The sequence below is a fragment of the Anoplophora glabripennis genome, unplaced genomic scaffold (genome assembly GCF_000390285.2).
Source record: "Anoplophora glabripennis isolate ALB-LARVAE unplaced genomic scaffold, Agla_2.0 scaffold425, whole genome shotgun sequence".
NCBI classification, from domain to species: Eukaryota; Metazoa; Arthropoda; class Insecta; order Coleoptera; family Cerambycidae; genus Anoplophora; species Anoplophora glabripennis.
The window spans coordinates 407353-468713 of record NW_019416604.1 but is presented as its reverse complement, the minus strand read 5'-3'; the positions used below and the strand labels follow the sequence as shown (position 1 = coordinate 468713).

The window sequence follows — 61361 nt, the reverse complement described above, 5'->3', positions numbered from 1 at the left end:
TTTTAAATTTCTGAAATCTTCCCTTAACTTCAAACTTTACACTTTTTTTTCTAGCCCTTACCCTTTTTGAGTTATCTTGAAAAAGCCCTTTGTTTTATCTTTTTCCACCCTTGGCCGGGGGTTGAACAAAAAATTACTCTCACTTATTGTTATAATATACCTTAAACTAACTCATATCAAAAATTCAGCCAAGTTGGCAAAATTTCGATTTAAAGGCTTAGTTAATTGGACTATTAAACATTTTCTCCTAGGGTTGAAAATAAATGTACTTTACTCTTAGACCGATTTGGAGTTTTCGTCTGCCCCTCGTATATAACACACGATTTATGAGATTTGATGGGCGCTATTTTGATTTGATGACATGCAGAGACAACTGACAATCGAAGAAATTTATTAAATGTATACATAAAGTTTTTTCTCATATGGTTCAAACTTTTTGGATAGCACTGTACTTAACTCTAAAAACAAAAAAGTTAATGGGGGCGGGGTCATAATATAGTGAATCACCCTTTACAGTATACATTTTGTACATGACAAATGAGTTAAAGATGATGAAATTTGACAGTTTTTTTGATAAAATTAATCAATTACAACAAACTCAAGGAGAAATATCTTTTTCTTTCACGCAATTGTGAAAATGCCAAAGGTAATTGAAAGTTTTCTTTGTGTACAAAACATTGCTCCTGGAATATTAAAAGTTATACATTTTCCTGAAAGACCATTTCAAATAATACAAGAAATGTGTCTTATCCTGCATATTGCCGATTTGCATTTTTTTCAAAAACATATTAACAATAAACGATGTTTCATGCATAATAAATAGACAATTATGTGTTTCCCTATATCTTGCGTCTTAGCTATGTTTGTGATTTTAGAGATATATAACAGTTTTTATGTAAAAGTTGTACGTTTACACAGATTTTTATTATTTTATATGAGACACTCTATAATGTTTCTAAACATGGAAAAAATATGGGGTGTTACAATTTCGTTTGTACAGGGTGTTTAACTATACTTTACATTACACCTTCAACTCTTATTTTTACAAAAAATACAAAAAATTGTGAAGTATAAAAGTGGTACAAATTTTTATGAAGAGCCAAAATTTTGTGTCAGTTTAACAAAGGTATCAAAATGAACCGACTTTTATATGCAGCACCCTATATATTTTAGTGATACAGACTTGATAGGAAGAGGGATATGCCAATGTTGACGTGGCACAATTACTTGGCCCTATTTTCCATCTAAATGTGTAAAAAGTATACAGGTGTTCCATTAAAAAAAATAATAATAAAAGTACATTTATTTCGACATCTTTGTGACACTTATTTGTATAAATTTATACAAAATTCTGGCGCCTTCGGAAAATTCATATAGGTACTTGTTCTCTGCAAAAATAACGGTACTAAGTGTAGCGAAGAATAAAAAAAAGTGCTGTGGATTATTTTCAAATGTTTGTTATTATTTTACCAATGAAAATCATTGCTAATAAAAAAAATTTTCTCCGAGATAAGGGTTCGCATTTTCTTCATTTTCATTTTCAGCTTAAGAGCCACTACGACACTAAAGTGTTTTAGATGCACTTTTACTTAGGTACTTTTTTATTTTGTTTGGTACAATATATCGGCAAAATTTTGATAATAATCTATACCACTCTTGACTTTTGAAATTTAGATAAGTCAGTGTTTATTAACAATAACAAATTTTGAAAATAATATATACAACTCTTGACTTTTCAGATTTAGACACGTCAGTGTTCTATGTTTTTCGAAGTTTTCTATTTGTAAAACATTACCTTTTCAGAAATGGTATATTTCTTTTTAGGTATAAAACCCTTTGTTGTTCCCTACATCACCGTCCCTAGTGCAGTCGAAAAATATATGCTCCGCCCTTGACATTACTGCAATCTGTTATCTAAAAGTCAATCTTAAGTTTCATTTGGGTAGTAAACTTGTATCGCCCTGTAACTTTGTTACTAAACATTTTGATGCCTATCTCCAAGGGAACCTTCTTACTTTTCTATGTCCTCTTTATAGATATATGTTTTTACAATCACCCTGTACGTTTTACATAAAATTGATTCGCTGGTGCGACTTCTCCAGCAACCATTTTATTTTAGACCGAAACGATAGTGTTCTGGAAATGCCGGCATCTGTAAAATTTTAATTAGGAAACCCCCACAAATATCTGAGGGCAGGGAGAGGGTAAGTAACCCCATTACTCGCCCCGAAATTAATTAGCCGTCTAAAAAATGAAACATGTCAAGACGAAGTTATTAAAATTAACAAACAAGATACAGATACCTAGTGAACGATAAGGTTCAGATATCGATTTGTTCTCTTCGAGTAATTGGTTTTTGTTCGATGGTACAGTCACCTTGATGCGAATTGAGATACTGATAACATAACGAAGTGGACTACAGGTGTATCGAAAAATTCTACGAAATTCTATTCCATAGGTACATTCCTACTCGTACACAAGTGATCGTTAAATCGAAGGAATATCAAATATTTGTTTCTTATATTAGTCACTAATATGAAGCACTTAAACATGACATTTATCAAGTAATAAGCAAATATATGTCGCATTCATTTATCTTCCAAAAATGGTTAAAAATTTTACTCCCTTCACGTTGGCAATTAAATTTTGATAAAATTAAAAACACAGCCCCACAAAAAAAAGTATCGGATCTGGTATTCAGACTCGTGTATTTCCATGTATTTTTTTTCGCTGAATCCGAATCTGCCTTCAGATTTGGCCCAATCGGTCGGAGTTTTCGGGAAAATTAAAAAAAACAGGTCAAATTCACAAAAAACGTAATTTACGATCGACGAAAGTTATAATTAATCAAATTATTCTACCAGCTCACTAGACGTATGATTTTTCACTCGTTTAATTCCAATTTATCATCATAGAGTCAGACAAGCTGGTCCAATTCCATTCAAAAACAGAAAATAGATTAAAAACGCCATTTTTATGGCATAATTCGTGTTGCATAGTTCTGGAGCCATCTTTTTACCCACCCACCCATTTATGAATTCATACATCTTTCTATCATCCATCTGTACCACCTATAAAACTCACCCATCCACCCACCTATCCATCTACTTTTTGTACTACTCTACTTTTGTTGGTTGTTAAAAAGAAAAACGAAAAATAGAAGGCCTAAACAAAAGCGTAAGCCTTTGTCATAGATCTTTGAAGAACACGTTATAGCAACAAAAATAAGATAGATATCGTTTTCTTTTGTTTATAAAGTAGAGTATTTTACAAGTTTTATTGCATTTTCAATCTTCTAGGCTGTTATCTCATCTTTCAGTACAAAAAGTAGATGGATAGATGGGTGGATGGGTGGGTTTTATAAGTGATACAGGTAGATGAATTAATGTGCGTATTCATGCATGAACGACTGGATAGAAAGATGTATGAATTCATAAATGGGTGGGTGGATAAAAAGATGGATTCAGAACTCTGCAACACGAATTATGCTGTGAAAATGGCGTTTTTAATCTATTTACTGTTTTTGAATAAAATTAGACCAGTTTGTCTGACTCTATGATGATAAATTGGAATTAAACGAGTGAAAAATCATATGTCTAGTGAGCTGATAGAATGATTTCTTTCGTCTATCGTAAATTACGTTTTTTGTGAATTTTGACCTGTTTTTTGAATTTTCCCGAAAACTCAGACCCGTTGGGCCAAGTCTGAAGGCAGATTCGGATTCAGCGAAAAAAATACATGGAAATACTTGGGTCTGAATACCAGATCCGATACTTTTTTTTTTTGTGGGGCTGTGAAATCATTAAAACAGTAATATCAACGTTATATTACAACACAACATTCCGTTTCAACGAATCGGCGATCGCAATATCTCGAGCGTATCCGCAACGGTTTGTCACTGTTTATTATAAACCAGTCATTAATATTTATAACGCTAAGAATTCGGGATTTTTAGTTGGCAGTATCAGTAGTGCAACATTGGTTGTCTAAGATCGGCGGTCACGTGGCTTGTAAACATTTATGAAGGCTGCGTATTATTGTTATTGGCGAAGTTCACTTAGGAAAATTTCCATCAATCAATATCATATACCTAAAACCTACCATAAAATATAGAGGGTGTCCGTTCTTCGAACCGCACATTGAGATCTCGGTTATCTTAAAAAAATACATGCTCGTCAAATTAAAGCAATGTTGCAAATTTGATTAACTTGTCAGAGAAATTTGTCCTACCCTTTTTCATTTTGAAGTTATCGGTAAAAATTGAACGTCTCGATTTTCGTTTTTATCTTTCTAAATCGAAAACTCAATTTTAAACTCAAATATTGTTAGAGTAAACTTTTAGTGTTCTAAAATGTATTAGGTAGCCCACGTGAATGGAGAAAAGACATTTCTGTTCTATTTTTCTTATGATTTTCGCATTTCTGGATTCATCGCCTTTTTGAAAATCTGATATATAGTCGTCATCAAATATTTCTACTTTTTTATTTGTACTGTGCAATCAGCTATACCGAAATAGACCTTTTGAAGTCCTGTTAAATACATTTGTAGCTGCCATCTGCACATAAAACTTCTGGGTCGGTTTTCCTTTTTCCACATAATTTTTAAAAGTCTTCATATTCGTGGAACATTTAATTTTAATAATACTGTCTTCTAAGATTCCATCAAGCGATTCTGCTATTGTGGGATAGTTTTTGCAAAGCATTATGCCACATTTTTTAAATATTTTCCCCAAACTGGTACTTACAGTTTTCCTCACTTCATCCTCCAAGATTCTATCGCGTTTCATGGCCGATGCGTCTGAGATTTTTCCTCCCATTATTAACGTGATCAGAGTTGCATCATTGGTTTTGCACCGACTAAATTCAAACGTTCGTGAGGCCATCACTCATGCCAAAAACAGCTTTTATGTTGGTTTCGTCTCTTCTTCAACTTTCATATCATCTTCATCGGACGAAACGAGTTTTTATCAAAAATGTGTCGAAGGACTGTTCTTTGTATTTCTGCACTAATTTATGCATGGATAAACTTTCGATCAGAAACATAGTCTTTTTGATATTTTATTAACACGCAGTTGAACTTTATTTTCTTTCCTTCTTTTAGAAACTTTTCAAGTACCTACCTAACGTTTCCTGATTATGATTTTGGTAACACAAAATTAAGCAACTGATAGTTGGGAAAGACAAAATATTTAAACGAAGATAAATACTGCGGATATTGTCGAAGTACAAATGACACAAAATCACATTATCACGGCGAGTTTAGCGGTTCTGATAGCAGGTTCGTCTCCACAGAGTCTAGTCCGAGAACAACAAGGGCCGGTTAAAAATTCCTAGCTAATGCTGGCATAACACGGCATAACAACTCGAAAAATCATTCAATTTATTTTCGAAAGTTGTTATTTGTATTTCAGGTTAATCAGTTCAGATAATGTTATTTAAATTTTAGAATTCTTAAATCTATTTTCTGGAAACTTGAATTGTATTTAAGAATGAGTAAATTATTCTTGAGAAAATATCACTGTATTTCAGAAAACATTGCTGCAAAACTTTTTGCAACTGTATTGTAATGCAATGCAATTTTGCACATTTTTTTTTCACCGCTAATTTTGCAATGTAAACAAAATTTTGCGACCTTTCGCAAAAGCCTATCCTTGTAGCAAATTTCCCCGGGAACAAAATCGATAAGAGGCTTATTTTCGGATATATAAGCGAAAAACTGAAAAAAGAGCAATTTTTTCTTTTGTTATAAACAATAAAACACTCTCAGCCTCTACAAATACACAAATTTAGGCTTTTAATCTGCGTATTTTTTACTTACTTTTAAGCCCATAAAATTCGACGTAGGCCCGATTTTTGAAGCAGGCATGTGCTTGGTCTAAAACCATGAAATTATTTACTTCGATTCTTCAATAGCAGAAATCGTCTACTTAATTTCATTTCTGTAATTTTTTGGTATTTCAGAAAAAAAATAAAAACTACTTTTTTGGCACTGCAAGCTGTTGTATTCTCACAGATGTTTAAATGAGATTTTTCATAAGAAAGACCCATCTTATTTTTCGACGAGGAATCACCCCTGAATTTTTTGATATTTATTTACATAATATAATAAAATTAACTATCCCGTAATAAATTTGACTTTTTCTAAAATACATAGACATTACGGAAAGGGTACACCAGAATTGTTATGAAGGTTACCTAATACCACAATTAGATAAAGAAAATGGATAAAATTTTGATGAACTGTTTCCATATCGTGGGTATTAATCGAACAAATCCTTAATCATATTATTATCTTTAATTAATCATAAAAAATTGTCAGTATATTAGATAATAATATTTTTTTAAACTGCTATATACATCCACTTTTCCATACCTATAAATATTTTATATGTCACCCATAGCTAAATGATGCTCTAATATTTAAAGAATTTAAGAGTTGAATAAAAAAATACAACTGGCTAATTACCTATTGTCTTCTACTTATTCAGACAATTATAAAATTTTGAAGATAAGTTCCAAGGTGAATATACTAAAACTTTTATCAAAACTCCTTAATATTAGACGTGCCTGATACCGGTATTATTTTTTATCTAAAGTTAATGAACCTGACATTGAATTTGAACAAAAAATAAAAATCTAAGATTGCACGAGTACACATGGGTAATCTTAAATGTATCTTTTATTGACAAAAAACAAAAGGTCAAAAAATGATTAGGAACAAATTTTTCCTAAGCATTGTTTGTGCAAGTATAGACAAAGCTCTCAAGTCTGACATCTTGACGATTACAACTGACAATGTTTGCCGAAATAAAAAAAAACGTTTATCGTAAACCCATCATTAGAAATATTGTGAAATCTTCATAATTACACCTCGAATCCCATCTGATATTATTTATAGCTTTATTTCGGGTTGGAAAGTTTCTACTCATACTTTTCTGAGATGTAGGTGGACTTTCTTTGGAAAACCATCAGAAAAGGTTTACGTGAAAAATACTGCATACGGCATCTGTATTACGAAAGTCAGATGCAACAGGTCAATAAAAGTTGGTGGACACAGAGTTAACAAAGAACTGTCTTTTATAGAAGAGAATCAAAATTAAGGAGTTTTGCATGAATTTACATGTTGAAAGACCTCAAATTAAGTAGAGCCTGTAATATTAACTTTCTGAGTTAGTTGCTTCAAACGCTCTTAAATACAGGGTGATTCAGTCATAATGTCATTAATTTTAACCACGTATTCGGAAAGCTTAATAAAGACAGAAAATCGGAAAAAAAAATTTTTTACTCGACTTTTAAAAATGAAGGAAATCAACCCATAACTCCCGCTACGAGGGCTGCCCTGCCGATGCCCGGATGCTCGGAAAATTTTGTAACGTAATGTCACGAACAGTTGTCGGCTAAAGGAACAGCGTTGCCAAGTTCAGGTTCAAGCTCGCCAGGTTAGTATTTGACATATAACCGACCACTTCGTACACTCGATGCACCTGGGCGACTACAGCTACTACGAAAACAGCCGGTATTTTAGATTTTAAATTAAATTTGTTGATACGATTTTCCTTTGATAAAAGACCGACAACTTTTTGCTACTACACTCGTATTAGTCTAGGGGCTAGGGGCCAGATAGGTTTCCGTAGCCAAACAGAATTCCACGGCTGCAAATAACTTATTTTTAAGTATTTTGACTTCTCGAAACCAAAAAACTTGGTGGCAAAGCCTGAAAGTGGTCAGTTTAATTGTTGTTAACAAATTGAATGTTTAAATGGCTGTAAAAAGTTTATTTTTATAGCTAGTACAATTTTTTATCTGTTAATTATTACGTTTTCTCACAACAAACATATATTTTTTTGAAAATTAAAAAAAGATTAACTTTAACCAAAGTTATTGCAAATTTAGTGCAAATATATTACATTTTCCGTCTCTGCGCGCACCAATTTTACCATATCTCTGGTTCAATTGGACGGATTGAGACGCACATCTCATTTTAAAACTTAAACTTTATTTTACAAGATAGGTAAGTTCCATTGATTAATTAATTTATTTAAAAATTAATGGCAGCTTAGAAAGTTGTGGAATTTCAACGAAAATGTTGGCTTTATTGGTTTATAAAACTTTTTTTGTTATTCAATTTTTATGAAAAGCCAAAAAAGTTACCGGTTATTGTTCCTCGCATCCTAACAATGATTTCATGCCTTGCTTGATTGTTAGAATGCAAAGAACAATATCCGGTAACTTTTTTGGCTTTTCGTCGAAGTTGAATAATAAAAAAAACCTTATAAACAATTAAAACCGGCATTTTCGTTGAAATTTCACAACTTTCTAAGATGCCATTAATTATTAAATAAATTAATAAATAAATGGAACTTAGAACCAGATATGGTAAAATTAGTGCGCACGGAGACGGAAAATGTAAGAAATTTGCACTAAATTTGCAATAACTTTGGTTAAAGTTAATTTTTTTTAATTTCCAAAAAAATACATATTTGTTATGAGAAAACGTAACTATTAGCGAATAAATTGTACTAGCTATAAAAATAAACTTTTTACAGCCATTTAAACATTTAATTTGTTGATAACAATTAAACTGACCACTTTCAGGCTTTGCGACCAAGTTTCTTTGGATTCAAGAGGTCAAATATTTAAGAATAAGTTGTTTGCACATCGGGCTCCTGGACTATATGGTGCACGTGTGCAAATTAAAACTGGGTTAAAAGGTTACTGAACCACAGGTTACCCTAGGTCGGAAACACGACGTACCGAGTTGTTTATTTGTCTCCGTCCCATTGTTTTTTTATGGAATATACAAGTCTCTCTTCTAATTGCAGTCAATATTTAAATACTGCATACAATTTATCCTCTCTTTATAATTTATCTAGTGAGTGTTGGTTTTTTATGACATTATTTCTGTAACGAAATTGAAATGGTTATGAAATGAAATTTAAATTATTTGAACTTTTGGGGTTTTGTAACTTCAATATTAAATCTTATTTAAAGTGAAACAGCTAATTTCTTTGCAGCCATAATAGTCACATTTGGTCAGATGAAACACACTACTACCCGCACACTACTCGTCGGTGGTATAGCTTTCAGAGGAGATTCGGTGTCAATGTCAATGGCGATCGTTTAATTGGGCCGCATTTTCTACCTGAACATCTGAATGGGCCGCGTTACTAATTTTTAGTAGAATTGTTTGAAAACCTTCCCCTTCGGGCTTACAGCAAATGTTGTTAAAATATTAAAATTATGATGCTAATAAAAACTGATTTTTGGCAAGGCATGCTCAGACCTCGAGGTTCTTGCTGGGCAACAATAACAATTTAATATGTTGATTGCATAAATAAAAAATAATTTATAGCATTTTAAATTATTATTGGCTGACGTGAGCAAAACCGTTTATTTATTGTCTTTATATGAGCGAAAATATATAAATATGGCAACGTTGCATCTAGGGCGCGTTGTTCATAGGTTCATATCGTAGCCGTGCATAATATTGTGACGTCAGCCGGTCAGTAACAGCCTGAAAAGGGGGTTAAATAATGATTTGAAAATATTTTTTTTCAGCTTAAATATGCATTTAAATTTTTTTTTAATCACGCCATCGTATTATACTCATTTTTCTCTATCTGCTCTTAAAATTAATGACATTATGACTGAATCACCCTGTATATAATCCTTGTTGACTAAAATTTTCAATATCATTATGATTCTCTGTCCCAGTAAATTTATAGGGAAAAGAAATAGTTTTAACTAGTTAAAAAAATAAATTTATATTACATCGGCAAGTATAAATATCAACCCTTTAAATTAGCAGATGGTACTTTTTGGCGGACCACAGCCAAGTAGTGCCTTTCAATCCAAACAAGACCAAAGTCATAACTTCCTTTTCAAGAGAAGAACAATTTTTGTCTATTGTTTAAAGTCCATTTTTGTGTTCTGGTTAGCACTATAGTGTGTAGTCTCGATCAAACTATGAGATTACCAGAACGAAAAAACAAAATAGCCTCAAGAATAAAGCAATGTTTGCTAAGCCGATAGTGTAATATTTTCTCATTAAAGTTATACAGGGTGATTAAACGGTGACCAAAACTGAAATCTCGTATTCTTTGGCGAATTTTAAGGGGAGTCTTTCCTATAAAACTTGGTGTTAAACTTAAACAATATTTTAATTTTTTTAATAATATAAAAACTAGTACGTGAAATAACTTGAAATTGGGCACATATATTTATGTAAACATTGTCCAAAATGTGAGGCCTTGTTTAAAATTTAAATGCTTCAGTGGCGGAGATACAGGGTATCGGTGGCATATTTTTCTAAATAAAATAGTCCGCCACTGCTTTACGGTAACAATAATATTTTCGGATTGCTACTATCTTATGTATTTCGAAAACCCACTGGATTTTTTTATGTGGGGTGCTGTTAAACGGCTGGTATACTGTGAACAAATTGATACACCTGAGCAGTTAGACGAAAGAATAAATAATGCTTTTCATCAGATTCAGGCAACAATAAATTTCAAACAAATTATATTTTCGTTACTAAAAATGTTGCGCCATTTGTAGAGAATTGAAAGACAAATCCGAAAATATTATATCGTAAAGCAATGGCGCGTACTATTTTATTTAGAAAAATATGCCGCCGAACCCTGTATTTCCGCCACTGGAGCATGTAAATTTTTGGAAAAGCCCTCAAATCTTGGACAATGTTTACATAAAAGCGGTTTCATGCGGATCGGTGCTCAATAATCAAAAATAAATGTGCAGATTGAAATTTTGAATATAACAATAACTTTTGATTTGGAACAGGAAAAATTTCACGCACCATCCTTATACCTTTAATAAAAAAATATTCCGTCGTTTTGAAAATGGACCAACTATTCTGCTTACGTTACATATTTTGTATTTTGTTAGTATTCAGTTGAAATGAAAAACACTCCATAATAAGTATATCTGGAAGTAAACAATAAAAATTTGATCATCCATCAAAATATAATACTTATTGGGCACTAAATGCACAAGTAATACTTAAAAAGCCCCAGATACGTTGGTGTTTCGCCCATACCAGTTTTGAATAGTTTTGTTCGAAAACATTTTACTCGACGGACAAAACTTCTAATTCAATACGAATATTGCATTTTACCTTTTTCTTATGTGTTTACTGAGACAAAATTTAGATGACAAAAAAATCTTTGCAAATCATTTTAACAAATATACCACTATTTGGACAAGGCGAATGACACTAAAACAGCATTACGAATATTTGCCATTACTTGATTTAGATAAAATTTATATTTTCAAGATAACTTTTTTATTTGCACGAAGCATTAGGACATATTTAAATGGTAGTTGTTGATACTTAAGCTCGAACTTAGGTAAAAGAAAAAGGTTTTTAAGACTAAAGTTAACAATGTGCGTTATCGGTCAATGTCGTCTTTCTGTCGTCTATCTCCCGAAAGGAGACATGTCGCGGACAAAATATACCTAACAGTTTTGCACACTAGAACGATAAAATTGAAATGAATCAAGCGCTATTTACACTAATCAACAATTCGGTACTAAATTATACACAACTACCAACATCTATGGTGTACGGAAAAGAATGGATCATACTTCGCGAATAGCTTTCTTGTGTGAAAAGTGTCTTAATACAATTTTACTTCCTTAAAAAGTTACGGGCCTTCCAATAAACTGAATATTTTTTTGCGATGACTAAGCCATATCTTTTCTTTCATTTGTTTTCTTCCAAAGTTCTATTTAGTACTATAATAAAATGAAAGTTATAAATATAAATAATTTATTTAGCTCCTTCTCGTAATTTTATAATTCAACGTAAACTAAAATAATTGGTAATTTGTTTTTTTCACTCGCTAATATCTCATTCCAATTTTATTTGAGCTATAAACAAATTAATATTAATACATAATTACTGATTATAATTGATAGTAATATTAAAAACACAGTTGATCATGATTAAATTTATTGGCCTTAAATCCAAATATACGTAAGACTTGATCGATGGCTTCGGTGCCCTTTTAATAAGTCGTTGTTCTACAACCGTCCATCTAAATTCGAGACAGCAGTCGCAGCTGCAGAACGACTGGTTATTTTAACTTTTTTAATGCCAATTTCTACTTCCGAAATTGCAGATTTAAACCACAAAGATATAGTATTCCTAACTGGCCAGTTCTTGTTTTGTCTTTTCTTGAATTCGTTTCCTTCCTGTTTAAATTTGGAGAACAATCAGTCGGCCTTAATGATGATTTCCTCTTTTTTTGCAATTAACCATTTACTCATCTGCCAATCTTTTGGAACTATCTTGTGCAATTTTAGAGAAGATTGGATTATATTCCATGGCACCTGTTAGGTTTCAGAGATTATGTTTCTTCTTTGAAAAATTGAATGATTGATCTCGATAATTTTTTTATAATCATCATTGATCAATGAGGCGTTGACTTTTGTTTTTCAATTTTCTCGAGCAGCTCTGGCTGTCACAAATTCTACATCAGAAAATAAATTGAATTTAATTTTATATTTTTCATAAAACTTTTCTCGTAACTGTTCTGTTGTGGAGTACCACATTGTTTTAATTACACTTTCTTTATAATTTTTACAATACCTCCTATTCATATTGAAATCATAATCTTCCAAAATGTTCGCTAAAATGTGCCACAGTCAAAGCTCGTCTACTCTAAGTCTTTTCACCGCAGAAAACGATAAACTGTTTCAATACGCTTGCTTCAGATTTTTTGGTATTCTTAGGTATTACATTTGAATTTTTTTTGATATATCGACTGATCTTTAATGAAATGAAACATTTAAAATCACTACACAATAATTTCAACAAAAGTTCACGTCGAAGGCATGGATTCTTTACATTTTAGTTTCAATGATTCGACTTCAAAATGTCTAGGTTGATTTTTATTCACAATTATGGTATAACATTTTCTTACCAAATATCACACGTGCTTAAATTATCCCGAGAAACTATTTCCTGTTCAAAAATATATTTACAAAATTATTCCTTGCCTTCGATTTTTAATTTTCAAGTATTCGTGGCCTCCAAAAAATTTCCGGATATAATTTGAGCACTAGTGATATAAGCGAAAAGACAATAAATATGAATACAGTAAGAGTATCTACCAGTAATAACCAATGTATACTGATAATTTGGGAAATAAAATTATTTATTTAAAACTGCATACGTCTCTACTATAATATACATTTGAAGCTGTAGTGGCAAAAGACACTTTTCCGGTAGAAGCTTCTATAGTTTTGGTTAAGACTACATATTTTGTTGCTATGTTTTTTTTTGTATTATTTTGTGAAACTCTATAGATAGTAAGGTTTTTATGGTATAATACACAACAGGTGAATTAGTTAAGTCTAACTTATAAATATTGTATTAATTCCAACGCTGATCTTTATTTAAAGGGGTGATGACAATCTCTAGAAACTTTACATGGCATAAACTTAATACCTTCTCTTTAAAATGGTAATTACTGGTTAAAATAGTGTCAATTATTGGTGCAGGTGAAAATACATGCAGACAAAAATAAACGTTTTTTCAATACACTCAAAATAATATGGAAACTACCATAATTGCATGCCACAATAGTATGCTACTTTCCACAGCTGCAAAAACTGTATGGAATTTCTTAGTACACTTTAAAAAATGTAAGTATAAATAGCTATTTCAACATGAAGTGGCAACTACTGTTTGTTTTTTTCTGTTTGTACAATGCTAATTACTAGTGCACAGGACCATAGTAAAGAAAATTAAGATATATGTATTTATTATATGTAGATACAGTCTACGATACTTGTTGAGACAGAATTTAAATAAAAAAATTATTTGTTACGTTGTTTTTAACTTGAGCCCCTATCACTTCAATTGGATGAACAGTGAACGCCACGCCGCCAATATCGTTATACCTCTGGTGTTGAATCCGGTTAATTCAAAGAAAGGGACGCAGGGGTCTTCTTGGAATTCTAACTCAACAAATTTCGTATGGACCATCTCGTCTGTATGTAACGAATAACAGTGCCAAATTCATGAGAAAAAACTTTTATATACAATACACACCATGGTTATTTTGTTCTACTAAAATTTTAATTTTTTAAATATTTCCCGAGTCTTTTTAGAACGTTTTTCATACGATGGCAATTGCTGCCTGCTGGTACAGTTACCTTTTGTTAAGTTTATTTTTTGCTTAAGGCTCAGGGTGAAACACGTTACCAGGTCGGAGTAAAACGAGACAATTACCCCGGGGAGAATATTCTGGGGGGAATCAATCCACGTTGACATGTTGCGGCAAAGTGCGGAGAGCTATTTCATTCGGGATGGAGACAATATATAGATACACCGAGATAAAGTTTTCATAACCTTATGTGGCTTTCACCAACTCGTAGATATAGGTAAATAGAAATGAAAATTTAACTTTGAAACCCTGTATCATGGTAACCATTTTGTCAAATGACATATGTACTAACATTTTGCCGCGTGGAATATCCCCTTAAAATTTTCTAATGCACTTTGCGAACACCCTGTATACTCAAGCAGCTCAAGCTATTGATTAATAATAATTATCTAAAATAAAAATAAAAGATAATATAAGATAAAATGCTGATAGAATATTGCTTATTTCTATTTTAGATAATTATTAATCAGTAGCTTGCATATACAGGATGTCCCGCATAAGAACCGACACAGGGTAGGTGGGTAGGTGCATGTAGGGGTGTCCAAAATATTGTAATTTAACCAAACTTACCTATATACAAAGTTGCAACCCCTGAGGAGTTATTAGCCTCCAAAGTGGGTCCCTAAATTTCGAAAAAAACTAATATCTCTGCAACACTTTACCGTAGAAGAACCAAATTTGGTACGTAATTTAGGCTTATTACTGGTCTTCTTTGGCTATGATTTAAAGTTAATTGTACCTAAAATTGTACCGAACTTTTTTTTCATTGTCCAAATTGGAAATAGTAATATTAATTCATAGCAGAATTAATTTTTATTTTTTTACTCGTTAAATTTTAAAAAACTTAATGGTTTTCAAGAAAAACTGTATTAACTGACACGAGATTTTAAGTGTTCATTGGAAAATAATCAAAAAGTCAGTAGTAGGCTTTATCTTTCAAATTTGACAATTGGTCAAATAAATTTTACTTCACTTTTCTCCTAATTCTACAAAAAGAAAACAAGTACCCAGTTAGTTTTTAAATAAGTGAATATTGTATTAAGTAAAAAACACAAATAAATAATAAAAATAATAATTGATATTTTTTTCAACAATCAGAGACAATTGTTGAAATAAAATAATTTTATTACTAACTGACAAGTTTGAAAGATAAATTCATTGCCTACTACTGACTTTTCGATTCTTTTCTAATAAACACTGTTAAAATCTTGTTTCAGTTAATACGATTTTTCTTGAAAACCATAAAGTTTTTGAAATTTAACAAGAGTGAAAAAAGTGCTTCAATTAACTTTAAATCATAGTCAAAGACCAGTAATAAACCTAAATCATGCCCCACATTTGGTTCTTCTGCGGTAAAGTGTTGCAGATATTAATTTTTTTTCGAAATTTAGGGCCCCACTTTGGGGGCTAATAACTCCTGAGGCATGCAACTTTGTATGTAGGTAAGTTTGGTTAAATTACAATATTTTGGACACCCCTACATGCACCTGCCGTGTGTGGATTCTTATGTGGGACACCCTGTATAGGTACTTATTGAGGGTGAAATATAATGCTGCCCAGGGCTTCAAATAGAGAATATAGATATTTTCTAGAATACCGCCATTATTCCATGGCTAGAAATTGGCCTCAATGATTTGGGATCGAGGGGGATTATCCCTCTTTATCCTGCCTCATCTCGTGTAGGCCTGGACAGCCTTCGGTAGGTGGGCCCTATCTGTCGTCTACCCCGACCACAAATGCGGCCGGTGTAGGCGCTTTGTGGGACCTCCTTTTGTCCTGGCTGGGCCCCGCCGGCTAGGGCCCTTTCTTCTGGCGCTCTTGCTTCGCCGGCTCGTCTGAGTAAACCCCGGGGGTGATGTCATGTTTATGGTTGGGTAGGGTAGTGCGACTATGCAGCCTGGGATGCGCTTTGCTAAGGCGGCCCTTTGGCTAGCGCGGGACGGAAGAGGTAAGGAGAGTATGGGGGGTTCTAGAATACCAGTAGTTGTAAATAGCTTGGCTTAAAGTTACTCTTTAGTGAATGTTGCTATCAAAAAGCATAATTAGGTATATACTCGTATGTACAGCGCTTGGTCCATTTTCAATAGGAATTCTGAGTAACTTAGAAACTACTAAAGATATAATAATAATAACACTATGTTCTCGAATTCGATTTTCATAGCAAACTCGACTGACAAATTAGAAATGTGCTATCTTCATTTGTTTCTGAGTTACAGGGCCTTCCTCGTTATTATGGCATTTTTGAACATATCTGTTAAAAAAATTAAAGTAAAAACTGCTCAAGACTAATTCTTTGGCGTGGAATTGAATGCCCATATTAGATTTTCAGTAGATCTTATATAAATTAAATAACTTTTTTTACTTTTTAATATGGTTGGCTATGAAAATATGTAGGTACATATAAAACTGTAATTTTTACTTTTACAAAACTCATATCTGTTGTAAAAATATGTTTATTTTAAATACAGTGCAACCTCTTTAATCCGAACACCACATTGCCAGGCATTGTTCGTATTATCGAACATATTATAAAGATTTGTACATACGTATATTATGTAAGTACATACACATTTTATTATAACAATATAAATATAAATCATATAAGACATACAACTTATATAAGATAAAACATAAACATGTAGTTACATATACATATATGTATTATTTTACGCTTTTCACATTTTTTTATTTTTCTTCCAAAAAAACTACAAAATTGTTACACAAAACACGACACGCAACAGGTTCTTCGCTATCGGCAAACAAACTGAATGCCGACTACGCGCGTACGCGCGATGCGATCTAGTCTTTTCTTGTCATCGTTCAGATTTGGCCGTTCGGATTAGCGTGTGATCGGATTAACGTGTGTTCGGATTAAAGAGGTTGCACTGTATACATATATGGAAGATAAGAAAATACAGAGTTTTCAAATTTTCAGTTCAAATATAATTAATTTTAAAATTTAATCTTGCAATTTTTCAAAATTTCAAAAAGCGACGTCAATGAAAAACAAAGAAATTAAAATTTTTATAATGTTCCGTCGAGAAGTTATTGAGAAATCTATATCCTGCAAAGTGCTTCCACTTCAAGCCTTAAAGCATACAGGTTCCTAAGAAACCTGAAACAATCTTTTGTTTTTTCTTGGTTTTGGTGGTACAGATTCTGGAAATAAAATGCAAATATTTTTTGAAATGCCACTTTATTGTAAAAATGGTATTGGCAAAGTGAAGAGTTCCAGAGAAAAAAATTGATTTAAATTTTTTACTTCAATTATCATTAATTTATACAGTCAATTACTTAAGGGTATTCTAATCCAATTAAACTTCATCTCTTTATTAATTTTGCTTTTATATCATATATTCTTTACGATGACAATATCTCTAGAAAGTCAATGTCTACTGAGATGTAGCTCTCTGAACGTAAAAGTGTGAAGTCAATAGAAAAAATAAATGTAAGTAATTTAAGTATGATTTTGAAACATTTAACGCCTTTTTATATTTTTTATTTACATTTTTTTTGAAAAGGGATCAACTGAACTGTAAGCCTAAAATGAGAACCAGTTTCAAAAAATGAAATAAAAATACAGGAAGGTATTTCAAAGAAATAAGTAATATGGTGCAGTATTTTTTTAAACAAACATGATAATAAGAAATTACAGAAATTTTTGAAAACTTTATATATTTTAAATACTGGCAATTCACTGGTTGGAGAACATATGATAACTTGATGCAAACAAAAAAAAGATAAAGCATTTTTTTAACAACAGCAATTTACCTAGTTATAGCCCGAGGAAGTTTTTTATTTAATACATAATATTCATTGTTTGGAAGCTGATTTATCTTTTTATTTTTATTTATTACTTGGGTTGTTATTCTTGCCAAACCATTAGTTTTTATAGATTCTATTATAAATAATAATCAACATTATTTTGTAAGACGATTCTATATTCTCCAATTTTTAAATCAAATTCCCCGACAAAGAGGATTGATAGTAAATTTTCGGATTTTTTTCCCAACTTTCTGGGACCCCTATTATACAGCTTTAGAAACTATGTCTAGCAACTTAAAAAAATAAGTTGTGTTCCCAAAATTGAGCTTGTAATATTTCATCAGTATAATCTGTTATAACATTATATTACCGTGTTTTCCACACAGAAATTATATTTATTTTGTTATTTTAATAGAGATTATTGATAAAAGATACAGCGCTATATAATTAATTACTTATTTACTTGGAATAATGGACCAAAAATTATCAGCAGTACAAAACAATAAATATAAAGTAGACGTTATTTTTTTAATCCCACTTTTGTATGGAGTTCAACGATCTAAGATAAAAATAACTTTGGCAATATAACGCTTGTCAAGTAAACGAAATGTTTTGATAAGAATTTAAGTGTGTTCGCCACACTTTTCACCTTGGGTATATTCACACAATTACACTGACGTACTTTTTTTGGAACAATTACTGAATAATTGAATGAGGAATTAACTAATTAAGCGGATTAGTGATGTTTTCTTATTAAATCAAATGTTAATTGTGGTAAAAAGATTACATTGTTAATTACAAAAAAATATTAACGCAGGTTTTTGTACATTCAAAATTTCCTTTAAAAAAAAATTTGATCTAATAAAATCAAAAATTGGTATGTAATACATATAATTCTGAATTGTCATCTTGTCCAGTGGCATATACAGGGGCCAGCCAAGTTTTATAATAAAGTGTTCCATAAATAAATATGTAATTTTAATATACTGAATTTTCAGTTCCTTGATTTTTTGAAGTACATTATATGTACATAGGTATATTACTGATTATACCCAAATATTGTATGAAATTACCTTAAAAAGTTTCTTAAAATGTAATAAAATCTATGTACAATTTTAAATGCATTATCAAATTATTATTATTTTACATATTTATTATTTTGATATATTATTATGTAACTTATTCATTAATAAACTACAAAAAGAAAAAATATTTTTTTTTTCTAAAAAGTTGAATAAACAAAAAAAAATGGTGACTATATAATATTGTTGTATTATAATTTATAGTACTTCTTTATTACAGATTCTAGCTCACCAATAATACAGCTAAATTTAATTTTTAACAATTATATTATCGAAATTTCAAAATAAAATATTAAACTAAATATAAAATCTTTGATCCCATTAAAGTGTCCAGTTTCCTTGAAAAGCTGAATTTTAGCTCTGAAACAAAAGAAATCTAAGAATAAATCAAATATCATGAAATATGAATATATGAATATCAATGAAATAAATATAAAAAAAGTTAAATAATAAAATGAAAAATACAGCTTGCCCCTCAGTTTATTAATACAAAAAATTAGAGAAAGGTTTCACTAATTCAAGCTATCTAACGAAAAAATAATAGATAATAGTTTTTTCTAAAATACTTACATAGTTTTAAAAAAATTATACATTAAACATCTTCTAATTTCTAAATGTATTTCTTGAATCTGCATCAATTTGTTCATTAAATAAAAAAATTACTGTTAGTAACACCTATATCATATAATGCAACAAACACTACACAAAACTAAATATAAGATTTAAAAAAAAATGGAAAAGTATATGCTATAAAGTAATGTCCAATAAAGAAAACTGATGTTGTTTTTAAGTAATATCAATTCTTCAAAATATTTCTTGACAATAGATTTCAGAAAATTGTTTTCAAAAGATCAGCAAAGGTCGCACTATGATTCTGAACAAAATAATTTAAAAAGGTTGGTTAATTAGTTATTATAGTTAATTATTAATTTATATATATTTTGACATAACTTTATCATTAAGTCACATGCAATTAGCACAATCTTTATTTTAAATGTTAAAACTTGCAGCAAAAAGGTCTGAGGTTGGACCAAAGACCCTGTCTCCGAGTGAGAAGAAGACAATTGACAAATTACCCATGCGACAATCGAGTCGCTGCTTACATGTTGGCTTTGTTGGGTTGTGCTGTTTTTGGTTTACTTGTACCGTTGGATATTACCTCCAAGTAACGGTAAGTGTCTAACTTCACCATCGTGTTACTGATTATTGATTTTTACCAAATTTTTCATACCTAATCCTAATACAGTTCACAAATGTAACAAACGTGAATCGTACATTTCAATTAATTTACTTAATATCACTTTACATTGCCAATATTAATAAGAAAATTTAAAGTTGTTTTAGTAAAGCCTTGTACTGTACAAAATGGGATTAAAAAAATTACATACTTATAAGAAACTGATGCCCACCTTGTCTTTATCTCAAGTCCTGTCAGGATAACAGCATATGTCCATCGTGGAAAGAAACAGAATTGGAACAGGCCTCAAAACATATGTAACTTTGAAAAATTAGTGGGCTGTCGATAAATTATCAGTACCTATATTTGCTAGTAACCAAAGGTCAAAGGTGATAATTAAATAATTTGGCTTTGGACATACTCCTCACTTTCTGTAAAAGTATAGAAATAATTGTCAACATTTATAAAAATTAAAAAAATATTATGCAACAATTATTTTTTATTAAAACAATACAGAAAGCATTTATGGCTGGTGGCATTGGTGTAAATATTAAAGGTGTTAACAATTTGTGGCACTAAGAAAAGTCCATTAACATGTCAAGTGGTACAGTCTTATTAAATGAACAATTCCTGGGAAGGTTGCCAGTTTGTTGGTTTCAAATTCTTGACGTTTTGAGAAACATATCATGTTCGTCTTCCAAAAAAGAAAAGTGATATGCCCTGGAAACGTCACGAACTAAAGACTGATGACATAGCACCCAGTCTGCAAATTGGTCAACCATTGGTAATTGCCTCGGAAACCTGTAAATCAGGAAATATTTACATTCATGACACAAGATTGGGATACAAATGTTTGGTATGAAATGTTGCTTTTGTGTCTTCCAATAAGCAAATTCTTTCCGTTGACCCATGATAAATAAATTTAAAATCACTCATAATGGTTATGCACAAGAAGGCAGCTTTATGAAATGCAACTTTCATAATAATTCATGCAATGCACATTTAAGTAGGTAGGTGGTTTTAGAGTTGGTACACGAAATGTTTTTAATACAAATAAAATTGACCTTTTTATAATTCCAGACTTACCTGTTATACGTTCCCTCTTACACAAATGGATTTTATTTTTAACCACGCAAAAAAATTAACATGGCGATTAAATGTTGTTGACAAAACAAACAAAACACCTGTAGAAACAAATTCCACAGGTGATGTGATCTACGAGTATGTAGCCAGGCTATGTGTATAAAAATCTTGAAATGTACATTTTAATGACATTTTTTATGTACCTACCTAGTACTGTAACAAGATATAGTGGCATATTAATTAAAGTTATCACAGAATAACAGGTCCTTTAAAAGAAATAACAATACGTACGTGGAAACAATATTAGTTAGTAAACACGAAGAAAAAAGTAAGGTTAAATGTACTGGTTGCCGCAGGAACAAAAACAAAATCATTGCGCAAACGCGACTACGTTCAAATGTCAGGAGTCAAGAGTACGTTCAATGTTAAAACACCGCAGTGTGTGAAGAGTATCCGAAGGCCAAATCAGATGATTTTTTTAGATATACAGTTTTTGAAGTAATAATAGTTGTTGAACTTGTATTTTAATATTAAAGTAATACTGAAAATGTTAGCGATTGGTTCAGTATTTAATTTGTGTTAGGCAGCTCGTTTTAATAGTGTGTTCCACATTTTAATAATTTAGCATCCACTTACACGTTTTCAAACTTTAAGAGGGCTCTATAGCAAATAGGCAACCAGCAATACATTTTTATAGATTTTGTTTACATATGAATCAGACTTCCCTCATTTTCTATAAAAATGGACTTAGTTTGAAACTCAAATTACTTTTTGGTGTAAAGGAATTTGTAAATGATGTCACTTGTTCAAAAGCAGCAAATTACAAATTTCTTTAAACCAAAAAGTAATTTGAGTTTCAAACTAACTACATTTTATAGAAAATATGTGTTAAAATGGGGTAAAGTCTGTTATTTGTGCATTAATTAATATTTAGACAAAGTGCGTAATAAAATCTATACAAATTTATCGCTGGTTGCCTATTTGCTATAAAACCCTTTTAAATAGACCTTCAGGTACTGGATCAGGAGTGGGAACAATGTATTAAGTTACTGTTAATTTAAAAAAAAACCTCTTGTTGTAGAACAAAGTATTTATTTTTTTAGCATCACAGCAAAATAAAGAACAGTTTCTGATAAGAGGTAAAAAAATGTTGTTGGTATTAAACAGAGAGAGAAACATTATGATACAACTAAGTAATATCCAAATGTGTCCCACATACACATTTTGTTACAATCTCTTCTAAGTTTCGAAGAATTAATCGGAAGAATCGCCATCTTCATCATCATTTTCACATATATCTTCAATCTCCTCAATAGTTATCAGTTCCATTATAGCTCTAAAGTAAACGAAAATAACTATTGAAATTACATAATACCTAAATGTTCCTCATATTTATACTTCTAATTTCAATTTTGTTAAAACAATTCGAATAGGGTCACTGCATTAGTTTTCGACTAGTTATTAGATGTGTTGATTCAACAACTTTTATAGATAAACTGTTAAACCAAAAATTTTAATATCGATGTTTCATTAATCTATTTTTTTTTTGTAATTATCCATATTCCAATAAAGAAACATTTTCGATTTTAGAATGTTTAATCAAATATACTGCGTCTTGTAGCTTTGTGTAAACCGATTTAAAGTCCGTACAATGTTTGTTGAGACAGAATTCCAAGAAAAGAATAAGCCAATAATGTTCTATTATCAGAACTACTGTAATAATTTACTGCATCAGAGGCGTGCCTTAAAATTTTCTGCCAATGTCTTTCCATGTCAGGTGTCTAATGCGGTTAATTCAAAGAAAGTGATACAAGGGTCTTCTTGGAGTTCTATATCAACAAATATCGTACGGACTGTACTTGGTTTTGCAATAAAACTCATCAGAAAAAGAATGTTAGGAATTCGATTCTCTGAAGCAAAAAATTAAGATTGTGAATTAATTTTGAGGGATTTACAATAGATGGCATAACGTATACTATATTGCATCGGTTACAGAAGTAACCTTGGAGCCTTATTAGACTAGGCCGCCAGGCGGCGCAGCCGGCTGCGCCACCTGTGACTCAGTCGGCGACACGTGCAGGGCAGGTAGTTCTCGCCAGGCGAGCAGTCTGTTTTGTCTTCCAACAAAAATTTTTGTTCAGTATTTTGATTATAATTTTGTTCAATAACATGGCAATTTGTGACGAAATTCGGGAAACTGGGAGTATTGACGATGAGAAACTTGAATATTTACTTAATTTTTTGTTTATTATTAGAAGGCGTCACATACAGTTTGCACCTGGATTTAAATAACCATAATTTTTTTGTGTCACACTGTATGTCATTTCTGACTAAACATACTTATTCTCCATTCAATTTTACATACAAATGGTACTATTAGTATTCGTCACTAAAAGCAAGATTAAAGTTAAACCTGCGTTGGAATTTTGTAAGTTGAATCATTAAGAGTTTTTTAAAAACAAGTGAAAAAATGTGTCTTTTATTGATTGTATTGCGATAATAATTGCTGAAACAAACATTTTTTTAATTTTTTTTTGGTAGCTCTGTATCCAAGAATCAAGCTGTTGCGGACCCATATTCATATGAACTTTTTATCTTAAAATTAGTCAAAGTTTCACCCAAGTACTTAATAAACACGATGCATATTGCACAATTCAAAAAGTTGTTTATATTTTGAAAATCAATGTTTTCAGCTTCAGAACTGATATGATTTTTCGTTTCTAAATATTTTTGAGAGTAATTTCAAACACATCTTTCACAGTCCAAGTCTCTTTTAATTTTATTTCAACGGCATTAATTTCTTTCTTCAAAATTTTGCTCGAATCCCATTGAATTATATAACCAGTTTCGAAAGCATGATTGCAAATTTTTGATATCTCAAATTTTCGTTTGTTAATGTAAATGTTGACAAAAAACAAACTTTTGAAGTGTGTGATGAGAGTTTTTGTATTTGTCTACTAGTACTTTATTCACTCTAGAAAAATCAACTCTTTCCAGAAATTGTTTATGATGGATTTATTTGTTTTTAATTTTTAATCATATTGGACCAATATCATCTCCAACAGCACAAGTAATCCACGTGATTTTTTCCGTTCTGGTTATGAAAATTTCAGTATGAAAGACTACAGCGAACGCAGTGAAAGAATTGTGTGCACACATAGAAAACACAACGGAAATGATTCCAAGGAAAACTTCACCTCCAGCAAAATATGCAGAGCGGCAGACAGGCCGAGTGATAGGTTGTGTGAATGAAAGCAACTACAAACATATTCTTTAAACAGGCATCAAAACGAAAAGTTAATTTTTTGTTTTAGTTATTTTTGAGTTATGGGAAAAATGTTATTTGAAAAATATTCATAAACATAATTTTCAGTCACTTAAATCCTTTCTATGTTAGAAAATATCTTACCTAAGAATTCTGATTTCATCGTTGTCACCATTCCAATTTACCACACCAGGATGGCTAATTTTGTACCCCAAGAACCAGTTCAATTTTCTTCTAAGCTCTTCGATAACATTAACCGTCGATTCTTGTGCTTTAAATAACAGGTCATCGCCAATGGTTATAACATTCTCGCCATTTTTTATAATATGTCTAAACCGATCCCCAAATAATATAACTGGCAACGGGTGCACCAGAGAGGCGTCGTGTATGAAGTCCGACGTAGTTTTAATTTTTTCCCAGTAGACCAAAAGGGGATAGTCGTAGTACTTCACATCAGACAATACTGATTTCATGTGGAGTTTGGAAGTTCTTCTATTTCCCATTACTTGTATTTTTTTCCCCCTTCTGTAAAAATGGAGGGTTTAGATTAGCTTGTAAATATACAGCTTTGCAAAAATAAATGTTATTGAAATTAAAAAAATTTCTCAAACTCACAAGAAGTTCTAAATCAGGAATATTTAAACATTAAATAAGTATCCGTTAAGTCTAGTGAGAATGAAATTTGGGAATGGTTTGCACAATGTATACCTTGGACATATCGGTGCCGACGAGCAATAAGTCAGATCCCCTTTTTTACATTAGTCAGTTGAAGCGCATGCAAATAATAAATAATAAAGAGAAAAAAGTATTATAAAATTAAGAATTAAGTTATAATGTGACGTATAACAGAAAAAGGAAGCTATTAAAAAGTATTCTCAAAAAAAAAAAAATAATTAAAACTACATAAGTTGTAACAAAAGTAGAAAGCAGAACAAAAAAAAATTAATTTGAAAAATTGCACAGGCTGACAATTTTCAGAACCAGAAACCGGACCTAGTGTACCTGGAGGGTTTTCGTACGCTGATTATGAATCCGAGCTCAGAATTGGCTCATCTCGAGATATTCTAACCTAAAAGTGCAAAAATCGCGGTTTTTCACTATATTCGGGGTCAGATGACAACGTGAATTAATTTTTTTTTTTAAATCGCATTAAACCATCCCAAAGTACCACTCTTACCCTTCTAAGCGCACTTCAATTTTTTTGAAAATCTTTTTTTTTTTTTTCATGGAGATGGTTTAATACTTCAGCGATTTCGTTACAACATGGAAATAAACAAAATTTATTCAAAAACGAGATATAAAGTACATACTTATATTTTTCTTGAGTAGCTGAATTTGAAAACACCGGCGGACCTGCTCCATAACCTCAATATTTCAAGATTCTCTAACCTAAAATTGTGAAAACACTACTATATAAAGCAGATACTTATGTATACACACTGTTACATTCAGATGCTAAGCTCATGACAGGTTCATCATAATGCGCTATAACCTACTACACGTTAACCTAAATGCGCAATAACCAGCGAGGGTTAAATCCACGATAGGTTAACCTTAATGCGCAATAACCAGCGAGGGTTAAATCCGCGACAGGTAAACCTAAGTAAGCTATAACTTGCGAGCGCTGAAACCACTAGAAGTTAACCTTAGTGTGCTGTTTAGCCCTCGCTGGTTATTGCACATTTAGATTAACGTGTCACAGGTTATAGCGCATTATGATCAACCTGTCATGAGCTTAGCATGCGAATGTAATAGTGTGTATACATAAGTATCTGCTTCATATAGTGGTGTTTTCGCAATTTTAGGTTAGAAAATCTTGAAATATTGAGGTTATGGAGCAGGTCCGCCTGCGTTTTCAAATTCAGCGGCTCAAGAAACATATAGGTACTTTATATCTCGTTTTTGAATAAATTTTATTTATTTCTATGTTGTAACGAAATCGCTGAAGTACTAAACTTCAAACTTCTATGGCAAAAAAAAGATTTTCAAAAAAATCGAAGTGCGCTTAGAAGGGTACAAGTATTTTGAGATGGTTTAAAGCGATTTTAGAAAAAATATAATTCACGTTGTAATCTGACCCCGAATATAGTGAAAACCGCGATTTTTGTACTTTTAGGTTAGAATATCTCGAGAACCTAGGGTGATGGGCCCTCTCTGAGCTCGGATTCATAATCAAACCATCAATGAGCAACGAATAAAAAGAATTACATGCATAATTTTGTTCTAAGCAGAGAAATGAAATGGGTCAATTTCTCTGGCACCTCTCAGAGAAACATGAAATTCGATTTCGAATAGCAGGTACAAGCCTTACAACTACTTACAAATAGTTTTAAGTCATATATTTTCTGTGCATATCAACTACTTTTAAAGACTACATATTTCAAGAATTTTTGCTGTATGTGTTCCAGTTTCAAAGCATGACAGAATCTCGTAGCATATTATTAATATGGTATGTGTTCAACTTTGTTTCTTTCTTAAAAAGATATGGAAGGATTAAGATCCACATCGCTTCTGTTACATCAATTCGAGAAAAATGAAAAGGATAGAAAAACAGTGGCCCCAAGTGAGAGCTTTTGGGCACACCCGACACGATTACAATTTTATTGAATACAATATTACCGAATCTAATCATCTGATGCCTTTCTGAAAGATAACTTTTTATCTAATTCAAAGGAAGACCACAAATTCCAAACATATGAAGTTTATGGATTAAATTAATATGATGTACTCTATCAAAGGCTTTGGAAAAATAGAATCTGCTTGAGGTCCAGCCTTAAATATAGAAGGACACAAACCAACAAATTTAACTCGGTACACTAAAGGGTGGGCCACCAGTAACGCCTCGGTCGCTAGGGACCAAACGGCAAATGTTACAGAAACCTGTTTAGGTGGGTATGTGTAGGTTGATTACGGCTACATTTTAAAAATATTTTGAAATATACAGGGTGTGCAGGAAAAGCGTACCATATCAAAGTTATGTATTTTTAAATGGAACACTCTGTATTTTACTACATTTTTGAAAGCACCATAAAAAAATAGGTGAACTTTATTAAAGGTTCTGCATACCTAGTCTTGTATTTGAGTATAGCTTGATATAACAAATAATTATTTTGACTACATTGGAAAGAGATAAAGAATAAGAGATTTCGGCTTTTTAGAATCCTTAACAAACCATATTTAGGTAGGTTTCGTTGAAAGAATTACATATTTAGCCGATAATTGATAATAAATAAATTACTTAATTTAGTACCACAACAAACACTAAAAATCAAAATAAACGCACAGGAATTTCGAAACAGAAGAAGGGACATTATTTTTGTTAAACTGTATGTAGATAATGAAAAAAAAACAGTTTTTTTTAAAAATAGTCATTGGCGTAGAAGTACTGTCTAAGAAAGAAGTTGACCACCCCCTCCACTCCGCCACTGTGCAAGTTTTTGAACACTCTGATCGCTTGTTTTATGCCCCTTAATTAATAGGCATTATCTCCCAAACATGAAAAAAATCTAAGCATAAGTTATAATGAAAATTCAAGAGAAAAAAAAATTATATTCAACACCCTGTGTCTCAGAAATGAAGCCTTCTACGACATATGTTTATAGGAACTTTCCTTTTTAAAAACATGTGCTCTATCTCCTGTTAAAGTTTGTCTACAGAAAACTGACTCACCCTGTATAAGATCTAAAAGAACATTGAAATGAGAAGTTAAAACATTACAAACTACAGTCTCAAATACTTTTGTAATAATATGAAAGATGCCCTTGGGATGATAAAACTGTTAATGAGAGTGTTATTTGCTTTAAAAATGGGAGAAATAAAGCTTAATTTCCAAAAATTAGGAAAAACTTTTTGGCGATAAACTACATGACACTGCTTCCTCGCCCACCCTATTCACCTGATCTGGCACCCTGTAATTTTTTTTTGTTTCCCCGGATAAAAATGGAGCCGATAGAAAATCCAAGGCGGCGCTGCAAGGCATTGAAAAGGATGAGTACGAAAGGTGTTTCACGCAGTGGAAAAAACATTTGATCAAGTGTATTAGTATTAATGGAGAGTACTTGAAGGTGACTAAGATTTGTAACCCGAAAAACTAAATTCTGTATTTTTTAAAAATGGTGTCGTTAATTTTAGATCCACCCCTAGTACCATGTTTGTAATTAAGACATCAAAAATAATTGGATCATTGCATGGTCAATAGGTTCATCTAAGGCATACCGATGAGAACTAATAAGTTTGAAACGGCTATATGTCTAGCGGTTGCTGCTGATAAATGATCCTAGCGGGTATAATTCAATGGTAGTTGGGGTATTAACCCTTAGAGGAGTTGCCTCAACGTCATCGGTTAAAACAAATATTACTTACGAAATAACGGCAACATTGGGATATAATCCAGCACATACCACTGCTTTGATCAAGGCTTTATTATTGGAATTCTTATTGTTAACTGGATTTTTTGAGTTTATATCCCTCACAAAATTGAGTTCCGCCAAGTGGCCCATGAAGTCTTTCTTCATTTTCTGGAGCAGTCTTAAGATGTACGGACTTAAGAAGTACTCCCTACAAAACCGGGTTGGGTTACTCTCAGTTTCAAACATTTCCAAAGCCTAAAAGAAAAAAAGTTAATTGAGGCACTCGGACTTAGAATAAACATATCATCAGTCACTAGAAGTAAACATACCTTATGGAGAAGCAAGTGGTCACTCAGCCAGTCACCGGCCAACTCCACCCTCTTCAAATCGACCTGCGCTTCCTTTCCGAGGGGTATTTGAAATGCATCCTTAAAGTCTAAGGAAACGGCAACTGACAGTATGGGATCTAGACAGCTGAAAATGGCACCTAAAAGTATCATCTTCCCTATCTGCGGTGAAAGTGGTAATTTAGCCAGATGGAAACCGAGAGGTGTTAAATTTTCATTTCCATCCAAGGCGTATATCCTCCGGAGAAGGTTCAGGGATAAGGCGATAGCCTGGGGGTCGGGTGGGTCCATTAGCTTTTGGAAGAACGGCTCTACCTTCCCTAACAAAGAGATGACACAATTACAACAGCTCCACAACATCAAAAGTGTGACGTTATAGTTTAGTTTAGACGTTTAGGAATCTACTTTTGTGTTAATTTGTAATTGTTTTTCAATCATTTCAAAAACAGTCAAGATACCTTTTCTCTTCCAAATTGAACAAGGAATTTAAAAATAATTTTTATTTTAAGAAAAATCAGTGGCGTATCATTTTTTTTCCATAAAAATATCCAAAGACGTGCCTGTGCGCACACCACTGGTGAAACTAAAAACAATATTTTTATCGTAAAACTTGTATTGTTGTTAATTGTCAAAGCTTGTAAAATTTCATTAAAATATTCTGATCGGTTTCCACAATATTTATAAATTAGCATTTTTTAATTAAAACTTTATCACCCAGTAGATCAGAAACTAAGCATTTTCGGAATATGGTATATTAAGGAAATATATTACAAATCACTTGCACTATAACCTTCTGCAAGGAATGCATTGACTTACCAAACACCCTGTATATCTCGTTTCTAGTTGATTTTACAACAAAAATGGTTCTGTATTAAATTAAACTACACAATTTTCTCTACAAAATGGGTCTCTCTCTCTCTCATTTTTTTCATAAAACTAACCGTTTTCACGTACAAGAATTACAAAGTTTAGAGGTGTTTCAAAATCTTATGAGCTTTGACCTTCATAAGCGCGGAAATATAATTCCGACCGTCGCCTAAATTATTCTACGTCCTAAAAACATTACATCTATTATTCAGTCTATCTCGAGCACTCGTAGCGTAAACTAGCCTTTCATCCTATTACAAATATCATAATAAAATGCCCTATTCTTTATTATTTTAATTTAAGCAATAAAAATATATATAACGAACGTTCGCCAGTTGACTTTATTGATGCCCGAGCCCCTTAGTTCATTTCTGGTTGTAATGAGGCACGTGGTCTAATTCTGAATCAATGTTTTCACAACGTGCTTATTAGAAGAATTATGCGGATACGCCATGCCTTTCGCGCATTTCGTGACTCATGAGATTTTGAAACTACTTTACCATGTACGTAACGTGTAAAACAATACGCATTTAATGTGTCTAATCTTCAGGAAGTTATAAAAATATTTAAAGAAAAAGATGCTGACAAAGAAATGTAGCTAAAGCTGAAGAATACTTTCTTCTCGGACTTTACAGCTATAATAAAAAGGAATTTACACCTCTGAACACTTATAGGCACCAATGTTTCATAAAATCAGCATACAGGAATAAATTTAACATCACTTCATTGCCTCCTACAGAAGTAGCAGCAAGACAACATTCATTTCGTACGTATCATCAGCAATGGATTGGTAACGAATAACCTGCAGATCAATGGGGATGGAAGAAAGACAAAACTGGTCTTGTCCCTCTGACTACACCCCAAGCCCCTGCTCCAGAAGTTCTTCTTAAACTAATTTCTTGTAAATACAAGAAAGGATGTCAGCGATCTTGTGGATGTAGGAAAACAGGGCTCAACCGTTCTATAATTCGCTCAAACTGTGACAATAGATGTGATAACATGCCTTAAGCATTGGAAGATAATGGTCACGATGAAGATACTGATACGATCTTAGAACCACTGTGTACTGAAAACAATATAAAAGTAGAGAAGAAGCTACTGCGCTAGAAGAATTGATCCCACACGACTCTGAGTTCGTTGCCTTCAACTATCAAAAACATCGATAAGGTTGGTCCCTTAGGGGTATCAAAGCGAAAGAAGTTATTGTAATTTTCATTTATGAATTAATCTGTGGATTAGGTCCATTGGGGAAGCCACAGAAAAAAAAACGCGCCATATACAAAATGGGTATTACTTTTCATTGCACGTTAAATGGTGACTTTTGTTAGTCTCCTATGCAAAACGAGTCGGTTTTATGAAAAAAATGGCTAGAACCTATTTTGTAGCAAATTTCCTGGTCTTTAATTTGTTACATAACTATTTTTGCTGTAAAAGCAATGAGTAACGAGATATCTTAAAAAATCTCTTTCTTCCCAATTTATTACAATACGGCAGCGTCGGCGGCAAAAATACGAGGTGGCACATGAAAAATTTGAAATGAGAAGCTCAAAATCCGTGAAATTGTAGAATATCAAAACTTCCGCAAAAGGTAACTTACAACATGTAATTACTGGACTAAAGCTGATCCATGCACACATACGACCCAGTTCAGGAGCTGCTCAGTAGCGGCGTAGACAAGAGTTTAAGTGCAGATTAAAATCGACTATTTATTCGATTTAAGAAAAAATGATTTCAATGTTAGTACATATTTACTTCAATTTTAATATGATACTAACAGTCCAATTTTAAACTTGATGCAACTTTAAGAAAATTCAAAATTTTGTTAAAATCAGTTCATTATGAAATATGTGCAACTTGTTTTGAGATCTGACTTAATCATCCGCTTTAAAATTTTTGTTTTGCAGATTTAATTAAGACAGTTCTTTTTGTAAGCACAGAAAAAGAGGTATGGGTCCCAAGTTTCATTATTAAAATACGAGGGTTGCCTTTTATATTTTGGGAATGGATGATCCTGGTGCTGCCACTAGACGTCCTTATTGTAAAGTTCGATTTTTTGTCGGTGTGTTTACTCAGAGCTTTTTGATGTATAGGCGATATTTGTTGTTTACAGTGATTTGAAAAATTTATCTTGGCAAAAAAAATGTAATGAAATCGTGAACATCCATGCGATTATTTTTTACAACTCTCAACATGGATTATCTCAACAACAGTGATCGATGAACTTAATTCGACTTTTGGTAATAAAGCACTATCAAAAACCACTGTGTTAATTGTGGACGTGGTTCGTGCACTGGCGAATTTCGTGTAGGTCGTCAAAAATCGGTTGTTCCAGAAAACATTGATGCTGTGCATGAAATGTGACTTATCATGAGATTGAGGCACCCTTAGACATTAGTGGGACCAGCATACATTCAATATTGTATGAATATTTGACATAAGTTCAAAAAAGGCTGGTGTCGGTTGGTCAAAAGAAATTCTCAAGAAATACGATCGCGGAGTTTCAAAACATGTCTATAACATCATAACAAGATTTATGCCTACAAGCCCAAAAGTAAACAGCAGTCGACTGTATGGATCTTTCATGATGAGCTAAATCCAATAAAAGTTGTTTGCATACAAAGCACTTCTAAGCAAATAGTCGCCTGTTTTTTCGGAAAAATCGGACATTTGGTAACAGTACCATTAGTGTAATGTCAGACGGTCAATTCTGAATGGTACACAACGATTTGTTTACCAGAAATCCTCAGAAACATTCCCATCAGGACAATGCAAGCTCTCACACAAACAAAAGACTGTTTGAGAACTGAAAAATTCGAATTGATAAGTCATCCACAGTGCAGCCCTGATTTGGCACCCAGTGACTTTTTTTTGTTCTCTCATGTCAAAAATAATCAGGTCAATGTTTTTCAATTCCTGAAGAAGCAGTTGATGCGTTGAAAATGCATGCTTTGAACTCAATCAGAATGGAAAAGTACTTCGAAAATTAGTTTAATCGCATGCAAAAGTGTATTGATCTTCATGGAGAATATTTTGAAAAACAATAAAGCCATATAGGATGATTAATTTTTTTTTTGTTCTCTATTCCCAAAATACAAAAGGCAACCCTTGTATAATCACTTATTACGCTAAAAGTGGCAGGAACGCTTTCAATGACGGCAGTAATTCATGTTGTTATTACAGGATTGTCTTACCTAACTGTAGTATTTTAGCTGTCAAGATGGTACCGTCTGGTCGCATACGCAGTATTTCAGGTTTTTGATATTTTTCCAGAATCTGGTATCTCGCCTTACTAAACAAATGGAAGCAGACACCAGGCCTTACTCTACCAGCTCGACCTTTCCTCTGATCGGCATTCGCTAAACTTACCCATTCAGCAAATAAAGTCTGATTATTGGTAGCGACATCAAAATTTGATATTTTTATTCTACCGCAATCGATAACGTACACAACATCATCTAAAAGATAATAAGAGAAAGTATAAAAATAACTAAAAAAATAATATGTAATAAAAGTTCCAAAATAGTAGGTAGTAAGTCAACTCAAAACCACCTTCGTTTTTCTTTGGTTGCATGTCTAGGGGGTTGTAAAATATTATTATTTGAACATTTAGAGCACAATTTTCAACTTTATGCCGGAAAAAAAATTCTACCCCATCTAAATGTTCGTATTCACAAAAAATTCGAAATACGTCGGCGAGAGGGCCCTATAAGCAGTTAAGAACCACTCTCGCTTTTTTTGGTTGCCCGTCTAGGGGGTTGTAAATATTATTATTTGAACATTTAGAGCAGAATTTAAAAAAGTATCTGGAATTTGTGAATAAAATGCAATATATTCCATTACTCACATGACTTTGATTTTTGATCGACTCTTACGAGGTTATTTTTGGTTTGGGCTCATTAGAAAAGTGCCATTCTCAAGTTTGTTGGCTCGCTTGCATGTCAAACTGTAAAACTAATGTCCCGTCACCTGTTATGATGCCTTGCATGAATGTAGAGTCCGAATTAGCTCGTTCTAGCACGTCTTCAACATGTTTGCAATCCTTTTTGAAAAAAATTCAGCTCTTTTGGAACCAGCCGTGCTGCAACTTGTTTCATACGCAAAATATCAACTAAAATGGTCCGAATTGATATTTAGTTCATATGCCACCTCTTATTAGTTGAAGACGTTGAAGGCTGACCAGAACGTGGCAAATCATTAACCACTTCTCGAACATATTTGAATACTTTAGACCATTTGTATGCTTGAGTTTTCAATAAAGTTGAATTACATGTCTTTCCTAATATTTTTAACGATGCAGTACAAGAAATTCAGTTGGTAGTACAAAATTTTAGGCAAACTTTTTGTTTGGTATCACCATTTGTAGTAAAAATTGCAGAACACCCTTTAGGTGAACCAACAAAATTAATAACTGTGACAGATTGCGATCAAACTCCACACGTCAGAATAGAGAACAGTGCTACCAACATTCCATCAAAAAAGGAAATTCTAGCTTACGTGGACCTTTTAAATGACAAATTCCGGACACCTGTTGACAGAATGTACATTTTGAAAGTGAGCCGCTGCCTACAATTTTGGGACTTATAATTTGTTACTAAGATCTACTTGCCAATTGTTATCGAAGTTTCGGCAATGTTTGTAGAAATTATGATTTTCCTCATGCCTCTCGGGGCTGGATTAAAAATTTCCTTCTGTTCAACTGTGGGCATCTGGGAGTGTAAAGGAATTATTAAGTACTTGTGACTGGGAAATTTTCCACAATTCTCGAGTAATTTGTTGAGGGAAGATATGTTCATTAATCCTGGGAGGAATATTAAAATAGCACCCTCTTTGTCTTCCTTCAGAAAAAAAAAAAGAAATTAATATTAAGGTACAATTGTTATAAGATAAAATATAAAGATTTTAGACAGATGTAAGACAACATTTGTTATAAAATTCTAACCTTTTCACAGATGTACAATAACAGTTCCTTAATTAAATTAATATTTAATTGCTCACTATTTGGATTTCTCAACTGCCTACAAACCACTTCATCATACTTCTGTTCTTTGCATAATTGCCTTGCATATGGTTCGACATAACTAACAAAATCATTATCTTTCATTTTCTTTCTATCAAGATGTTGTCTCCAGATAGGCTTAGAAGAATTACGACCTTAAACATTACAATGGTAAGATCAATAATGATCAAATATAATTTACACAATTAACCACAGTAAATACATTGTCTTTCAATTTAATCATCATTACAGAGTTTTATGTTTACTTACCAGGAACATTATTTTCAAAAAATTCAAATTTTGTTCTTTGTAAAACATCTTCAAGGAAATACTGTGTCACGGGGTAAGTAAACCCGGGTATATTGATATGGGGGCAGTTGTCATAATATTTTGAAAAAGCATCAGAATTTAAAGTGGCACTCATCAAAATTACCTAAAAAGTCATACCAAATACAGAGAACAAAAAAAATGTATATCATCCTTTGATCGATTTGACTCATAGAGCATTAGAAATGATTGAACTGTGCATAAGAGGCAGCTTTTTAAAAATAAACTAATTTAAAACATTTTCGCTATGTACAATTTAATTTTTTATTAATGTTTAACACACTTCAATAAAATTTGTAGTGGTATTTTTGGGATGGTTGAAGATGAACGTAGGCTTGTTTTTCAAATAAAACTTGAGTCTTAATTTTCTTTGCAACATATAACTGTTGATACAGATTTTGGGAAAACACAGATGCTTTATCAGTTTATCTGGATATTGTTAAAAAAATACGCTTTTAAATATTCTAATGTTAGTTACAGATATCCAAGTAGCTGAAGGTATTGTAATTTAATTAAGAGGTGACACCACTGCAAAATTTTAAAACTAAGCATTTTTACAATTTTCTTTTTTGAATGGAAGGAAAAGCTGGAGGATAATAATATTCAAGGATGTTAATAACCATGTACGTAAACGTTCAAAAACAATATTTATTCATAAATAGTAGAAAAATGGCAATGTTGAACCCATTCTTGTAAAGCATGTTGAAATTGAGGTGCTCTGTGGCATGTTTTGTCACTGACGCAAATTTGAATATAGAAAAAAAAACATTTTATCTTAATCTACATGAGTATGGTTAGAGAAACACATAGGGGATTTTAAAAACATTAATTTTTGTGTGATTGGAGAGCATTTGAAGTAAAAAGTTTAATTTTTGATAAAAAAAACCCCTTACTGAAAATCTCGTATGTACTTATCTTCAAAATGTTATTTTCTGGATATGGTCAAAATTTGAAATGAGTAGAATGAAAATTGTTGGAATTATCCTGCATGCCATTTTAAAAAGTAGTGTTTGGAAAATAATGCCTTTAAAGTTGTAAGATATACGCTATACTAATCTACTTTCGTTTGAAAATGTTTCTAATTGAACACAAACTTGTTCTAACAACATCTGTCAGTAGTAATAGAGAAGTTATAAATCAAAAGGTAAGTTATTAGGCCGTACCCTTCCAACAGGTATGCCACAAGTAGTCGTTTCAGAGCAGTTCGAAGCAATTGGGAAAGACTCAGAATTTCAAAGAAAAAAATTTTGTACAGATATAAAAATTTACATCACCCTTTTATTAAACTTATACCGTTATAAACATTTTACAATTTATATAGACTTGAAAGTCAGCACCCACTGGGATGTTGAGCATTAAATGTTGTTTCAAGGAACTGCATTGGAATTACTACATAATATTAGATGCTGACTTTGATTAGAGGCAGATTGGTAAAAGGGCAAAAAATATTTAATATACCTAGAAATTTAAAACTAAGATGAAGAAGTGAAATCTATTTTTCTTCCTATTATTGCGACATGCAACAAGTTACCTTTTTACAATAAATAAAGTGACGTTTCGATAAGTATCTGTCATATCTCCATAAAAAAAAGCAAAAAAGAAATAACTATTTAAAAAATATGCTCTTATTGATGTTCATCATTTCCCAAAATCCTCCTTGAACCAAATTCCATTGAAAACTAAAAGTGTAACTTTCTATGGAAGCAATATTAAACTTAGAAAGGGATCTTGTTGACTATAATTAGTTTTCCAATGATCGAATTAGAATTTAGTGATGCTCGTACATCAGGGTTGTGAGTTATAAAAAAAAGATTATTCTTAGGGGCAGATTTCAGGGGGCTATAACTCCAAATGAGGGGGCCAGTTAGCAAACAGAAAAAATACGGGTCCTCTAAATTTGTCTTAAGAATCTATGACCAAATTTTGTTGCATGAATTTCGGGACACCCTATATAACAATTCGAAATTTTTATTACTATTGCAAGAGATTTTTGAGAAAAGCTTGATCATAAAAAATTCTGTAACTACGAAACATTCATAGAACCTAACAATATTCATAGGCATAACTACAATTTTTACTTGGGGAGGGCTCAGGTTTGCAGGCTCTATGGAGGCTTTAAAAAAAAAACTGCAACATACCGATATAAAATTTGAACACGTTTTGATTTGATTGTAAAAAAAGTAAAAAAAAGATCACAGTCACCGATTACTGATATGACAAAAACGATAATATTCGATCTTTTTTTCTGGGGTGGGCACCGGGCTTTCTGGGGATAGATTGTACGCACTCCTGCCCCCTCTCCCCCCCCCCACTACCTACACCCATGACATTATTAAAATACTAGAATTGTGAATTAATTTTAAGGAATTTACAACAGATGGTGTAACTTATACTATATCACAGCGGACACTTCTGCAACCATTCATATTAAAGCTCTGTAATTAGGTTTCTTTTTGTTGTGTGTCATTATGCTGAAGTGTAAACACATATATTTTCTCAGCTCTGACAGACAACAAAACGCCATTTGCGGGAAGTTTCACTTTTCCTNCTAACAACATCTGTCAGTAGTAATAGAGAAGTTATAAATCAAAAGGTAAGTTATTAGGCCATACCCTTCCAACAGGTATGCCACAAGTAGTCGTTTCAGAGCAGTTCGAAGCAATTGGGAAAGACTCAGAATTTCAAAGAAAATAATTTTGTACAGACATAAAAATTAAAATCACCCTTTTATTAAACTTATACCGTTATAAACATTTTACAATTTATATAGACTTGAAAGTCAGCACCCACTGGGATGTTGACCATTAAATGTTATTTCAAGGAACTGCATTGGAAGGACTACATAATATTAGATGCTGACTTTGATTAGAGGCAGTAGTAATAGAGAAGTTATAAATCAAAAGGTAAGTTATTAGGCTGTACCCTTCCAACAGGTATGCCACAAGTAGTCATTTCAGAGCAGTTCGAAGCACTTGGGAAAGACTCAGAATTTCAAAGAAAAAAATTTTGTACAGACATAAAAATTAACATCACCCTTTTATTAAACTTATACCGTTATAAACATTTTACAATTTATATAGACTTGAAAGTCAGCACCCACTGGGATGTTGACCATTAAATGTTGTTTCAAGGAACTGCATTGGAAGGACTGCATAATATTAGATGCTGACTTTGATTAGAGGCAGATTGGTAAAAGGGCAAACAATATTTAATATACCTAGAAATTTAACACTAAGATGAAGTTGATTTACACTACAATAATGGACTCAAATATTTTGTTGTCCATACTGGGCTACAGCACTATAAAAGTGAAATCCATTTTTCTTCCTATTATTGTGACAAACAACAAGTTACCTTTTTACAATAAATAAAGCGACGTTTTGATAAGTATCTGTCATAATATTTCCATAGAAAAAACAAAAAAAGAAATAACTATTTAAAAAATATGCTTTTATTCATGTTCATCATATCCCAAAATCCTCCTTGGACCAAATACCAGTGAAAACTAGAAGTGTAACTTTCTATGGAGGCAATATTAAACTTAGGAAGGGATCTTGTTGACTATAATTAATTTTCCAATGATCGAATTAGCTTCACTTTTGAATAATTATAATATGTATTCAGTTGCAATATATTTTATATGGGTCGATACGATATTGGCTCACTTAATATAGCAATTCGAAATTTTTATTTATTACAAGTGATTTTTGAGAAAAGCTTGATCATCAAAAATTCTGTAAATTTCTGTAACTACGAAACATTCACAGAGCCTAACAGGCTTCATAGGCATAACTACAATTTTTACTTGGGGTGGCTCTATGGAGGCCTCTAAAAAAAAACTTCAACTTACCGATATAAAATTTGAACACGTTTCGATTTGGTTGTTAAAAAAAAGATCACAGTCACCGATTACCAATATGACAAAAATGACAATATTAGATCTTTTTTCTGGGGTGGCCACCGGGCTTTCAGGAGGTGGGTTGTGCACACCCCTGACCCCCCTCCCCCACCCCAGCTACGCCCATGACATTATTAAAATACTAGAACTGTGAATTAATTTTAAGGGATTTACAATAGATGGCATAACTTATGCTATATCGCAGCGAACACTTCTGCAACCATTCATTTAAAGCTCTGTAATTAGGTTTATTTTTTGTTGTGTGTATTATACTGAAGTGTAAACAACAAATTTTTCTGACAGACAACAAAACGTCATTTGCGGGAAGTTTCACTTTCCGTGTTTAATTCAAAGTGTTGCTGAAACTTATCGAGTGCTGTTGGAAGCTTATAGTGAACATCGATAAGAACATGTGAGTATTTGTGCGAAAAAGTTTGAAGATGTGGAATTGGAAGCATTACTCAACCAAGATTCATGTCAAACCCAAGATGAACTTGCTGGATTGTTGAATGTTGATCGCACAACAGTTTCCAAAAGCAAGAAATTTGGATGCTATACGAATTATTGATGAAAGGGTCTTTTGCATCACATTGTTAATAGCGATGAAAAATGACTATGCTATGAAAATCCTAAGCGTAGAAAATCGTGAGGTTTGCCTGGTCATCAACATCGACGTTCAGGCTGGGACCAACTTGGTGTTGCGTACTATGAAACTCCTTCAACCAAATGAAACCATCACTGGTGAACACTATCGGCGAGACTATCGGAAAGAAATGATGCATATGAGCACCGCATTAAAGGAAAAACGGCCGCAATTTGAGCAAAAGCACGATAAAATAATTTTTCAACATGACGAGGCTCGAAAACATGTTGCTCATGAAGGCAAAATATATTTAGAAACAAGAAATGGAATATTTTACCCCACTCGCCGTTTCACCAGATATTGCACCATCAGATTACTACTTGTTCCAATACATGGACCAGGGCCTGACTAAGCAGCACTTTCAATCTTAAGAAAATATGAGAAATTCGATCGATTGGTGGACAGCATCAAAAGAAGAAGATCATCAGAATCCATATGCTACCAGAATTATACTTTGAAAAATAATAATGTACACAACTTTTCATAAAACCTTGAATTTACAAAAAATCACAGTCCTAGTACTTACTATTTTTTTAAAACTAACCTTTAAATCACTCCTCTCTTTGAGAACTTCCTTTAGTAGAGTAATTAAAAAATCCGACGGGACATTCCTTTCATGAATCTCATCTAGAATAATGTGAGAAACATTGCTTAAACAGGGATCTGACTCCATTTGCTTCAACACCACTCCGGTTGTACAGAAACATATACAGCCTCGCTTTCTAGGTAATGCCCTAAAAAATAATAACAAAGATATAGTGATCAAATTATAAAAGCAAGATTCGTACTTCTCAAGTCTAATTTGGTAACCAACGCTCATTCCCAATTTCTCCGCCCTTTCTTCTGCTACCCTTTCAGCTACGGAGATAGCACTTATTCTTCTAGGTTGTGTACACACGATTTTACACATGGAACCCTTTTTGTTCTCTATATAATAATCTAAAATAAACTGAGCGACTTGTGTCGTTTTGCCACATCCCGTTTCTCCACTTATAAGAACCACTTGATTTCCCTCAATTATTTTTATTAAGTCTTCTTTCATTTTAAACGCAGGCAGTCTTTTGCGTTGGTTTATCATTTCTTTATATTTTGGTTTATCTTGTTTCGCCATATATTCTTCCAGAAATTGTTCATCGTTCACTGGCATTTGAACTATATTACTACAAGATGTTTTTAATTTATCAAGTATGTTACCATGTATTAATGATAAAAACTCTCTTTTAAATGAAGAATCCTTCATGAAAGAATATGGTTCTTCACCTATTGTACACAGGTTTTCGATGGAGTTATTTCTCAACATCTTTTTAATCTCTAGCAGTTTAGCATCAGAAATAACAACTGTAGCCACCTTAAAAAATAAGTAATTAGCACAAAAAATTAACTCTGTCTCTAATTCGCATAAACTAATTGATTAATTACAAAAAAAATTAGAAAAATACTTTTCAACTCCCATATTATTTAGACTCGCTTACATTATATATATACACCAACAAACAATTCAAAAGTGACATTTTTTAAAAGTATGTTACTAAGTATTGCTTTACATAATTACTCACAAATCTATCTTGAAGACGTCTATGAGTATTTCGCTGCTTGTAAAACAAACCAATTTCCTTTCCTTTTAAATGAGGTGGACGTGAAGGTTTACGGGATTTATCTTCTGCTCTTCCATTTGGGCTGTATTCTCTTCGCATGCGCTTCTTACATCCTCTGCCTGACATGTTCTACAAAACAGTTAAAGTGATTTGTACTTAATAAACAATATAACAAGTCACTCAGAAGTAATTATCTATACATAAAAAATATTACATATCCATACACAACAAATGCAAATTGAATTAAAATTTTATTAACATTGAAGATCACAAAATCTTTTAGATCTACTATTGCTAAGCTAAGTATTTTTTTTTGATCTACTATTAGGCACTACTGCTTTATAACATTTTGTCACTATTTTGTAATCAAAATAAACTAATTTAAATGTTTCGTTTTAGTTTTATTGATCTATTTTCCTTTATTTATACCTACTTAATTGTACTACACCTATATATTTCCCATACTTAATTTTAAAAAAAATACCAAAATGACGTTTTTAATTAAATGGTTTGTCAATACAATTTCAGTTAAAATAAAAGAACGGCACATACTGGCATTTGCATTTAGATAAGAGTGATTATGTTACATTTTATACTTACAATGATTAAAAATGTACTTTTTCAATACCAAATCCTGGTGAAAACAGTATTGCAATTGTAATTCCAAATGCAAATACCATAACACCATAACCTCCAAGAAACTACTACAAATGAATAATGAAATGACATTCTTGATTCTTCTACTTCTTCTAATATAAGAATTGGCTGCGTTCGCCACCTTAACGTTTTATGGAGAAAATAATACCTACGTTCATCAAATTCTAAACTTTTACATCTTTGGTTTTGGAACTGAAAGTAATTTTATATAAAAATTATAAAACGGTTTTATTGAAATTAACGAAAATTAAATTTGTTTTTGGTAATTATTTATTAGGTATATACTAGGTAGGTATATCTAGTGTAAAACTCATAAATACATAAAACTTTTTCATCGAATTAATAAATTTACTGCTCTTTAAATAAGAACAATCACAAAAATTCAAATTTGGTAATGTTAACATTTGCAGACTGGGATAAATAGGATATGAATGACGTATTCATTTATTTTTATTTGTATATATTTTTTCTTTTTGACTTAAAAGATAGGTTCATACATACAGACCTTTTTTTTCTAATTTTTAATCAATTATCTGTGTCGAGTAGTTGCTGGTAAAAATTAAAATGGTCATATTTTGATAATAAAGCAAGGACCCATACCGTTTTCAGGGGGTTGATTTCTAGGTGCACAAAAAGAACTTTTAATGAAGAAAAAATATCGTACGAAATTTGCAAAATAAAAAATTAAATTAGGGGCTGCCCACCCTCTGGGATCTCGAAGAAGGTTGCATATATATTTGCAAATGTAGCAGATATATGAGAGAGGTCGCTTCAGAGGAACTACACCCAATATTTATCTTATATTGACGTTCTTAAAAGAACGACGATTCTTGTAACAACTGATAGATGCAAACAGTCGTTTTTTACTTATTTCTCATAAAATTACAGCATTATAAAATTTGAAAAATAGAATGTTAGTCACAAATTAAAGTCTAAATAGACATATCTACAAATAAAATTTAATTCTGTCTATGTATCAAATCTAAACACCCTATACATAATATATGTAAAAGTGTACAAGTCAAAACATACACATCGAAATTTAATTCTATATTTCGAAAGCAGTTAACACCACGTCAATTTCAACGCAGGGCGATACATCAATATAATAAACGCTCTTTCCTTTATCCAAATAAAACAATAGGCATAATCCCATTCATGTAAATATCCTGGAACTGGCCGAACAATATCGCACGCCGCTGTACCGTTTTGCCAATTATAGCCTCTGATTTATTACCTGAACAAAATCATTAATAGCGACTAGATTCGAAAATATTTCCCGGGCCAGAATTAATACATGGACCCAACAACTAAACGCCTATAAAGTCATAGGTAAATGAAAACGGCTATTTAAATTTCAGTATATCTTCACAATTGCATATGAAATAATTTATTTTCTGAATAAATATAAAAATGCGCCCGTCCAGATTTTCCTAATGGTCATTTGTTCGCGTAGTTATTAATTGAATAACGACTTAGCTATTTGCTATTTAGAGTAGATTTTATTAACGAATTTCTGACCGGCGACTCCACCAATTATTAAACTAAGACAAGTTTGGAGTCTCCAGGCAATTGACCACTCCGTAACTAATTTATGTGTTCCCAAATGGCTATCTAATTTACATTTTCTAGTATATAAACATTTTGTGAAGAAGTTTTGCCACTTGTAAAAGTTTGCTATCTCCTATAAATTTAGAGTAAAGCAGACATAGTGTTTTCGGCATTAAATGCTAATTTAGGATGTTCGGGAATATCGGTTTTATACATACAGGAGCGATTGTATGTACTATGTATAAAACTAATAAAAAAATAGTTATAGGGACATAGTTTCTAAAATGTCCAATGGTATTGTTAAGACCTCTTTAAATGTTATTCTCAAAAATGTTTTTTTTTATATCCTTGACCGTAATATGTTTAGATAATGTTCATCTAATTTCTCTTTTATGCTAATCCCTCCTCCAAAACATATGGGTAATATTTTCGAACACCCTGTAGGTATTTCAGTACATTTGGGGGTATGATTTTATTGTTTTGTTTGAAATCCACAGCAAATAGCAAAATTTCACGAGGACAAACAAAATTTAAAATGCAATGGGTGTACAAACAAAATTGTTATTGGTGTTATAGCATGTCTAGTTTGTTTTAAAGTGATATGAAAGTTACAAAATGGAGTTTTGTGATACCGCATTTAGCGGGCTAGGTATTTCAGTAGGTATAAATAATGTTTCTTATAAACGTTTTAAATCGTTTTATTTTGATCCCAAGAGTATGTGGTTGAATGACATCTTGTGCACTTTCTGATAATAATTGTATTCAGAAAATGTTGTTTTCGGAATAGTTTCTTAATAAAATGCTAATAGTTTTTTGTCAGTTTTTCATTATAATATGTTTTCAACTTACTTTTTTAGTTTGATACAATTGTCGAGTAGAAAAAGTCGGCTTTGTTTTTAAAAAACTCTGAATTTTACAGGTTACATATTTCAAATCATCAACTTCTTCGAATTTACAAATTAACGTTGATATTATCAATCGCTGGCTGGAATGGTTACTACCTATTAATTACTCCAAATACTGTGTGGTGCATATTATGATCAAAAAGAACCCTAAATTAAATACATAATATACAATTGAAGGTCATAATCCAAATACTGTATACAACTATCTTGGTGTTACCATAACAAAGTGGTTTTACATGAAGTACCCATGTACTCAAAATTATCAGAAAATGTGTCCAGTTAGTTTATATGAATCTCAGATCTTTGCTAGATCATAAAATAGTTAATTTTCTCAAGATTTGTAATACATATGCATCCGTATCTCGAGTTTGCTGTAACTGTACGGTCTCCTGTTCTAAAGTAAGACATTCTACAATTAGAATGTATTCAGAGACGTGAACTTAAGCATCTTCCTTACGAAACAAGTCTTGTACACCTAAAACTGCAGTCCCTGGAAGATAGAAGAGTACGAGGTGACCTTACAACGAGGTAGGTATAGAGTTTTCCATGAAAAGTCTACTGTAAGATTTAAGACTACGAGATTATGGTTTAAAATTAAAAAAGGAATATTTTCACGCCCGTACAAGACAGTATTTCTTGCCGATTTGTGTGTTTGAATATCAATCAATTCTTTCAAATTTCAACTTGATCATTACCTAAATTTGACCCAAACGTAACTTTATTTTCAATAATTATTATTTTTGTTTTACATGTTTCATTTTGTTAAATTTTATTTATTAGGATTAATTGTTTTATAGTGAGATGCTAACCCCTTCTGCAATTTCTTTGACAGTCAAGCAGCGATTTGCAAGCACCACATCTTTAACTTTCTGAACGGGTGAGTCATCATTTGAAGTCGAAGGCCTTCCTGGTCGAGGAAATTGACTGACGAGCACTTTTAAATCGTGAAAACCATTTATAACATTGCATACGACAAAGAGCGTCATCTCCGTAACCTTGTTTCAAAAGATGATATGTTTCCGTGAAAGTTTTCCCTAGTTGCACGCAAAATTTTACATTGCATCGTTGTTCCACATTCGCACATTTCAAAAATCAAAATTCAAAATCGTCACTGACAGTTATTACACATGTTGTACTTAATAAACAATATCGCAAAAACAAAATGAGATGTCAACAATCCAAGAACATGTGGTTACAGGGGATGTTATGCGCAACGCAATGCCCAACCACATATCACTAAATAACTCCATTAGCGCGTAATTGAAAAAGTTCGGTTATTTTCTGAACAGACCTCGTATATAATTACGAAATGGTAGAAACTAATGAACGTAATAATAACCGCGTTACAGTAATATACCAATATATCTTTAATTATTACTTCTTAATTCTTCTTCTTATTTATATCCATGAGATGCAGTTTTTCGTGCACCTACTTAAATTTTGCTTCATTTACGCTATCTCGTAAAACGCCAATATTTCACCACTCCACTTTAATACAGAGAATGTAATGTAAGAAATGACAAATTGAGTCTACTTTCGCGGACCTCTCAGAGTAATTGGTTTACATGCGTGTTGCTGCTCAAGTCGGATAAGGTACAACGTCTAAAAATACCGGAAACGTACGTTACATCGTGTAGTGTAGTTACAATGATTTATTAATTTCGGAATAGACAAGATAAATGGTATTAAGTTTGTATCTAGTTTAACCGCTTAGATGCCTTGATAAATAATAATTGACGTTATCGAGGTTTATATGTACAGCGCGTATATTACAGTGTCCTAACTTCACTACTGAGTTGGAAGAAATTGGTACCCTTTGGAACTATGATATCCTCTTGGGATATCAAGTAATGGACGAGAAAGTACGTATCATCTGCGATCAGTTGTGAAAGGAAATTGATATATTAACAGAAATATTGGACAAGCTTAGTACGATACCTAGGAAAATGGAAAAAGAATATCTGGCAACAACCTATTTTCTCTATACGTACCTATAATAATATCTACTATCTACTATCTTCCACCATACATCAAGGAAGATAGAGGTGAAGCATTACCAATGAGATGTGTTCCAAGGTTCAGCTGTAGGTGTATATTTCCTGTTAATAACAGGATGTTCCACCTAAGAAGGATTCTTCTGTAACTCTGTAACTGTATAATAAGGCTAGATAGTGTCTAAACCGTAAGAGTTAGAAACCTGCAGTTTTCACAGCTCGCTTTGGCATGAATTACTCTATCTTGTCATCTGTGAGCAAAACGTGTACGTTATTCAGACTCGGAAATACTGAGACCTATATTTAATAATCTTACGAGTTAAATTTTTTTTCAAATGGAATGACCCATATTAATTGTCATGTCATACAACATCGATACTTAAGATTTTACAAAACTACAGCACGGCACATCCTTATCACATCCAATTACACTAAGAGTTACAGTAGAAGTAGACTTTCAGCGGAGACAGGAGTTTTGTCAGTGAGCACTTGAGATGTTGAATTAAGATGATGATTTTTTAAATGGGCCATGTTCTTCGATGATGATACTTTTCATAAAAATGATTTCGTTAATAGTCATAAGTGACATTATTATGCCACAGTAAATTCTCACCAATTCCAGACAATTCATAGCCGACTATGGTTTTTGAACGTGAGGGAACCCATGTCATCGGACCATTCTTTTTTAACCAGCATCTAACTGGAACAGTTTGTTTAAACTTTTTGACAAACTAGAAGATTTATTAGGCGACATTCCTTTAGCTAAGCTTCGAAGAATGTGGATGCAACATGATGGTGCTCCACCTCACAATACTGCTGCGGTTCATCAGTTTTTACACGAAACTTTCCCCAACAGATGGAAAGGGCGCGGGGGACCAGTGAGTTGGCCTTCAAGGTTTCCAGATATGGCAAATTGCGACTTCTTTTTATGATTTATAAAAAACAAAGATTACGTTACACCACCAACTATACCGCGGAAGATATGTGGCAGTGCATTACAGTAGCATTTCAAGAAATTACGCCAGACATGCTGACCAATGTTGAACAGTCTTTTAATAACCGAATTCGTTTGTGTATTAATCAAAATGAAGGACATTTCGAGCAATTGATGCAAATCAGCGGTCTAAGTATTCTTGTTGTTGTGTCCTGAGTTTCAGTTTGATTCGTTTTGCGTTTTGTTTTAGTTGTTGTTAGTGGTTTACTTTTGTTTGTCAAACCACTTTTTAAACATGCCAATAAATATTGACACTGTTAATTCCAGGTCTGATAAAATGTNTATTTGTGGAAGGGCGAAATGGGCGTTGACTATTAGACGCCTTCATTATAGCCAACCTTTTCTATCACATGGATTTCTATGGCTTACTTTATCGCTCTCACGTAACTTATGATAGACCATCGGTACTTTCCTACACTGTATTAACAGAAATATTGGACAAGCTTAGTACGATACCTAGGAAAATGGAAAAAGAATATCTGGCAACAACCTATTTTCCCTATATGTATAATAATATCTACTATCTACTATCTTCCACCATACATCAAGGAAGATATAGGTCAACCTTTACCAATGAGATATAATAAGGCTAGATAGTGTCTAAACCATAAGAGTTAGAAACCTGCAGTTTTCACAGTTCGCTTTGGCATAAATTACTCTATCTTGTCATCTGTGAACAAAACGTGTACGTTATTCAAACTCGGAAATACTGAGACCTACATTTAATAATCTTACGAGTTGAATTTTTTTTTTTTTCAAATGGAATGACCCATATTAATTGTCATGTATTAGTACAACATCGATACTTAAGATTTTACAAAAGTACAGCACGGCACATCCTTATCGCATCCAATTACACTAAGAGTTACTGTAGAGTAGACTTTCAGGGGAGACTGGAGTTTTGTCAGTGGGCACTTGAGATGTTAAATTAAGATGATGGGTCATGTTCTCCAATGAGGATACTTTTCATAAAAATGGTTTCGTTAATAGTCATAATTGACATTATTATGCCATAGTAAATTTTCACCAATTCCAGACAATTCATAGCCAACCATGGTGTTTGAATGTGAAGGGTGCAATTTTGGGAACCTATGTCATCGGACCATTCTTTTTTGACCAGCTAAAAGATTTGTTAGGCGACATTGCTTTAGCTACACTTCGAAGAATGTGGATGCAACATGATGGTGCTCCACCTCACAATACCGCTGCGGTTCGTCAGTTTTTACACGAAACTTTCCCAGATGGAAAGGGCGCAGGGGACCAGTGAGTTGGCCTTCAAGGTGTTCAGATATGACAAATTGCGACTTCTTTTTATGGTGATTTATAAAAAGCAAAGTTTACGTTACACCACCAACTACCGCGGAAAATATGTGGCAGCGCATTACAGTAGCATTTCAAGAAATTACGCAGACATGCTGACCAATGTTAACAGTCTTTTAATAACCGAATTCGTTTGTGTATTAATCAAAATGAAGGACATTTCGAGCAATTGATGCAAATCAGCGGTCTAAGTATTCTTGTTGTTGTGTCCTGAGTTTCAGTTTGATTCGTTTTGCGTTTTGTTTTATTTGTTGTTAGTGGTTTACTTTTGTTTGTCAAACCACTTTTTAAACATGCCAATAAATATTGACACTGTTAATTCCAGGTCTGATAAAATGTGAGAAAAAAGTGGTTTTGCAAAGCCTTCTTGATGCTGTTACATAGCTACTTTTACGAATTTTAGGAAAGAAAACTGTTAAAGATAAGTATTGACAACCTTATATCAGTCGAAAGGACATTCAGTTTTGCATTCACCCATGATAATTAATGTGGGTCATTCCATTAAAAAAAAAGTTTTTCAACTCGTAAGATTATTAAATATAGGTCTCAGTACTTCCGAGTCTGAATAACGTACACGTTTTGCTCACAGATGACAAAATAGAGTAATATTTATTTATTTATTAAAGAAACAAACAGGTCGTAACCTAATTACATGTTTCTTATTTTAGTTTTAGCTTTTTAATTTTTGACTTAATATTAGTATTAATATAATATGCGTGTGTGTGCGACTGTGAGTCTGACTATACTACGTATTTGTATGTGTATTGCACAAGCATGTATGACTGTTGTGTATGTATATGTAAGTTATACTGTTTTTTACATTGTTTTAATAACACTTTATAATTTATTTATATTATTGCTTTTAATATGTGTAAGTTGCTTGACTTTCTGAGGGGTAGGCTAATTATCAGTTATCTGTGTCTAGTCCTTTTGTGTATAGGTTGTATATTGTCTTATAACTATGCACAATAAATATTTTAACCTTTTTACCTTTTTTATTTCACTAAATGTTATGCCATATACTTATATAATTGATTTTATAACAGAATTACTTAATATATGAGACCAAGAAGTTCCACAACTCACATCCTACAAAAACAGTAACTTGTAAATACAAATCCTAAATTGTATTTCAGTAACATCAAAAATTCCTTTCGAAATTTGCTGTTGATACTTATTAAAGATAATACAGATACGATTTAGCAAATTATTGCTTTTTGTTATATGAAAAATGATATCTTTAGGACGTTAGGACGATCAGGAACACTAAGATTTATTTGAGACAACAAGTAGGGACTATCTAATATATTATTAAGCAATTTGTACAAAAACATCAATAATTGATGGTGGTACCTCCTGTATTCCAGTTTGACAATATTGTATTCAGTGCGATAGAAATTGTACGAAACAAAGTCGGGATTTCTGTTGTATTTTTTGTAGAATAAATATTTTATAAACTTATTTTGTACAGTTTCAATTAAACTATGTAATTTTTTAATGTCAGGATTCTAAATTCGTGAACCAAACTCAAGCTAACTGCGAACTAATGAATTAAATAAGAATACGATAGATCTGATATTTCTAAAATCATAAGTCGTTCTTTTAACAAATCCTAATACTTTATAAGCCTCTGCACATATAGTCTTAATATGACTCCCAAAATATAAGTCGGACTGAAATAGTATCCCTAAATCTATTATTTCATAATTCCTAGTAAGAGGAGTATAATTCATCTTATACGTAAAATATTCAGGTGTTTTTAATTTACAATAAGTCATTACATAACATTTTCCTAAATTAAAATATAATTTATTTTTAATTGGCCAGTCATATATCGCATCTATGTCATTTTCTAATTGTAAATGATCATCAAAAGTAGTTATCCCCCTAAATAGTTTAAAGTTAACATCGTATAACAAACTCTGTGACACAACATTATCAGGTAAATCATTAATGAAAATAATAAATAATAGGGACCCCAAATTAGAACCTTGGGGCAGACCATGCCAAAAAGTAATTTGAAGCCTAACCCTGATACATTACACACTGATTCCTATTTTTTAAATAAGAGCTGAAAAAATTGAGAAGGTGATCACTCATACCATGCAGAAATAACTTTGGTAACAAAATATCATGATTCACCTTGTCGAAAGCTTTGGCAAAATCTGTGTGTATACCACATCCACTTGAAAACCATCTTTAAAGGCATTCCAAGCCTTCTGCACAAATATATGCCAAAACCAACTGTGAAAACTGCAGGTTTCTAACTCTTATGGTTTAGATGCCTATCTAGCATAATTTAGAGAGCTCAAATAGTGATTTTTTTTCAAAAACAACTGGTTACTCGAAAACGGTATGTTTTAAACACCATGTACATTTAATAAACTCTACCTAATATTAACCAAGGAATTTAAAAACGCAATAATATACAGGGTGTTCCATTTAAAATAACAAAGTTATGTGGCGCTCACGAGAAATGGGACACCCTGTAAAGCTAAAAATATTTTCTTTACATAGGCCATATGATTCCAGACAACTTTTATTAAAACCATTTTTTTATAAATTTTACAGTTGCAGAGTTACAGAAGAATCCCTCTTAGGTGGAATGCCCTGTATATGCGACATGGGAACAAGTTGGTATGAGATTAAAGGACAATACGTCTTACATAAATAATACGAGAAAAGAAATATTAGCAATTACGGAGCAGAGGGCTGATGCAAGACATACAATAGATCCAAAATTCTGATAAGAGAACCAATGAACGTCCAGAAAAATCTAAATAATTTTGACAAGGGCCTAGGACTGTAATACCTGGAACTGGAACCGATTTAATAAGTGGATGGAAATAACAAATAAAAAGAAGTAAGAAGGTAGTACCATAGGATTATTGTGTGTAGATAAAAGATTTGTCTGATTGTAATTTTTGTTTAAATAAAATACATATAAGATAGAGATAAATCAGTATTTAGACTAATTTTTAAATGGTATGATATTCATATAAAAGTTTGTAATACTTATTCCAGTCATATTAATTGTTATTCTGCTGACAATTTCGTATTCTCCGATTACGATATGGTCTTAATCCATTTTAGGTAAATGGCTTTTAATTGTTCCAGGTTCACATTCCTGGATATTCGTTCAATCTTACTAGATTTCTAGTTAATAAAAGAGCTATGACATGCTAAATTATTCCTTAATTGTGTCATCTATTAACGAAGCGTTCAATTAAAATCTCATATCACTGTGCCTTTCTCCTTTTATTTACTAAAGGCAGACAGAGAGGAGCTGCTTGAATAAGAAATAGTTTTTTGTAATAACAACCTCTGTAGTCAACTACGTCACAAGTTGTTAACAATGGCGTACGGTTTGAATTAAACACTCGGTTATAGTTTATTATTTTCTGTAACATTCTCGCTCTACGCCACTGTCCATCTCTATTATTCCGAAGCATAAGGGTCCGTGTTAGCCGCCCATTTAACTTCGGCATGCGAGACTCCAGGGGATGCGTCCACCCCACACCCTGTAGAAAACAAGTGACGTACGACGTGACGAGTGCTGTGCGGTCATTACGGCGGTCAGTCGTTCCTCCCTCTGGATCCCGGCCCTCCTTATATGCATCTATCATAGACTTCTTCCTGGCTCGGGCCCTAATAGGGCTGGGGTGGACTGTTCTACTGTTCTCTTTGGAGTTTCGCGCTGGCCTGCCACTAGAACTGGAAAGTACAAACGAATTGCTGTACATGCACTTTAAGGGTTTTTGATGTTATGTTCCTTTTTTAATGTTCTTACTCGGCGTAATCCTTGTTATAGGTGAAGGAGGAACAAAATATTAACACCCGCATTTTCGTGAGTTTTTAATTGAATTCCGTTATTTTTTTAGTAAAAATATTTTTTTAACAAAAAAAAAGGAAAAAAGAAAAACGTATGTAAGAATTGTATAACAAAAATAAAAAAATTGTTCTGCCACCGTTGATACTACAAAAAAATAATTAATTATTTCTTCATACACTCATAAATATTTTATGTAAAATAACACACTATCCGGAGTGGATTTCGTTATATTATTTGTTGCCTATCATTCAGGGGTATCCTTACATCTAAACAAAAATGAAAATTAGTCAGAATTAAATAAAATGTCTGTTCATTTGACAGATTTTGTCAGAGCCCTTCGAAATATTGAATTATTTAAGATTCTGCTAATTTTTTGTACAGGTAAGTCCTGTGGTTTGTTATTTATACTTGGCAAATATTTGATGCGAGAGAAAGCATGATTTATTTGGAATAGGTAGCGATATTTTAGTGCACTATGTTTTCACCACCAAGAACGNAAATTATTGCTTTTTGTTATATGAAAAGTGATATCTTTAGGACGTACTCGGTGATCAGGAACACTAAGATTTATTTGAGAAAACAAGTAGGGACTATCTAATATATTATTAAGTAATTTGTACAAAAACATCAACTGATGGTGGTACCTCCTGTATTCCAGTTTGACAATATTGAATTCAGTGCGATAGAAATTGTACGAAACAAAGTCGGGATTTCTGTATTTTTTGTAGAATAAATATTTTATAAACTTATTTTGTACAGTTTCAATTAAACTATGTAATTTTTTAATGTCAGGATTCTAAATTCGTGAACCAAATTCAAGCTAACTGCGAACTAATGAATTAAATAAGAATACAATCTCATATTTCTAAAATCATAAGTCGTTCTTTTAACAAATCCTAATACTTTATAAGCCTCTGCACATATAGCCTTAATATGACTCCCAAAATATAAGTCGGGCTGAAATAGTATCCCTAAATCTATTATTTCATAATTCCTAGTAAGAGGAGTATCATTCATCTTAAATATCGTAAAATATTCAGGTGTTTTCAATTTACAATAAGTCATTACACTACATTTGCCTAAATTAAAATATAATTTATTTTTAATTGACCAGTCATATATCGCATCTATGTCATTTTGTAATTGTAAATGATCATCAAAAGTGGTTAGTCCCCTAAATAGTTTAAAGTTATCAGCATATAACAAACTCTGTGACACAACATTATCAGGTAAATCATTAATGAAAATAATAAATAATAGGGACCCCAAATTAGAACCTTGGGGCACCCCAGACCTTGCCAAAAAGTAATTTGGAGCCTAAACCCCGATACATTACACACTGATTCCTATTTTTTAAATAAGAGCTGAAAAAATTGAGAAGGTGATCACTCATACCATGCAGAAATAACTTTGATAACAAAATATCATTATTCACCTTGTCGAAAGTTTTGGCAAAATCTGTGTATACCACATCCACTTGAAAACCATCTTCAAAGGCATTCCAAGCCTTCTGCACAAATATATGCCAAAACCAACTGTGAAAACTGCAGGTTTCTAACTCTTATGGTTTAGATGCCTATCTAGCATAATTTAGAGAGCTCAAATAGTGATTTTTTTCAAAAACAACTAGNCTCACCAAAATTTCGTGACTTAATGTCGAGCCGTTTGGATGTTACGCATTAAAAATTGTTCCCGAGGTTACCCCTTTAGGAGAGCGTAGCTCCCTTAGGAGCCGCCACTGACAAAATTGTATTAAAGTTTTCGTCATTTTTCGACTTGTACAAGCTCAGAAATTTTGAATACTTATTTCAGTTACACATTGTATATAAAAAGAAAAGTTTTAATTTGTAACTTATATTTATTATGTTTAAATTTAACAGTTTTTTAAGAAAGGTAAAACTTGAGAAATAATTAATTAAATAGTCTATATTTGTTATAAAATAGGTTAATAAAATAAAATATAATTTGACTTCTAGAAAAATCAAAATTAAACATAATATGACATATTTTTAGAAAAAATTATTATGTTTTAGCCTTGCAAGACCTGGAGATGAGGTGTAGGTAAAGTTTGACCTCGAAACCGGTAGTGTTTTAAAAATAAAAGGATTGTAAGAAAATTGGACCTTTTCTTATTTCTAAAATAAATTAGCTAGCATTTTGTGAGAACTATTTTACATTAAATAATTACTTCATTAGATATAGTCCAACCAAATTACACTTAGAGAAAAAAAAATTGTTACCTGAACTTTTATAAGTGGAAATGGTAAAGGGGCTTATAATAAACGTAAAAAAAATAAATGCGTGAGCAGGGGCGTTTGTTATTTATACTTGGCAAATATTTGATGCGAGAGAAAGCATGATTTATTTGGAATAGGTAGCGATATTTTAGTGCACTATGTTTTCACCACCAAGAACGGCAGTGACAACATTTTTAACATTAAGGCGATGTTTCGCATCGGATTAGCTATGTCCTGTACAAATTCAGTGTCGTGCAACTCTCTCGGTTTCAAAAATACAATACCTATGTTTTCAGCCACAAAACACTTTTTTTAAAAAAAAAACAATTTTAAAGACCAAATACAAACCAACTAGCAATGGTTAGGTATAAGATAGATGGCGCTAGTTCTGAATTTTTAAAAAACATTGGTAAAAAAATTAATAAAATAAAAACATTTGTCCTGAAATAGTTAAATTTAATAATACCTGTTTGCAATGTTGTTTTGTATTTGGTCTTTAAAATTTGTTTTTAAAAAAGTGAAATTTATCTTGTTGACAAAATCCTAATATGTTTTGGATAGTAATATGGTTGAATTTTCCTGTAATTGTGAAATGTAAGTATTGTATATAAAAAAATATTTAATTTGTAACTTATATTTAAAAAACATTGGTAAAAAATTAGTAAAATAAAAACTTCACTCATTTGTCCTGAAATAGTTAGATTTAATAATACCTGTTTGTAATGTTGTTTTGTATTTGGTCTTTAAAGTTTGTTTTTTAAAAAAAGTGAAATTTATCTTGTTGGACAAAATCCTAATATGTTTTGGATAGTAATATGGTTGAATTTTCCTGTAATTGTGAAATGTAAGTATTGTATACAAGGTGTAACTGAAATAAGTATTCAAAATTTCTGAGCTTGTAAAACATGACGAAAACTTTAGTACAATTTTTGTCAGCTACGCTCTTCTAAAGGGGTAACCTCGGAAACAGTTTTTAATGCGTAACATCCAAACGGCTCGACATTAAGTCACGAAATTTTGGTGAGATATTAACAGAAACAGACAGTTAACAGAAAGTGCCGTTTTATAGTAAATAAAAATATCAAATAATTTAAAAATGCGACAGTATACATTTTCTGAGTATGTAGATATGTGGGCCGAAGAAAATCCTAATGCTCGGAAGGTAGGTAACCCATTATCAGCATTCATTTAAAATAATTGTTTGGACTGCCACATTAGGAAATAATCTATTTGGATATCACATCATGCCTGGAAATTTAACCGGAGCAATGTACCATCAATTTTTGTCTACTAGATTGTATTAATTTTTAGNAAAAAAAAAGGAAAAAAGAAAAACGTATGTAAGAATTGTATAACAAAAATAAAAAAATTGTTCTGCCACCGTTGATACTACAAAAAAATAATTAATTATTTCTTCATACACTCATAAATATTTTATGTAAAATAACACACTATCCGGAGTGGATTTCGTTATATTATTTGTTGCCTATCATTCAGGGGTATCCTTACATCTAAACAAAAATGAAAATTAGTCAGAATTAAATAAAATGTCTGTTCATTTGACAGATTTTGTCAGAGCCCTTCGAAATATTGAATTATTTAAGATTCTGCTAATTTTTTGTACAGGTAAGTCCTGTGGTTTGTTATTTATACTTGGCAAATATTTGATGCGAGAGAAAGCATGATTTATTTGGAATAGGTAGCGATATTTTAGTGCACTATGTTTTCACCACCAAGAACGGCAGTGACAACATTTTTAACATTAAGGCGATGTTTCGCATCGTATTAGCTATGTCCTGTACAAATTCAGTGTCGTGCAACTCTCTCGGTTTCAAAAATACAATACCTATGTATGTTTTCAGCCACAAAACACTTAAAAAAAAAACAATTTTAAAGACAAAATACAAACCAACTAGCAAAGGTTAGGTATAAGATAGATGGCGCTGGTTCTGAATTTTTAAAAAACATTGGTAAAAAAATTAATAAAATAAAAACATTTGTCCTGAAATAGTTAAATTTAATAATACCTGTTTGTAATGTTGTTTTGTATTTGGTCTTTAAAATTTGTTTTTAAAAAAGTGAAATTTATCTAGTTGGACAAAATCCTAATATGTTTTGGATAGTAATATGGTTGAATTTTCCTGTAATTGTGAAATGTAAGTATTGTATATATAAAAAAAAGTTTTAATTTGGAACTTATATTTATTATGTTTATATTTAACAGTTTTTTAAGAAAGGTAAAACTTGAGAAATAATTAATTAAATAGTCTATATTTGTTATAAAATACGTTAGTAAAATAAAATATAATTTGACTTCTAGAAAAATCAAAATTAAACATAATATGACATATTTTTAGAAAAAATTATTATGGTTTAGCCTTGTAAGACCTGGAGATGAGGTGTAGGTAGGTAAAGTTTGACCAGAGAACACTATACCAACGAGAAGCGACAGAATCGGCGGTTCTTTTGATGTTTTGTGGTCACGCTAGAGTCGACCGATTTGACATAAACACAATCGTTTACACTGAGAGAAGTTACACTTTTGAATAGATGTACACTGAACGAACTGCATCAGTATCAAACATTGTTCATATAATACAAGGATAACTGTGGTAAAATGTAGACAAATTAGGTATAATATATAAAAAAAATAAAACAAGATGTTTTACAACTAATATTTTTATTAAACAGATATAATATTTTTCTGCAATATTTGAAATAGTTTTTTAAAAATAGGTACCTGACAATGCAATAACTTCTTTGGGACAATCTTCCACAATTTTTGCCTCTAGCTCTTCTTGCCCATTTCTAAGTTGAGGAAACTGTATAGGTATTCCGTTTGGCAATAAGGTTATTCTTACATTCCCTTTACCAATATATTTGGTTTCGAAATGGTGTTCACAAAGCCTATAATTCTTATATACATCCACAATCCTAGGCAATAAATCGAGTCTATTGCAAGTTTCTATCCACACTCGAGCACTGCAAACAAAAATAAAAATTCTCCTAAAGATATTCTCTATACTTATGCAATACCATATTACAAGAAAACATACCACATTATTTTAAAAATCAAAATACTTTTTTCTGATTTACAGTTTATAGGTAGGTACTTAAAATAATAATAATAATAATTACCTTTCTAATCCTTACGTAATCTCAAAAGGGTTAATCCTTCACCAGTTTTGGATGAACAATCGCGAAAACCACAATAATAACCATGCATTTTATTGATTTCAAGTTGATTCTAATTGTAGATGGAAACGAAATACAATACAAATAAATCCACTATCAATTAACATTATACAACACAACTGTCCACCGCCAAAAAACTATTACTCGTTTCTTCTATTTATATTTGGCGGCTCTGACAGCTACTGACAACTGACAACAACACAACCCAATTCGCGCATGCGCATACGAAAACTGTTAACGCAGAAAGCCTTGCTATCGCTTCTCGTTGATATAGTTTTCTCTGGTTTGACCTCGAAACCGGTAGTGTTTTAAAAATAAAAGGATTGTAAGAAAATTGGACCTTTTCTTATTTCTAAAATAAGTTAGCTAGCATTTTGTGAGAACTATTTTACATTAAATAATTACTTCATTAGATAAAGACAATGACAAGTATGTCTTAAAGTGTCATTATTATTTTAGGAACTAGTATAGTAGGACTCTGATTAGAGGTGTACTAGAGAATACTTAATTAAATTTTTGTTAAGGTTCTAAACAAGCAAAAACTTCAAGAATGCCTTTTTTCATATCTTTCACTGATGTTTGGTCCATTTGTCCTATTGTAAATTCAATCCGCGAGCATACTGTATTGTATGCTCGCGGATTGTTGTATGTACTATACTAGGGTAGGTGCACTAGTAATTTCAATTGTATAGTAATTTATTTATTTAGTTACTTACGCCACACAACTGTATAACTACGAATGACGGAAAGAAAATTACAAATTTTAAGGTAAAAATTCAAAAACTAATATCTGACAATAATAAGGTAAAAAATAATAAATACGATACAAATATATGTATAAACACAAACAAATNCGCATTTTTCTCGGAAATTTTGAGGTTATCTTCAAAAGTGCCCTCTACAAGAGTTGTAGATTTTTTCATGATCTATAACTTTTGTATGGGATACTTTCTTGTTTGATATCAACTTTCGCCAGAAATCTCAATGATACCATTTTTCACCCCTTTTCAACCCTCCAAATCAACCCTCCGCCGCCCCTGCTCACGCATTTATTTTTTTTACGTTTATTATAAGCCCCTTTACCATTTCCACTTATAAAAGTCCAGGTAACAAATTTTTTTTTTTCTCCAATAAATGAGTTATTTCGATCGGTCTAATAAAGACAATGACAAGTATGTCTTAAAGTGTCATTATTATTTTAGGAACTAGTATAGTAGGTACTCTGATTAGAGGTGTACTAGAGAATACTTTATTAAATTTTTGTTAAGGTTCTAAACAAGCAAAAACTTCAAGAATGCCTTTTTTCGTATCTTTCGCCGATGTTTGGTCCATTTGTCCTATTGTAAATTCAATCCGCGAGCATACTGTATTGTATGCTCGCGGATTGTTGTATGTACTATACTAGGGTAGGTGCACCAGTAATTTTAATTGTATGTATAGTAATTTATTTGTTTAGTTACTTACTTACTTACACCACACAACTGTATAACTACGAATGACGGAAAGAGAATTACAAATTTTAAGGTAAAAATTCAAAAACTAATATCTGACAATAATAAGGTAAAAAATAGTAAATACGATACAAGTATATGTATAAACACAAACAAATATAATCTAGAAAAAAAAAATGGTTTTAAAATCTAACAGAAAACTTTACTTGGGAAATCAAATTAAGAATTAATATAACTGTTCCGTAAATTTTGGTAGTCAGGACGACAAGATTCTCGATTACCCATCGGTTTTTTTTGTAACGTTAAACATGGCCTCATGTATATTAAACTGCCCCTTTTATCCGTTCGGTGTTCTTTTTTGCATGACGGTACGCTTCCTGCGAGTGCATCCCCCCCCAGCGTGCCATTCGAAACGCTTACCAAGCGAATATCTAACGATAAACTTAATTGTTGGATAACAAATAGGTCCGGGTATTTAAAACAATCGGACTGTCCTTTATCTCCCTGCATATCACGTCCCCGGAGGGCAATGCCTGCACCCCCGCCTACCTTGTCCTTCCTCATTCTACATAAATAAAAGGCCCAGTGGCGTGGTCCGGACAGTGACAAAGCGTATAAAAAATGTACGGATCGTTTATTTCTATAGAGGAAGAATCGGCCTTATGGAGATTGATATCCATATCTGGATTCAACAGAAATCTAGTAGTTTTTTACTTATTTCATTGAAAAACAAGATTTATTAGATTGGCGAAAAAGCACATTCCTATAAATTTCTGCTAGTGTGTGGCACAGAACTTTTATAAAGGTATAAAATTCGTATTAAAATTAATGAAAGTTCGTCCTATTATTCAAGATTTTCAATCCTTAGATACCTAGAAAAAGTAATGGCGTAAATTCAATATTACACTATACATAACGATCTCTTGGAATATTTCACATGGTTTAATATGTGACGTATTTGCATTATATATATTGTTATGATAATGTGTGTGTACGAGAGTATATGTTAGCGCCAAAAAATTTTATTGTTGTGATATCAATTTGGTTTTGGTGTATTGGTGGTTCTATACCTTCGCCCTACCCAGCTCTAGACTCCTCTCAGTAGTCGGTTCTATTCACTATATGCTTTAGCAAGAAACCACACACAATCACAGCTATAAATACAAAAGGGTTATTAATAAATGAATTTATTATTGTTTTGTTATCTATATGTCAAAATTTGTCAATAAAAACTGTTAAACACAATAGTCAATATTTTGAAGTATTTCACACTATTTACAAAACCTTAAACAAGATGTTATATCGATACGACCGTTATAATTAAATTTCATGTATGACTGGTTGCATACATTAAGACATTGACATTTTATCTTATAACTTCTTGTTTAACAACTGGTTATTTTTTTCTAAGATTAATATTTAATTTTACAAAGATTGGCCAATTTTGATTATGTCTGATATAGTTAAATAAATTTGTTTAATATGAAATTAGTGACTTGCTAAACTTTTTATATACTAACTTCTTACTTTTGAAAATCTGTATCAAGCTATTTCGTATACGAATTTTACTTTTATTATAAAGGTACCTTTTATACGTATTATCGATAATGACTTGTCGACTGATTTCTCTCCTTTACTCT

At 32.0% G+C, this 61361-nt stretch overlaps 1 protein-coding gene and 1 long non-coding RNA gene across 2 annotated transcripts; both read right to left on the bottom strand.

Annotated features, from left to right (window-relative positions):
• Window positions 1-20696: 20696 nt before the first annotated feature.
• LOC108908786 lies at window positions 20697-21637 on the bottom strand. The gene is made up of 2 exons (XR_001964381.1): window positions 21506-21637; window positions 20697-21016 (listed from the first exon to the last, which is right to left on the bottom strand). It is a non-coding gene; the product is annotated as an uncharacterized LOC108908786 (long non-coding RNA).
• Window positions 21638-22379: 742 nt separating this feature from the next.
• LOC108908787 (ATP-dependent RNA helicase DHX36) lies at window positions 22380-42282 on the bottom strand. The gene is made up of 12 exons (XM_023455062.1): window positions 42186-42282; window positions 41547-41714; window positions 40779-41338; window positions 40535-40724; window positions 35393-35555; window positions 35066-35277; window positions 34733-34961; window positions 33318-33581; window positions 29242-29579; window positions 28926-29167; window positions 24708-25088; window positions 22380-22634 (listed from the first exon to the last, which is right to left on the bottom strand). The coding sequence occupies exons 2-12, from the start codon at window positions 41709-41711 to the stop codon at window positions 22553-22555; spliced, it is 2826 nt and encodes a 941-aa protein (XP_023310830.1). The 5' UTR covers window positions 41712-41714; window positions 42186-42282; the 3' UTR covers window positions 22380-22552.
• Between the last annotated feature and the right edge of the window lie 19079 nt (window positions 42283-61361).

What these genes read in the sequence shown, in the direction of transcription:
- LOC108908787 (XM_023455062.1), bottom strand. Translation starts at nt 41,711, where the DNA reads ATGTCAGGCAGAGGATGTAAGAAGCGCATGCGAAGAGAATACAGCCCA. An exon ending in CCCAATGTTGCCGTTATTTC is followed by an intron (nt 25,089 to 28,925) that starts GTAAGTAATATT and finishes CCATTTTTACAG; the next exon opens with AAGGGGGAAAAAAATACAAG. An exon ending in GATGAAATCAGAATTCTTAG is followed by an intron (nt 22,635 to 24,707) that starts GTAAGATATTTT and finishes CGTTTACTTTAG; the next exon opens with AGCTATAATGGAACTGATAA.